The sequence below is a fragment of the Mauremys reevesii genome, linkage group 22, assembly GCF_016161935.1.
Source record: "Mauremys reevesii isolate NIE-2019 linkage group 22, ASM1616193v1, whole genome shotgun sequence".
Classification (NCBI taxonomy): Eukaryota; Metazoa; Chordata; order Testudines; family Geoemydidae; genus Mauremys; species Mauremys reevesii.
Window position 1 is genome coordinate 12,134,201 of NC_052644.1, and position 72,089 is coordinate 12,206,289.

Below are 72,089 nucleotides of genomic sequence, written 5' to 3' on the forward strand. Positions count from 1 at the left end.
CAGGGAAAAATTCTTCCATAAATTTGAAAGGGAGTTGCACATAAGGTTGGCTGGAAATGAAGAATTTGGTGAAAAAAAATGAGGTTTTCACCTTTGCTTTCATTCTGATGGGAAGTGAGACCTTTCAATTTTTTTCACATCTAACAAGCCCACTCCAGAATAGCCAATAGCCCTATAGTTATAATATTCGTCTTTTATGTGGGAGACCCACATTTGAGTCCCAGTTCCACCTCATTTTGAGTAGGGACCTGAATGTGGATTTCCCACATTCCCAGTGAGTGCTATAACCACCCAGTTATTGGCTATTCTGGAGTTGGAAAGCTAGCATTCTTTCTCTTTCTCCCTCTGGTTTTGAATAGCAGTTCCATCCTAGCCTTAAGAAACTTTCCCAACAAAAGTTTAGTTGAAAATGAAAATTTTAAATTTTGACATATTAGCATATATTAGCTCTTGTAGCATATGTTTTGTGTGAATCAGATTAATGGCTCCTAACTGGAGGATACATATAGAATCATAGAATATTTGGGTTGGAAGAGACCTCAGGAGATCATCTAGTCCAATCCCCTGCTGAAAGCAGGACCAACACCAACTAAATCATCCCAGCCATTGTCAAGCCAGGCCTTAAAAACCTCTACCGATGGAGATTCCACCACCTCCCTAGGTAACCCATTCCAGTGCTTTACCACCCTCCTAGTGAAATAGTGTTTCTTAATATCAAACCTAGACCTCCCACACTGCAACTGGAGACCATTGCTTCTTGTTCTGTCATCTGCCACCACTGAGAACAGCCTAGCTCCATCTTCTTTGGAGGATGAACCAGCCTCTATGAACCAGCCCTTCTGAGAACATCATCATATTATGGTTGAATATAGTGTTTTGATCATTTAAAGGATTCTAAGGCCCAGAACACTGGTCCCTACCCTATAAGTATCCCAATTCAGGAATTCTCTGCATTAGGCTGAATTTACTAATCGTTGGCACTCCACATCTATAGAACTCCAAATATTCATGAAAACTATCCCCTTAACAAACACACACACACACACGCATATATATATAATGCTTACATAGGACTATATAACACTGGGAGATTGATAGAGGGTGTTTGTTATGGCAGATATTTCCTATTGGGGAATCAACAGGGAAGAATGATTATGGGTGGAAGACGGACCCACTGAACGATATTATCTAGAAAAATTGTTGGTGCTCTCAGCTGTAAATAATTATGCCTTTGTTGATCAATCAGGTAAACTTGGAATGTATGCATATTAAAAGAAATGGCATCAGAACATATCCTTCTCAGATAATATTCTTGGCAAAGATGAGTACATTTGTCTATATAAGGACAGAAGATCTGGAACTTAGTTATGGCCTGAAAGTGTGCATCCCACCCGTTACAGTGAAGAAGAGACACAAAGCCAGCACTTTACTTTACATCAAAAGTGATAATGTAGCTTTCTGTATAATACTCTACTAATCTCTGATTGATAATGTTTGATTAAGCAATTATAGTTGAGCATTTTTATTCAACAATCTAGAATCATCATTAACTTCAGTCAGGCAATATTTGTAGTTACCCTGTTCCTGAGCTAAAACATTGAGAGGCTGGCTGGGTAGCTGGCCACAGGTGTGACTAGCTCAATCAGGGCAGAGCTGGTCTGAGAGAAGTGCAGGCTGAGGCAGAGCTAGAGCAGTCTCTCTCCAGTTTTGGAGGGAGAAGGACCTAGCTGCCCGGGAATAGGGTACCTGAAGCAGAGCAGTGCTGGGAAGGGCAAGAGGAGCTGGGGAGCTCCAGCCTGGTAACACCCCAGGCTGAAGCCTTGATAAAGGCCTATGCAGGTACTGGGGCTGGGAGGTGCAGCCCAGAGGTAAGCAGAGGCAGCTGGTACAACCCCCTTGCCAATGGCCATTATGGACCATTATGGACTGCAGTCTCCCCTTGTGAAAGGGGGCTAGATGATGACTGGCAGTAGCCACTGAGGCAAGGTGGGGATAGAGGCTTGGGGGTTCCCCTGGGAGGGGAGACCCAGAGTGTGGGAGTACCTTCTGGGGCAGAACCTCAAGGTAAAAGGCACCAGGGTCTGAGAGGGACAGGGGAGCCTGTGGCAGGTGGGACTTCAGCCAGCAGAGGGCGCTCTGAGAGCTGGACAAGCTAATTCCCAAGGCAACCAGCAGGAGGTGGCAGCCGGTGAGTCAGTGCTCTGCTACAATACCAAGAAGTGAGGACTTCAGGGAAATGTGTTCCCTGCTTGCGGGGTGGGGACGGGAGAAGGAGGGCTTGGTACACTATTGGGGAATACGTTAGGGGCATGGTCATAGAGGCATGCTCAAGCAGAGTTGGTGGACCTCACCTCCGTGGGTGGGTGTGGGGGGAAAGGGACTGATTGGCTGAGTCTGCAAATATCTGTATATTGTATGTACAACTGCCTAAATGACTAACAATTCCGACCACCATCGCTATCCTGGTCCAAAACCCGAGGTGATTGAATAGGACAAAACTGTGTCAGAAATAAAGTTGCTTGGTGTTATGTTGTCCTCTTGCAGAACATTTGAGTTGAATAAAACTCAAACTTCTGAAAACCAGAAATGCACAATTGAAATCAAATATACAACTATGATGCTGATCTCTTTCAGCAATGTCCCAATACATACATACATACATACCTTTAGCCTGCCAACTCACACACCTCTTTTTACAACTCACCCCCTCTTACCCGTATGATTCCACCTAAATCTGTTAAAGGACAGAAAGGGCTGGGGTGAAGGTTTCCCATGCCACCTGCCTTCTACCATCTTCAAATAAGTTCTGGGCACCACATTTCAGGAAGGATGTGGACAAATTGGAGAAAGTCCAGCGAAGAGCAACAAAAAAAGATTAAAGGTCTAGAAAAAATGAGCTATGAAGAAAGATTGAAAGAACTGGGTTTGTTTAGTGTGGAGAAGAGAAGACTAAGAGGGGACATGATAACAGTCTTCAAGTACGTGAAAGGTTGTTACAAGAAGGAAGGAGAAAAATTATTCTCCTTAACCTCTGATGATAGGACAAGAAGCAATGGCCTTAAATTGCAGCAAGGGAGGTTTAGGTTGGACAAGGAAAAACTTCCTAACAGTCAGGGTAGTTAAATACTAGAATACATTTCCTAGGGAGATTGTGGAATCTCCATCACAGGATATCTTAAAGGGCAGGTTAGATAAACGCCTGTCAGGGATGGTCTAGATGGTGCTTGGTCCTGCCATGAGTGCGGGAAAACTGGACTAGATGGTCCCTTCCAGTCCTATGATTCTATGAATACTTCAACATACTTATACTGCTTCTCAACACTATAAGATGCAGGAGACACCAGATCCTGACGTATTCGCATATACTTAGTCATAAATACATAGGCATATTGGGTCATTGCTGAAAGAGGACAGAGGGAAGTTTGCATGGACTACCTTAGTTGTGCACTTCTGGTTTAGAGAAGTTTGAATTTTGCTCAATTCAACATTATGCCAGAGAATGACATTATGCCAGAGTATGCAATCGAAACACTGCATTAACATAGTTTTTTGTGCTATTGAGTAATACACAAAGGAAGGAAGAGACATTCAGGTTCTTCTTATACTTCAAAAACTGTGAAAACTGGCAAAAATAATTTTTTTGTTATTCCCCCCGCCAATTAAACTGAATCCAGTGAGAGTCCTGGAAGGTGTTCTTCTCATCCAAAGAGAGGGCTTGGGTATGACTGATGCAGGTACAGCCAGATCTATCCCCTCTATGCTACCCTAGAGTAAAGTATATACAATTTTAAAATACATACACAAACATATATAAAAGTTGTCTTCTCTTACGTGATTTCTCTAGCTGTTCTAAATTCTTCTCCAAATGACTGATTTCCAGAGTGGGCTGTGAAGTCGAAAGTTTCTTCTCTAGGAGACCTTTCCATTGCTTCAACTCATCTATGCTGGCAAGTTGCATGCTGTGTATAGTTTGGAGCTTTTTTTCTATTTCCTGGGAAAATTTTTGATCAGTGGAGGACAACTGATTAGTCAGCTGTTTAATCTGTGTTTCCAGACCCGAGAGGGGATTTTGCAGCTGGGCTTCTAAGTGTGTTTGGACACTTCCTAACTTCTCATCCAATAGCATCACAGTTTCCCTCAGACTGTTTTTGATCTCCACCTTCAACTGCTCTTCCATCTTCTTTTCTAATAATTAAATAATAATAAAAATAATTTAAAAAGAGGGTTTTTTAATGAATTACAGATGTCTGTTACAGGTTAATTTTTTTTTGTTAAGATGAGGAGAATAACCCAGCACTTTTATGAACAGCATGATTTTGAAGGCAGTATCTTCTTATTTGTGAAAGATGTACCTCATCGCATCTCCTTGCCATGTGAAATGAAATTAAAATGTTGATCTTTTGCTGCCGGCCCGCTCAGCCCGTTGCTGGTCTGGGGTTCTGTTCACCTAGGCCGGCAGCGGGCTGAGTGAGGCCTGCGGCCAGGACCCTGGCTGGCAAGGGGCTGGCAGCCAGGACCCAGAGGGCTGGGGGCAGGCTGGAGTCAGGGCTGGGGGCTGGAGGTGTCAGGGCAGAGGCGGGGCTAGGTATGGGTGGGGGTGCCAGAGTCAGGGCTAAGGTTGGGGGGGAGGATGAAGGAGTCAAGCAGAGGGCTGGGTGTGTATGAGGGAGGTACAGGGCTCAGGGCAGGAGCCTGGGGGGTGTGCGGGGCTCAGGGCAGAGGGCGTGGTGTGTGTGTGTCGGGGGGAGTCCAGGGTCAGGGCTCAGGGGAGAGAGCTGGGTGACTGCCCCTCTAAGAACTCCCAACCCCGCTGCTCCTTGTCCCCTGACTACCCTCTCTTGGGACCCCTGCTCCCCAGGAACCCACACCCATCTAAGCCTCCCTGTTCCTTGTCCCCGGACTGGACCCTACCAGCTACCTGTCCCCTGACTGCCCCAACCCTTATCCACACCCCCATCCCCAAACAGACACCCAGGACTCCCATGCCCCATCCAACCACTTCCCGCCCCCTGACAGGACCCCCAGAACTCCCAACCCATCCAACTCCCCCACTCCCTGCCTGCCCCAACCCCTCTCCACACCCCTGCCTCCTGACAGGACCTCCAGAACTCCCAACTCATACAACCCCCCCAGCTCCTTATACTCTGACCACCCACGCCAGAGACCCTCCATCCTAATAGCCCCCGCCCAGGACCCTCCTTGCTCCCGGTCCCCTGACTTACCTGACCCCTATCCACCCCCGCCCCCTCACAAACCCCAGGACTCTCATACCCCATCCAACCCCCCCTGCTCCCTGTCTGCCCCCTCTAGAGACTCCCACCCCTAGCCACCCACCCCGGGATCCCACCCCCATCCAACCCACCATGCTCCCTGTCCCCTGACTGCCTCCACCCTTATCCAACACCCCCAGCCCTGGGCCCTTTAGCTTGAGGCTCCACGCAGAGCCAGACACACTGTCCCACGGGAGAGAACAGCCACGGCCCAAAGAGCGCTGCGCACGGCAGCAGGGCTCCAGGGGAAGGGAGAAGGCGGGGGAGGGGGCAGCAGCTTGCTGCGCTCGGCCTGGCGCTCTGGCCCGGGAACTCGGACCCCGCGGATTGCCGTGCCTGGAGAGTGAGGCCATTAGCCCATCTCGTGTATACAGCTATGCTTCTGCTCCCTGCCCTTGCGGGGGGAGCAGAAGGCAGAGGAGAGCGGGCCGAGCTGGGCAGGATTTTTAATGGAATGCTAGAGTCCCAGCAGGCTCCAGTGTGCCATTAAAAATTGGCTCGCGTGCCGTCTTTGGTACGTGTGCCATAGGTTGCCGACCCCTGCATTAATCTTTTCCCTCAGGCGGAAATGATAACAAGCCATTACTGCTTGATAATGAGTGAAGAAGCAGCAGCAAAACACCTTTCTCCTTGGTGTATAAATCTCCCTTCCATCTCTATACATCAGGAAGAGTGAGTCAGGCCAGATCTAAACTCGTTACTTGGGAAATCGCTTCTTCTAAACTTAAAATCCTGTTTCCAGGAGAAAGCCTCTCCCTTCACCGAGTCAGGTATAAAACACATAAAAAGAATCCACTGACTTGGGCAGAGATTAGACTTTGTAACCCTGAAAAGCAGCCTCTGATCTGAGAAGGGGGAGATTGCAACGTCGAAGTGATGCAAGGGAACTGTAGCGGCTGAAACTGGCTGCATGCAAATACTTTGCTTTCTCGGCACAAATACACGCACACACAAACCCCAGCTCACTGTTGCTCCCAACCCAAATAGGAACACCTTGTATCAGAAATGGCATCTCATCACCAAGAATTTCAGGTACTTTTGATGACGGCACTGGATAGCAGTATGAAAACTCCCAGCTTTTCAGCTGAGAGTGGTGACCAATCTATAATTTTGTGTGAGGAAAATATGGAGGGCAATGTTAACTTTTGAAACCGGAATTTTCTGGTGTACTTCTCTACATATCTGAAGTCTAAGATCAGATGCAACCCCCCCATCTTTTTTTCTGTGTCAGAAAATACGTTGAATAGCACCCAGATTTAGGCCCCACACTAGAAGAAGGATGTGGAAAAATTGGAAAGAGTCCAGCGGAGGGCATGAAAGATGATTAGGGGGTTGGAGCACATGACTTATGAGGAGAGTCTGAGGGGACTGGGATTATTTAGTCTGCAGAAGAGAAGAATGAGGGGGAAATGGATAGCTGCTTTCAACTACCTGAAAGGAGGTTCCAAATAGGATGGATCTAGACTGTTCTCAGTGGTAGCAGATGACACAAAAAGGAGTAATGGTCTCAAGTTGAAGTGGGGGCGGTTTAGGTTGGGTATTAGGAAAAACTTGTTCACTAGGAGGGTGGTGAAGCGCTGGAATGGGTTGCCTAGGGAGGTGGTGGAATCTCCTTCCTTAGAGGTTTTTAAGGCCAGGCTTGACAAAGCCCAGGCTGGGATGATTTAGTTGGGGATTGGTCCTGCTTTGAGCAGGGGGTTGGACTAGATGGCCCCCTGAGGTGCCTTCCAACCCTGCTAGTCTACAATTCTTTGACTCTATGAAACTGTAATGCATCCTCAGAAGAGAAGGAGGCTGAAGCCACACCCACTTGCTCATCGAGTGACAAGTCTGGACTGACATCTGTGTCCAGTTGCTCCTGTTCCAAAGCAGGAGCTGGTTCTTCATCCTCTTGCTCAAAGAGGGTATCCCGTACCACAGCCGGCACCATCGGATCAGGAGGAGACCCATCTCAGGACTCCTGACTCCCTGCATCCACATCAGAGGAAACTTAGCCCCTCCAGCTATAAGACGGATAATCAAAAAACTGTTGTGGTTGGATCTCGTAGGGCCCAAAAAGTCAACGGCTGCCACTCTTTCCACTAGGTGGCATCCAGGATCACAAGCGGTGAGGGCATTGGTTGGCATAACCCAAGATGAACCAGGTCTCCGGTTCTTCCTCTATCCTCCTCTGCGGGCGGAGCTGGCCTTCGACCAGTTAGAGACACTAAGGGGATGTTTGGAGAGGGTGCACATGCGCTCCAGCAGGCACCTCCTGGAGAAGCCTCTTTTGTTATTCGTTCCCTAACTACATTGGATCCAGTAAGACTCCCGGAAGGTGTTCTTCTCATTGACAGAGAGGGCTTGTGTATGACTGATGCAAGTACAGCCTGATCTGACCCGTCCATACTACTCTGGGGTAAAAAAACTATATATTTTTATAAATATATGTATGTATGTACGTATGTATTTTAAAAATTGTCTTCTCTTACCTGATTTCTCTAGCTGTTCTAATTTCTCTTCCAAATAACTCATTTCCAGAGTGGGCTGTGAAGTCGAAAGTTTCTTCTCTAGGAGATCTTTCCATTGCTTCAAGTCATCTCTGCTGGCAAACTGCATGCTGTGTATAGGTTGGAGCTTTTTTTCTATTTCCTGGGAAACTTTTTGATCAGTGGAGGACAACTGATTAGTCAGCTGTTTAATCTGTGTTTCCAGACCCGAGAGGATTTTGTAGCCGGGCTTCTAACTGTGTTTGGACGCTTCCTAACTTCTCATCCAATAGCATCTCGGTTGCCCCAGACTGTTTTTGATCTCCGCTTTCAACTGCTCTTCCATTTTCTTTTCTAATAATAAGGAAGAGAATAATAATAAAAATAATAAAAAAGGAGTTTCTTGCAGTTAATTACAGATGTTTCTTAAAAGATAATTTTTTTTCCCATTGACATGGGAAGCGCTTTTATGAAAAGCATGATTTTGAAGGCAGCATCTTTTCATTTGTGAACGATGTAGCTCATCGCATCTCCTTCCCATGTGAACTGGAAAGAGAAAACAATCATGCAATACAATCCAATTATTTACTGGTTATGTGGGGAAATCATTATGGCCCACCAGATAGATGTAATGAAAAGACACCAATCCCATAGTCTTGACCTCTTTGTCACAGAAGTGGAACGAATGAGCTTCCCCTCGTAGGTTCAGCTAATTGGTAGCGATTCTGTTGCCTATTACCACCTGTACATGTTCCCTTGTACATGAGGGAGGAATGATCTCAGAGCCAGATGGCTCCAAATTCCAACGCATTGTGCTGTGAGCTCTTTTCTTGGAAAACCCAGTGACCCTGAATTGGGAAACCACCTCCTGTCCTGAGCTGGATTCATCTGGTGTTATTGTCTCGGATGGAGAAGAGGGACTGAACAGCATACCTCGGTGAATATTTAATCTCTTCTTCCACCACCTCAACAAATGCAGTGTTCTGGGGCATGGTTATAAACCTAAGAAGACGGTCTCTATGGGGTTTGTAAACTGGCAACATACACTGCTGCATTGTTCGCATTCTCAGAAGAATGGAGGGGATTACATTAGCGATAGCTCCCATCAACCCCATCAGTCCCAAAGAGACAAGGACCTTCTGCTATCGACAGGCTTGAATTTGGGAAATCGCTTCTTCTAAACTTAAAATCCTGTTTCCAGGAGAAAGCCTCTCCCTTCACCGAGTCAGGTATAAAACACATAAAAAGAATCCACTGACTTGGGCAGAGATTAGACTTTGTAACCCTGAAAAGCAGCCTCTGATCTGAGAAGGGGGAGATTGCAATGTCGATGTGATGCAAGGGAACTGTAGCGGCTGAAAGTGGCTGCATGCAAATACTTTGCTTTCTCGGCACAAATACACGCACACACAAACCCCAGCTCACTGTTGCTCCCAACCCAAATAGGAACACCTTCTATCAGAAATGGCATCTCATCACCAAGAATTTCAAGTACTTTTGATGACGGCACTGGATAGCAGTATGAAAACTCCCAGCTTTTCAGCTGAGAGTGGTGACCAATCTATAATTTTGTGTGAGGAAAATATGGAGGGCAATGTTAACTTTTGAAACCGGAATTTTCTGGTGTACTTCTCTACATATCTGAAGTCTAAGATCAGATGCAACCCCCCCATCTTTTTTTCTGTGTCAGAAAATACGTTGAATAGCACCCAGATTTAGGCCCCACACTAGAAGAAGGATGTGGAAAAATTGGAAAGAGTCCAGCGGAGGGCATGAAAGATGATTAGGGGGTTGGAGCACATGACTTATGAGGAGAGTCTGAGGGGACTGGGATTATTTAGTCTGCAGAAGAGAAGAATGAGGGGGAAATGGATAGCTGCTTTCAACTACCTGAAAGGAGGTTCCAAATAGGATGGATCTAGACTGTTCTCAGTGGTAGCAGATGACACAAAAAGGAGTAATGGTCTCAAGTTGAAGTGGGGGCGGTTTAGGTTGGGTATTAGGAAAAACTTGTTCACTAGGAGGGTGGTGAAGCGCTGGAATGGGTTGCCTAGGGAGGTGGTGGAATCTCCTTCCTTAGAGGTTTTTAAGGCCAGGCTTGACAAAGCCCAGGCTGGGATGATTTAGTTGGGGATTGGTCCTGCTTTGAGCAGGGGGTTGGACTAGATGGCCCCCTGAGGTGCCTTCCAACCCTGCTAGTCTACAATTCTTTGACTCTATGAAACTGTAATGCATCCTCAGAAGAGAAGGAGGCTGAAGCCACACCCACTTGCTCATCGAGTGACAAGTCTGGACTGACATCTGTGTCCAGTTGCTCCTGTTCCAAAGCAGGAGCTGGTTCTTCATCCTCTTGCTCAAAGAGGGTATCCCGTAACCACAGCCGGCACCATCGGATCAGGAGGAGACCCATCTCAGGACTCCTGACTCCCTGCATCCACATCAGAGGAAACTTAGCCCCTCCAGCTATAAGACGGATAATCAAAAAACTGTTGTGGTTGGATCTCGTAGGGCCCAAAAAGTCAACGGCTGCCACTCTTTCCACTAGGTGGCATCCAGGATCACAAGCGGTGAGGGCATTGGTTGGCATAACCCAAGATGAACCAGGTCTCCCGGTTCTTCCTCTATCCTCCTCTGCGGGCGGAGCTGGCCTTCGACCAGTTAGAGACACTAAGGGGATGTTTGGAGAGGGTGCACATGTGCTCCAGCAGGCACCTCCTGGAGAAGCCTCTTTTGTTATTCGTTCCCTAACTACATTGGATCCAGTAAGACTCCCGGAAGGTGTTCTTCTCATCGACAGAGAGGGCTTGTGTATGACTGATGCAAGTACAGCCTGATCTGACCCGTCCATACTACTCTGGGGTAAAAAACTATATATTTTTTATAAATATATGTATGTATGTACGTATGTATTTTAAAAATTGTCTTCTCTTACCTGATTTCTCTAGCTGTTCTAATTTCTCTTCCAAATAACTCATTTCCAGAGTGGGCTGTGAAGTCGAAAGTTTCTTCTCTAGGAGATCTTTCCATTGCTTCAAGTCATCTCTGCTGGCAAACTGCATGCTGTGTATAGGTTGGAGCTTTTTTTCTATTTCCTGGGAAACTTTTTGATCAGTGGAGGACAGCTGATTAGTCAGCTGTTTAATCTGTGTTTCCAGACCCGAGAGGGGATTTTGTAGCCGGGCTTCTAACTGTGTTTGGGCGCTTCCTAACTTCTCATCCAATAGCATCTCGGTTGCCCCCAGACTGTTTTTGATCTCCGCTTTCAACTGCTCTTCCATTTTCTTTTCTAATAATAAGGAAGAGAATAATAATAAAAATAATAAAAAAGGAGTTTCTTGCAGTTAATTACAGATGTTTCTTAAAAGATAATTTTTTTTCCCATTGAGATGGGAAGCGCTTTTATGAAAAGCATGATTTTGAAGGCAGCATCTTTTCATTTGTGAACGATGTAGCTCATCGCATCTCCTTCCCATGTGAACTGGAAAGAGAAAACAATCATGCAATACAATCCAATTATTTACTGGTTATGTGGGGGGAAATCATTATGGCCCACCAGATAGATGTAATGAAAAAGACACCAATCCCATAGTCTTGACCTCTTTGTCACAGAAGTGGAACGAATGAGCTTCCCCTCGTAGGTTCAGCTAATTGGTAGCGATTCTGTTGCCTATTACCATCTGTACACGTTCCCTTGTACATGAGGGAGGAATGATCTCAGAGCCAGATGGCTCCAAATTCCAACACATTGTGCTGTGAGCTCTTTTCTTGGAAAACCCAGTGACCCTGAATTGGGAAACCACCTCCTGTCCTGAGCTGGATTCATCTGGTGTTATTGTCTCGGATGGAGAAGAGGGACTGAACAGCATACCTCGGTGAATATTTAATCTCTTCTTCCACCACCTCAACAAATGCAGTGTTCTGGGGCATGGTTATAAACCTAAGAAGACGGTCTCTATGGGGTTTGTAAACTGGCAACATACACTGCTGCATTGTTCGCATTCTCAGAAGAATGGAGGGGATTACATTAGCGATAGCTCCCATCAACCCCATCAGTCCCAAAGAGACAAGGACCTTCTGCTATCGACAGGCTTGAATTTGGGAAATCGCTTCTTCTAAACTTAAAATCCTGTTTCCAGGAGAAAGCCTCTCCCTTCACCGAGTCAGGTATAAAACACATAAAAAGAATCCACTGACTTGGGCAGAGATTAGACTTTGTAACCCTGAAAAGCAGCCTCTGATCTGAGAAGGGGGAGATTGCAATGTCGATGTGATGCAAGGGAACTGTAGCGGCTGAAAGTGGCTGCATGCAAATACTTTGCGTTCTCGGCACAAATACACGCACACACAAACCCCAGCTCACTGTTGCTCCCAACCCAAATAGGAACACCTTGTATCAGAAATGGCATCTCATCACCAAGAATTTCAGGTACTTTTGATGACGGCACTGGATAGCAGTATGAAAACTCCCAGCTTTTCAGCTGAGAGTGGTGACCAATCTATAATTTTGTGTGAGGAATATATGGAGGGCAACGTTAACTTTTGAAACCGGAATTTTCTGGTGTACTTCTCTACATATCTGAAGTCTAAGATCAGATGCAAACCCCCCATCTTTTTTCCTGTGTCAGAAAATACGTTGAATAGGACCCAGATTTAGACCCCACACTAGAAGAAGGATGTGGAAAAATTGGAAAGAGTCCAGCGGAGGGCATGAAAGATGATTAGGGGGTTGGAGCACATGACTAATGAGGAGAGTCTGAGGGGACTGGGATTATTTAGTCTGCAGAAGAGAAGAATGAGGGGGGAATGGATAGCTGCTTTCAACTACCTGAAAGGAGGTTCCAAATAGGATGGATCTAGACTGTTCTCAGTGGTAGCAGATGACACAAAAAGGAGTAATGGTCTCAAGTTGAAGTGGGGGCGGTTTAGGTTGGGTATTAGGAAAAACTTGTTCACAGGAGGGTGGTGAAGCACTGGAATGGGTTGCCTAGGGAGGTGGTGGAATCTCCTTCCTTAGAGGTTTTTAAGGCCAGGCTTGACAAAGCCCAGGCTGGGATGATTTAGTTGGGGATTGGTCCTGCTTTGAGCAGGGGGTTGGACTAGATGGCCCCCTGAGGTGCCTTCCAACCCTGCTAGTCTACAATTCTTTGACTCTATGAAACTGTAATGCATCGTCAGAAGAGAAGGAGGCTGAAGCCACACCCACTTGCTCATCGAGTGACAAATCTGGACTGACATCTGTGTCCAGTTGCTCCTGTTCCAAAGCAGGAGCTGGTTCTTCATCCTCTTGCTCAAAGAGGGATCCCGTACCACAGCCGGCACCATCGGATCAGGAGGAGACCCATCTCAGGACTCCTGACTCCTGCATCCACATCAGAGGAAACTTAGCCCCTCCAGCTATAAGACGGATAATCAAAAAACTGTTGTGGTTGGATCTCGTAGGGCCCAAAAAGTCAACGGCTGCCACTCTTTCCACTAGGTGGCATCCAGGATCACAAGCGGTGAGGGCATTGGTTGGCATAACCCAAGATGAACCAGGTCTCCCGGTTCTTCCTCTATCCTCCTCTGCGGGCGGAGCTGGCCTTCGACCAGTTAGAGACACTAAGGGGATGTTTGGAGAGGGTGCACATGCGCTCCAGCAGGCACCTCCTGGAGAAGCCTCTTTTGTTATTCGTTCCCTAACTACATTGGATCCAGTAAGACTCCCGGAAGGTGTTCTTCTCATCGACAGAGAGGGCTTGTGTATGACTGATGCAAGTACAGCCTGATCTGACCCGTCCATACTACTCTGGGGTAAAAAAACTATATATTTTTTATAAATATATGTATGTATGTACGTATGTATTTTAAAATTGTCTTCTCTTACCTGATTTCTCTAGCTGTTCTAATTTCTCTTCCAAATAACTCATTTCCAGAGTGGGCTGTGAAGTCGAAAGTTTCTTCTCTAGGAGATCTTTCCATTGCTTCAAGTCATCTCTGCTGGCAAACTGCATGCTGTGTATAGGTAGGAGCTTTTTTTCTATTTCCTGGGAAACTTTTTGATCAGTGGAGGACAACTGATTAGTCAGCTGTTTAATCTGTGTTTCCAGACCCGAGAGGGGATTTTGTAGCCGGGCTTCTAACTGTGTTTGGACGCTTCCTAACTTCTCATCCAATAGCATCTCGGTTGCCCCCAGACTGTTTTTGATCTCCGCTTTCAACTGCTCTTCCATTTTCTTTTCTAATAATAAGGAAGAGAATAATAATAAAAATAATAAAAAAGGAGTTTCTTGCAGTTAATTACAGATGTTTCTTAAAAGATAATTTTTTTTCCCATTGAGATGGGAAGCGCTTTTATGAAAAGCATGATTTTGAAGGCAGCATCTTTTCATTTGTGAACGATGTAGCTCATCGCATCTCCTTCCCATGTGAACTGGAAAGAGAAAACAATCATGCAATACAATCCAATTATTTACTGGTTATGTGGGGGGAAATCATTATGGCCCACCAGATAGATGTAATGAAAAAGACACCAATCCCATAGTCTTGACCTCTTTGTCACAGAAGTGGAACGAATGAGCTTCCCCTCGTAGGTTCAGCTAATTGGTAGCGATTCTGTTGCCTATTACCACCTGTACACGTTCCCTTGTACATGAGGGAGGAATGATCTCAGAGCCAGATGGCTCCAAATTCCAACGCATTGTGCTGTGAGCTCTTTTCTTGGAAAACCCAGTGACCCTGAATTGGGAAACCACCTCCTGTCCTGAGCTGGATTCATCTGGTGTTATTGTCTCGGATGGAGAAGAGGGACTGAACAGCATACCTCGGTGAATATTTAATCTCTTCTTCCACCACCTCAACAAATGCAGTGTTCTGGGGCATGGTTATAAACCTAAGAAGACGGTCTCTATGGGGTTTGTAAACTGGCAACATACACTGCTGCATTGTTCGCATTCTCAGAAGAATGGAGGGGATTACATTAGCGATAGCTCCCATCAACCCCATCAGTCCCAAAGAGACAAGGACCTTCTGCTATCGACAGGCTTGAATTTGGGAAATCGCTTCTTCTAAACTTAAAATCCTGTTTCCAGGAGAAAGCCTCTCCCTTCACCGAGTCAGGTATAAAACACATAAAAAGAATCCACTGACTTGGGCAGAGATTAGACTTTGTAACCCTGAAAAGCAGCCTCTGATCTGAGAAGGGGGAGATTGCAATGTCGATGTGATGCAAGGGAACTGTAGCGGCTGAAAGTGGCTGCATGCAAATACTTTGCTTTCTCGGCACAAATACACGCACACACAAACCCCAGCTCACTGTTGCTCCCAACCCAAATAGGAACACCTTGTATCAGAAATGGCATCTCATCACCAAGAATTTCAGGTACTTTTGATGACGGCACTGGATAGCAGTATGAAAACTCCCAGCTTTTCAGCTGAGAGTGGTGACCAATCTATAATTTTGTGTGAGGAAAATATGGAGGGCAATGTTAACTTTTGAAACCGGAATTTTCTGGTGTACTTCTCTACATATCTGAAGTCTAAGATCAGATGCAACCCCCCCATCTTTTTTTCTGTGTCAGAAAATACGTTGAATAGGACCCAGATTTAGACCCCACACTAGAAGAAGGATGTGGAAAAATTGGAAAGAGTCCAGCGGAGGGCATGAAAGATGATTAGGGGGTTGGAGCACATGACTTATGAGGAGAGTCTGAGGGGACTGGGATTATTTAGTCTGCAGAAGAGAAGAATGAGGGGGGAATGGATAGCTGCTTTCAACTACCTGAAAGGAGGTTCCAAATAGGATGGATCTAGACTGTTCTCAGTGGTAGCAGATGACACAAAAAGGAGTAATGGTCTCAAGTTGAAGTGGGGGCGGTTTAGGTTGGGTATTAGGAAAAACTTGTTCACAGGAGGGTGGTGAAGCACTGGAATGGGTTGCCTAGGGAGGTGGTGGAATCTCCTTCCTTAGAGGTTTTTAAGGCCAGGCTTGACAAAGCCCAGGCTGGGATGATTTAGTTGGGGATTGGTCCTGCTTTGAGCAGGGGGTTGGACTAGATGGCCCCCTGAGGTGCCTTCCAACCCTGCTAGTCTACAATTCTTTGACTCTATGAAACTGTAATGCATCGTCAGAAGAGAAGGAGGCTGAAGCCACACCCACTTGCTCATCGAGTGACAAATCTGGACTGACATCTGTGTCCAGTTGCTCCTGTTCCAAAGCAGGAGCTGGTTCTTCATCCTCTTGCTCAAAGAGGGATCCCGTACCACAGCCGGCACCATCGGATCAGGAGGAGACCCATCTCAGGACTCCTGACTCCCTGCATCCACATCAGAGGAAACTTAGCCCCTCCAGCTATAAGACGGATAATCAAAAAACTGTTGTGGTTGGATCTCGTAGGGCCCAAAAAGTCAACGGCTGCCACTCTTTCCACTAGGTGGCATCCAGGATCACAAGCGGTGAGGGCATTGGTTGGCATAACCCAAGATGAACCAGGTCTCCCGGTTCTTCCTCTATCCTCCTCTGCGGGCGGAGCTGGCCTTCGACCAGTTAGAGACACTAAGGGGATGTTTGGAGAGGGTGCACATGCGCTCCAGCAGGCACCTCCTGGAGAAGCCTCTTTTGTTATTCGTTCCCTAACTACATTGGATCCAGTAAGACTCCCGGAAGGTGTTCTTCTCATCGACAGAGAGGGCTTGTGTATGACTGATGCAAGTACAGCCTGATCTGACCCGTCCATACTACTCTGGGGTAAAAAAACTATATATTTTTTATAAATATATGTATGTATGTACGTATGTATTTTAAAAATTGTCTTCTCTTACCTGATTTCTCTAGCTGTTCTAATTTCTCTTCCAAATAACTCATTTCCAGAGTGGGCTGTGAAGTCGAAAGTTTCTTCTCTAGGAGATCTTTCCATTGCTTCAAGTCATCTCTGCTGGCAAACTGCATGCTGTGTATAGGTTGGAGCTTTTTTTCTATTTCCTGGGAAACTTTTTGATCAGTGGAGGACAACTGATTAGTCAGCTGTTTAATCTGTGTTTCCAGACCCGAGAGGGGATTTTGTAGCCGGGCTTCTAACTGTGTTTGGACGCTTCCTAACTTCTCATCCAATAGCATCTCGGTTGCCCCCAGACTGTTTTTGATCTCCGCTTTCAACTGCTCTTCCATTTTCTTTTCTAATAATAAGGAAGAGAATAATAATAAAAATAATAAAAAAGGAGTTTCTTGCAGTTAATTACAGATGTTTCTTAAAAGATAATTTTTTTCCCATTGAGATGGGAAGCGCTTTTATGAAAAGCATGATTTTGAAGGCAGCATCTTTTCATTTGTGAACGATGTAGCTCATCGCATCTCCTTCCTATGTGAACTGGAAAGAGAAAACAATCATGCAATCCAATCCAATTATTTACTGGTTATGTGGGGGGAAATCATTATGGCCCACCAGATAGATGTAATGAAAAAGACACCAATCCCATAGTCTTGACCTCTTTGTCACAGAAGTGGAACGAATGAGCTTCCCCTCGTAGGTTCAGCTAATTGGTAGCGATTCTGTTGCCTATTACCACCTGTACACGTTCCCTTGTACATGAGGGAGGAATGATCTCAGAGCCAGATGGCTCCAAATTCCAACGCATTGTGCTGTGAGCTCTTTTCTTGGAAAACCCAGTGACCCTGAATTGGGAAACCACCTCCTGTCCTGAGCTGGATTCATCTGGTGTTATTGTCTCGGATGGAGAAGAGGGACTGAACAGCATACCTCGGTGAATATTTAATCTCTTCTTCCACCACCTCAACAAATGCAGTGTTCTGGGGCATGGTTATAAACCTAAGAAGACGGTCTCTATGGGGTTTGTAAACTGGCAACATACACTGCTGCATTGTTCGCATTCTCAGAAGAATGGAGGATTACATTAGCGATAGCTCCCATCAACCCCATCAGTCCCAAAGAGACAAGGACCTTCTGCTATCGACAGGCTTGAATTTGGGAAATCGCTTCTTCTAAACTTAAAATCCTGTTTCCAGGAGAAAGCCTCTCCCTTCACCGAGTCAGGTATAAAACACATAAAAAGAATCCACTGACTTGGGCAGAGATTAGACTTTGTAACCCTGAAAAGCAGCCTCTGATCTGAGAAGGGGGAGATTGCAATGTCGATGTGATGCAAGGGAACTGTAGCGGCTGAAAGTGGCTGCATGCAAATACTTTGCTTTCTCGGCACAAATACACGCACACACAAACCCCAGCTCACTGTTGCTCCCAACCCAAATAGGAACACCTTGTATCAGAAATGGCATCTCATCACCAAGAATTTCAGGTACTTTTGATGACGGCACTGGATAGCAGTATGAAAACTCCCAGCTTTTCAGCTGAGAGTGGTGACCAATCTATAATTTTGTGTGAGGAAAATATGGAGGGCAATGTTAACTTTTGAAACCGGAATTTTCTGGTGTACTTCTCTACATATCTGAAGTCTAAGATCAGATGCAACCCCCCCATCTTTTTTTCTGTGTCAGAAAATACGTTGAATAGCACCCAGATTTAGGCCCCACACTAGAAGAAGGATGTGGAAAAATTGGAAAGAGTCCAGCGGAGGGCATGAAAGATGATTAGGGGGTTGGAGCACATGACTTATGAGGAGAGTCTGAGGGGACTGGGATTATTTAGTCTGCAGAATTGAAGAATGAGGGGGAAATGGATAGCTGCTTTCAACTACCTGAAAGGAGGTTCCAAATAGGATGGATCTAGACTGTTCTCAGTGGTAGCAGATGACACAAAAAGGAGTAATGGTCTCAAGTTGAAGTGGGGCGGTTTAGGTTGGGTATTAGGAAAAACTTGTTCACTAGGAGGGTGGTGAAGCGCTGGAATGGGTTGCCTAGGAGGTGGTGGAATCTCCTTCCGTAGAGGATGTTAAGGCCAGGCTTGACAAAGCCCAGGCTGGGATGATTTAGTTGGGGATTGGTCCTGCTTTGAGCAGGGGGTTGGACTAGATGGCCCCCTGAGGTGCCTTCCAACCCTGCTAGTCTACAATTCTTTGACTCTATGAAACTGTAATGCATCCTCAGAAGAGAAGGAGGCTGAAGCCACACCCACTTGCTCATCGAGTGACAAGTCTGGACTGACATCTGTGTCCAGTTGCTCCTGTTCCAAAGCAGGAGCTGGTTCTTCATCCTCTTGCTCAAAGAGGGTATCCCGTACCACAGCCGGCACCATCGGATCAGGAGGAGACCCATCTCAGGACTCCTGACTCCTGCATCCACATCAGAGGAAACTTAGCCCCTCCAGCTATAAGACGGATAATCAAAAAACTGTTGTGGTTGGATCTCGTAGGGCCCAAAAAGTCAACGGCTGCCACTCTTTCCACTAGGTGGCATCCAGGATCACAAGCGGTGAGGGCATTGGTTGGCATAACCCAAGATGAACCAGGTCTCCCGGTTCTTCCTCTATCCTCCTCTGCGGGCGGAGCTGGCCTTCGACCAGTTAGAGACACTAAGGGGATGTTTGGAGAGGGTGCACATGCGCTCCAGCAGGCACCTCCTGGAGAAGCCTCTTTTGTTATTCGTTCCCTAACTACATTGGATCCAGTAAGACTCCCGGAAGGTGTTCTTCTCATCGACAGAGAGGGCTTGTGTATGACTGATGCAAGTACAGCCTGATCTGACCCGTCCATACTACTCTGGGGTAAAAAACTATATATTTTTTATGAATATATGTATGTATGTACGTATGTATTTTAAAAATTGTCTTCTCTTACCTGATTTCTCTAGCTGTTCTAATTTCTCTTCCAAATAACTCATTTCCACAGTGGGCTGTGAAGTCGAAAGTTTCTTCTCTAGGAGATCTTTCCATTGCTTCAAGTCATCTCTGCTGGCAAACTGCATGCTGTGTATAGGTTGGAGCTTTTTTTCTATTTCCTGGGAAACTTTTTGATCAGTGGAGGACAACTGATTAGTCAGCTGTTTAATCTGTGTTTCCAGACCCGAGAGGGGATTTTGTAGCCGGGCTTCTAACTGTGTTTGGACGCTTCCTAACTTCTCATCCAATAGCATCTCGGTTGCCCCCAGACTGTTTTTGATCTCCGCTTTCAACTGCTCTTCCATTTTCTTTTCTAATAATAAGGAAGAGAATAATAATAAAAATAATAAAAAAGGAGTTTCTTGCAGTTAATTACAGATGTTTCTTAAAAGATAATTTTTTTTCCCATTGAGATGGGAAGCGCTTTTATGAAAAGCATGATTTTGAAGGCAGCATCTTTTCATTTGTGAACGATGTAGCTCATCGCATCTCCTTCCTATGTGAACTGGAAAGAGAAAACAATCATGCAATACAATCCAATTATTTACTGGTTATGTGGGGGGAAATCATTATGGCCCACCAGATAGATGTAATGAAAAAGACACCAATCCCATAGTCTTGACCTCTTTGTCACAGAAGTGGAACGAATGAGCTTCCCCTCGTAGGTTCAGCTAATTGGTAGCGATTCTGTTGCCTATTACCACCTGTACACGTTCCCTTGTACATGAGGGAGGAATGATCTCAGAGCCAGATGGCTCCAAATTCCAACGCATTGTGCTGTGAGCTCTTTTCTTGGAAAACCCAGTGACCCTGAATTGGGAAACCACCTCCTGTCCTGAGCTGGATTCATCTGGTGTTATTGTCTCGGATGGAGAAGAGGGACTGAACAGCATACCTCGGTGAATATTTAATCTCTTCTTCCACCACCTCAACAAATGCAGTGTTCTGGGGCATGGTTATAAACCTAAGAAGACGGTCTCTATGGGGTTTGTAAACTGGCAACATACACTGCTGCATTGTTCGCATTCTCAGAAGAATGGAGGGGATTACATTAGCGATAGCTCCCATCAACCCCATCAGTCCCAAAGAGACAAGGACCTTCTGCTATCGACAGGCTTGAATTTGGGAAATCGCTTCTTCTAAACTTAAAATCCTGTTTCCAGGAGAAAGCCTCTCCTTCACCGAGTCAGGTATAAAACATAAAAAGAATCCACTGACTTGGGCAGAGATTAGACTTTGTAACCCTGAAAAGCAGCCTCTGATCTGAGAAGGGGAGATTGCAATGTCGATGTGATGCAAGGAACTGTAGCGGCTGAAAGTGGCTGCATGCAAATACTTTGCTTTCTCGGCACAAATACACGCACACACAAACCCCAGCTCACTGTTGCTCCCAACCCAAATAGGAACACCTTGTATCAGAAATGGCATCTCATCACCAAGAATTTCAGGTACTTTTGATGACGGCACTGGATAGCAGTATGAAAACTCCCAGCTTTTCAGCTGAGAGTGGTGACCAATCTATAATTTTGTGTGAGGAAAATATGGAGGGCAATGTTAACTTTTGAAACCGGAATTTTCTGGTGTACTTCTCTACATATCTGAAGTCTAAGATCAGATGCAACCCCCCCATCTTTTTTTCTGTGTCAGAAAATACGTTGAATAGCACCCAGATTTAGGCCCCACACTAGAAGAAGGATGTGGAAAAATTGGAAAGAGTCCAGCGGAGGGCATGAAAGATGATTAGGGGGTTGGAGCACATGACTTATGAGGAGAGTCTGAGGGGACTGGGATTATTTAGTCTGCAGAATTGAAGAATGAGGGGGAAATGGATAGCTGCTTTCAACTACCTGAAAGGAGGTTCCAAATAGGATGGATCTAGACTGTTCTCAGTGGTAGCAGATGACACAAAAAGGAGTAATGGTCTCAAGTTGAAGTGGGGGCGGTTTAGGTTGGGTATTAGGAAAAACTTGTTCACTAGGAGGGTGGTGAAGCGCTGGAATGGGTTGCCTAGGGAGGTGGTGGAATCTCCTTCCTTAGAGGTTTTTAAGGCCAGGCTTGACAAAGCCCAGGCTGGGATGATTTAGTTGGGGATTGGTCCTGCTTTGAGCAGGGGGTTGGACTAGATGGCCCCCTGAGGTGCCTTCCAACCCTGCTAGTCTACAATTCTTTGACTCTATGAAACTGTAATGCATCCTCAGAAGAGAAGGAGGCTGAAGCCACACCCACTTGCTCATCGAGTGACAAGTCTGGACTGACATCTGTGTCCAGTTGCTCCTGTTCCAAAGCAGGAGCTGGTTCTTCATCCTCTTGCTCAAAGAGGGTATCCCGTACCACAGCCGGCACCATCGGATCAGGAGGAGACCCATCTCAGGACTCCTGACTCCCTGCATCCACATCAGAGGAAACTTAGCCCCTCCAGCTATAAGACGGATAATCAAAAAACTGTTGTGGTTGGATCTCGTAGGGCCCAAAAAGTCAACGGCTGCCACTCTTTCCACTAGGTGGCATCCAGGATCACAAGCGGTGAGGGCATTGGTTGGCATAACCCAAGATGAACCAGGTCTCCGGTTCTTCCTCTATCCTCCTCTGGGCGGAGCTGGCCTTCGACCAGTTAGAGACACTAAGGGGATGTTTGGAGAGGGTGCACATGCGCTCCAGCAGGCACCTCCTGGAGAAGCCTCTTTTGTTATTCGTTCCCTAACTACATTGGATCCAGTAAGACTCCCGGAAGGTGTTCTTCTCATCGACAGAGAGGGCTTGTGTATGACTGATGCAAGTACAGCCTGATCTGACCCGTCCATACTACTCTGGGGTAAAAAACTATATATTTTTTATGAATATATGTATGTATGTACGTATGTATTTTAAAAATTGTCTTCTCTTACCTGATTTCTCTAGCTGTTCTAATTTCTCTTCCAAATAACTCATTTCCACAGTGGGCTGTGAAGTCGAAAGTTTCTTCTCTAGGAGATCTTTCCATTGCTTCAAGTCATCTCTGCTGGCAAACTGCATGCTGTGTATAGGTTGGAGCTTTTTTTCTATTTCCTGGGAAACTTTTTGATCAGTGGAGGACAACTGATTAGTCAGCTGTTTAATCTGTGTTTCCAGACCCGAGAGGGGATTTTGTAGCCGGGCTTCTAACTGTGTTTGGACGCTTCCTAATTTCTCATCCAATAGCATCTCGGTTGCTCCCAGACTGTTTTTGATCTCCGCTTTCAACTGCTCTTCCATTTTCTTTTCTAATAATAAGGAAGAGAATAATAATAAAAATAATAAAAAAGGAGTTTCTTGCAGTTAATTACAGATGGTTCTTAAAAGATAATTTTTTTTCCCATTGAGATGGGAAGCGCTTTTATGAAAAGCATGATTTTGAAGGCAGCATCTTTTCATTTGTGAACGATGTAGCTCATCGCATCTCCTTCCCATGTGAACTGGAAAGAGAAAACAATCATGCAATACAATCCAATTATTTACTGGTTATGTGGGGGGAAATCATTATGGCCCACCAGATAGATGTAATGAAAAAGACACCAATCCCATAGTCTTGACCCCTTTGTCACAGAAGTGGAACGAATGAGCTTCCCCTCGTAGGTTCAGCTAATTGGTAGCGATTCTGTTGCCTATTACCACCTGTACACGTTCCCTTGTACATGAGGGAGGAATGATCTCAGAGCCAGATGGCTCCAAATTCCAACGCATTGTGCTGTGAGCTCTTTTCTTGGAAAACCCAGTGACCCTGAATTGGGAAACCACCTCCTGTCCTGAGCTGGATTCATCTGGTGTTATTGTCTCGGATGGAGAAGAGGGACTGAACAGCATACCTCGGTGAATATTTAATCTCTTCTTCCACCACCTCAACAAATACAGTGTTCTGGGGCATGGTTATAAACCTAAGAAGACGGTCTCTATGGGGTTTGTAAACTGGCAACATACACTGCTGCATTGTTCGCATTCTCAGAAGAGTGGAGGTGATTACATTAGCGATAGCTCCCATCAACCCCATCAGTCCCAAAGAGACAAGGACCTTCTGTTATCGACAGGCTTGAATTTGGGAAATCGCTTCTTCTAAACTTAAAATCCTGTTTCCAGGAGAAAGCCTCTCCCTTCACCGAGTCAGGTATAAAACACATAAAAAGAATCCACTGACTTGGGCAGAGATTAGACTTTGTAACCCTGAAAAGCAGCCTCTGATCTGAGAAGGGGGAGATTGCAACGTCGAAGTGATGCAAGGGAACTGTAGCGGCTGAAAGTGGCTGCATGCAAATACTTTGCTTTCTCAGCACAAATACACGCACACACAAAGCCCAGCACACTGTTGCTCCCAACCCAAATAGGAACACCTTGTATCAGAAATGGCATCTCATCACCAAGAATTTCAGGTACTTTTGATGACGGCACTGGATAGCAGTATGAAAACTCCCAGCTTTTCAGCTGAGAGTGGTGACCAATCTATAATTTTGTGTGAGGAAAATATGGAGGGCAACATTAACTTTTGAAACCGGAATTTTCTGGTGTACTTCTCTACATATCTGAAGTCTAAGATCAGATGCAAACCCCCCATCTTTTTTTCTGTGTCAGAAAATACGTTGAATAGGACCCAGATTTAGGCCCCACACTAGAAGAAGGATGTGGAAAAATTGGAAAGAGTCCAGCGGAGGGCATGAAAGATGATTAGGGGGTTGGAGCACATGACTTATGAGGAGAGTCTGAGGGGACTGGGATTATTTAGTCTGCAGAAGAGAAGAATGAGGGGGGAATGTATAGCTGCTTTCAACTACCTGAAAGGAGGTTCCAAATAGGATGGATCTAGACTGTTCTCAGTGGTAGCAGATGACACAAAAAGGAGTAATGGTCTCAAGTTGAAGTGGGGGCGGTTTAGGTTGGGTATTAGGAAAAACTTGTTCACAGGAGGGTGGTGAAGCACTGGAATGGGTTGCCTAGGGAGGTGGTGGAATCTCCTTCCTTAGAGGTTTTTAAGGCCAGGCTTGACAAAGCCCAGGCTGGGATGATTTAGTTGGGGATTGGTCCTGCTTTGAGCAGGGGGTTGGACTAGATGGCCCCCTGAGGTGCCTTCCAACCCTGCTAGTCTACAATTCTTTGACTCTATGAAACTGTAATGCATCGTCAGAAGAGAAGGAGGCTGAAGCCACACCCACTTGCTCATCGAGTGACAAGTCTGGACTGACATCTGTGTCCAGTTGCTCCTGTTCCAAAGCAGGAGCCGGTTCTTCATCCTCTTGCTCAAAGAGGGTATCCCGTACCACAGCCGGCACCATCGGATCAGGAGGAGACCCATCTCAGGACTCCTTACTCCCTGCATCCACATCAGAGGAAACTTAGCCCCTCCAGCTATAAGACAGATAATCAAAAAACTGTTGTGGTTGGATCTCGTAGGGCCCAAAAAGTCAACGGCTGCCACTCTTTCCACTAGGTGGCATCCAGGATCACAAGCGGTGAGGGCATTGGTTGGCATAACCCAAGATGAACCAGGTCTCCCGGTTCTTCCTCTATCCTCCTCTGCGGGCGGAGCTGGCCTTCGACCAGTTAGAGACACTAAGGGGACGTTTGGAGAGGGTGCACGTGCGCTCCAGCAGGCACCTCTTGGAGAAGCCTCTTTTGTTATTCGTTCCCTAACTACATTGGATCCAGTAAGACTCCCGGAAGGTGTTCTTCTCATCGACAGAGAGGGCTTGTGTATGACTGATGCAAGTACAGCATGATCTGACCCGTCCATGCTACTCTGGGGTAAAAAACTATATATTTTTTATAAATATATGTATGTATGTATGTATGTATGTATTTTAAAAATTGTCTTCTCTTACCTGATTTCTCTAGCTGTTCTAATTTCTCTTCCAAATGACTCATTTCCCGAGTGGGCTGTGAAGTCGAAAGTTTCTGCTCTAGGAGATCTTTCCATTGCTTCAAGTCATCTCTGCTGGCAAACTGCATGCTGTGTATAGGTTGGAGCTTTTTTTCTATTTCCTGGGAAACTTTTTGATCAGTGGAGGACAACTGACTAGTCAGCTGTTTAATCTGTGTTTCCAGACCCGAGAGGGGATTTTGTAGCCGGGCTTCTAACTGTGTTTGGACGCTTCCTAACTTCTCATCCAATAGCATCTCGGTTGCCCCCAGACTGTTTTTGATCTCCGCTTTCAACTGCTCTTCCATTTTCTTTTCTAATAATAAGGAAGAGAATAATAATAAAAATAATAAAAAAAGGAGTTTCTTGCAGTTAATTACAGATGTTTCTTAAAAGATAATTTTTTTCCCCATTGAGATGGGAAGCGCTTTTATGAAAAGCATTATTTTGAAGGCAGCATCTTTTCATTTGTGAACAATGTAGCTCATCGCATCTCCTTCCCATGTGAACTGGAAAGAGAAAACAATCATGCAATACAATCCAATTATTTACTGGTTATGTGGAGGGAAATCATTATGGCCCACCAGATAGATGTAATGAAAAAGACACCAATCCCATAGTCTTGACCCCTTTGTCTCAGAAGTGGAACGAATGAGCTTCCCCTCGTAGGTTCAGCTAATTGGTAGCGATTCTGTTGCTTATTACCATTTGTACACGTTCCCTTGTACATGAGGGAGGAATGATCTCAGAGCCAGATGGCTCCAAATTCCAACGCATTGTGCTGTGAGCTCTTTTCTTGGAAAACCCAGTGACCCTGAATTGGGAAACCACCTCCTGTCCTGAGCTGGATTCATCTGGTGTTATTGTCTCGGATGGAGAAGAGGGACTGAACAGCATACCTCGGTGAATATTTAATCTCTTCTTCCACCACCTCAACAAATACAGTGTTCTGGGGCATGGTTATAAACCTAAGAAGACGGTCTCTATGGGGTTTGTAAACTGGCAACATACACTGCTGCATTGTTCGCATTCTCAGAAGAGTGGAGGTGATTACATTAGCGATAGCTCCCATCAACCCCATCAGTCCCAAAGAGACAAGGACCTTCTGCTATCGACAGGCTTGAATTTGGGAAATCGCTTCTTCTAAACTTAAAACTTAACTTCTAAACTTAAAATCCTGTTTCCAGGAGAAAGCCTCTCCCTTCACCGAGTCAGGTATAAAACACATAAAAAGAATCCACTGACTTGGGCAGAGATTAGCCTTGGTAACCCTGAAAAGCAGCCTCTGATATGAGAAGGGGGAGATTGCAACGTCGATGTGATGCAAGGGAACTGTAGCGGCTGAAAGTGGCTGCATGCAAATACTTTGCTTTCTCGGCACAAATACACGCACACACAAACCCCAGCTCACTGTTGCTCCCAACCCAAATAGGAACACCTTGTATCAGAAATGGCATCTCATCACCAAGAACTTTAGGTACTTTTGATCATGGCACTGGATAGCAGTATGAAAACTCCCAGCTTTTCAGCTGAGAGTGGTGACCAATCTATAATTTTGTGTGAAGAAAATATGGAGGGCAACGTTAACTTTTGAAACCAGAATTTTCTGGTGTACTTCTCTACATATCTGAAGTCTAAGATCAGATGCAAACCCCCCATCTTTTTTTCTGTGTCAGAAAATACATTGAATAGGACCCAGATTTAGGCCCCACACTAGAAGAAGGATGTGGAAAAATTGGAAAGAGTCCAGCGGAGGGCATGAAAGATGATTAGGGGGTTGGAGCACATGACTTATGAGGAGAGTCTGAGAGGAATGGGATTATTTAGTCTGCAGAAGAGAAGAGTTCAGGGACTAGACCTCAAAGATATCTTCTTTCTGCTGAGAATGAAATTAATCCAGCACATATCTGAAGCCAGTAGAGATGAGCAGAGAAAAAGGTTGAAGCCACTCCCACTTGTTCATCAGCTGACAAGTCTAAGTCAACATATCTGTCCAGATCCCCCTTCTACAAAGCAGGAGCCAATTCTGCATTATCTTCCTCAAAGAGGGTACATCGTACCACAGTCTGCACCATCTAATCAAGAGGAGACGGATCTGAGGACTTATAAAACCCTGGGTTCGCATCAGAGGAAAATTTACTCTTCCATCTAGAAGACAGTTAATAATAAAAAAAAATGTTTTTGGTTGGATTTCAAAAGTCAATTGCTTCCACTCTTTCCACTAGGTGACATTGAGGATCATAAGTGGTGAAGGCATTGGTTGGCATAACCCAAGATGAAGCAGGCCTCTCAATTCTTCCTCTATCCTCCTCTGCAGGCAGACCTGGCCTTCGACCAGTTAGAGACTCTAAGACAACTTGTAGGAATGGGTGCACGTGCACTCCAGCAGGCACCTCTTGGGGAAGGTTCTACCAGAAAGCACCACAAGACAGCAGATGCCCCACATATGGTTATATGCAGAGCAACTTAAAGGAGAACTTTTGCATTTGTTTCTATTAGTACGTTTTAACCCTTTTAGTCCTTCTCTTTCTCTACATTTAATTCTTTTATATATATTAACTATTCTTTAGAATCTTTATGATATTAACAAAGAGTATGGTGGATTATAAGGCCGAGAACACTGGTCCTTAGTCTGTATGTAACCCCATTCAGGAATTCTGTGCATTAGGCTATATCTAATGATCCTTGGTACCTCCAAGTCTATAGAACTCCCTACATTCATGGAACACCCCTGCCCCCCCTTTAAAACATGCATGTATATAATGCTTACATAGGCATATGTAAACTAGGAGATTGATGAAGGATATTTGTTATAGCAGATGTTTCCTATTGTGGAATCAAGAGAGAAGAATGACTTATGGGGGAAGAAGGATCCACTGAACAATTTTATCATGAAAAATTGTTGGTGCTCTCAACTGTAAACAATCGTGACTTCATTAATCAATTAAGTAAACTGAGAATGTATTTATATTAAGTGAAATGACATCAGAATATATGTTTCTTTCAGAATATTCTTGGCAAAGATGGGTGTCTTTGTTTGAATAATGACAGAAGATTTGGAACTTAGTTGTGGCATGAAAGTGTGCATCCCACCAGTTAAAGTGATGGAGAGACTCAGAGCCAGCTCTTTACCTTTCATTAACAGTGGTGATGTATCTCTTTTTTCTGTTTTATGTACAGTGCTGTACTAATCTCTGATTGATAATCTTTGATGAAACAATTCCAGTTGAGCCTGTTATTCGACAACCTAGAATCATTAATATCATTCATGCAACATTTGTATACCAAGGAGCGAGGACTTCAAGGAAATGTGTTCCCTGCTTCCAGGGTGGTGAGGGGAGGAGGAGGGCTTGGTACACTAGTGGTCCAGGATGGAGAGGGGATGGGAAGATGGAGTGAATAGGTTAGAGGCATGGCCGGGGAGGTATGCCCAAGCAGGGCTGGTGAGCCTCATCTCTGTGGTTGGGGGAAGGAAGGGACTAAATGGCTGAGTATGGAAATAGGTATACATTGTCTGTACAACTGCCTAAATGACACACAATTCCTACCAACATCTCAATTCCGGTTCAAGAAACTGTGGGATTGAACGCCACAAAATTATTTTAATGCAGAATTAAGATTCCTTGGAGGAATATTGTCCCCTTGCATAACATTTGAGTTGAGCAAAACACAAACTTTTGAAAACCAGAAATGCACAATTGAAATTTCACATACAACTATAATGCTGATCTCTTTTAGCAATGCCTCAATATGCTCTGTTATACATACGTACATACATATCTTTAGTCTGCCACACTCACAGTTGCTGAAATAGAAAACAATTCAACTCTCTTTTCAACCCATTCCCACATGATTCCACTTAAATCTGTTAAAGGACAGAAAGGACAGAAATACCTCAACATACTTATACTGACTGTCATCATTATCAGATGCTAGAGATGCCAGAACCTGGTGTATTCTCAAACACTTAGCGATAAACGCATGAGCATATTGGGTCATTGCTGAAAGAGGACAGAGAGAAGTTTGCATGGGCTACCTTAGTTGTGCATTTCTGGTTTGAAGAAATTTGGGTTTGCACAATCAGCATTCTGCAAGGGAATGACATGCAGCTAAGTAACTGTACCTCTGCATTAACAATTTTTGTGCCACTGAGTTATATACAAAGGGAGGAAGGGACATTCAGGTTGTCTTTATACTTGGAAAACTGTCAAAACTGGCTAGAAGCTTCTTTTTTTTTTCAATCCTCCCCTAATTAAATTGAATCCAGTAAGATTCCAGGAAGGTTTTCTTCTCATAGACAGCGAGGGCTTGTATATTACTGATGCAAGTGCAGCCTGATTTGTCCTCTCTTACCTGTATTCATTAGCTGTTCTAATTTCTTTTCCAAATGACTGATTTCCTTCTTCTTTTTTTCTCCCTCCTGGGAAACTTTTTCATCAATGGAGGACAACTGATTTCTCAGTTGTATAATCTGTGCTTGCAGAACCAGGAGTGGATTTTGAAGGTGGACTTCTAAGTGTGTTTGGACACTTCCCAATTTCTCATCCAAGAGCATCTCAGTTACCCCCAGACTGTTTTTGATATCCGCTTTCAACTGCTCTTCCATCTTCTTTCCTAATAATAAGGAAGAGAATAATTAAAAATATGAGTTTCTTTCAAATAATTACAGATGTGTGTTAGAAATTAATTTTTTCATTGAGCTGGGAAGGAGATTAACCCAGCACTTTTATGAACAGCATAATATTGAAGGCAGTATCTTTTCATTTGTGAAAAAAGTAGCTCATCACATCTCTTGACAACGTGAGCTGGAAGGAGAAGACAATCAGACAACACATTCCAAATTATGTACTTGTTATGTGGCGGAAACCGGATAGATATAATGAAGAATACACCAGTCCCATAGTCTGACCCCTTTGGCACAGAAGTGGAACGAGTAAGCTTTCCCTCGTACGTTCAGCTAATTTGTAGTGGTTATATTGCCCATTACAACCTGCAGAATGTTCCCTTGTACATGAGGGAGGAATGATCTCAGAGCCAGATGGCTCCTTATTCCAACAACTGTGCTAGGGGCTCCTTTTTTCTGGAAAACCCAGTGACCCTGAATTGTAAATGAAGACAAATGGGCTCCCCATCCGGTGTTGGATGCATCTGATGCAATTGTCTCGGATGGAGCAGGGGGAATGAATAGTACACCTTGCAGAACATTCAATCTGTTCATCCACCACTTCAGTGAATGCAGAATGTCAAGGGGCATGGTGATAAACATATGAAGATTGTCTCAATTGGGTGTGTAAACTGGCAACATACAATGCTGCATTGTTTGCATTCTCAGAAGAGCAGAGGGGGTTACATAAGTGGTAGCGCCAATCAACCCCATGAATCCAAAGAGACTATGACCTTCTGGTATTGAGAGGCATGAATTCACTGCAGCAGGCACAAAATTGAGAAGGTTCCACCATAAAGCACCACATGACAGCACAGTACCCACATGTGGGAATATGCAGAGCCACTTGAAGGAGGATATTTGCGTTAGTACCATTAGTTCATATTAACACGTTTAGTCCTTCTCTGTTTGTGTATTTTGCCACTCTTATGTTCTTGATACAACCTAATGCAAGAAAGGGAAATTCAGGTTGTCTTTATACTTCAAAATCTGTCCAAACTGGCTACAAGAGAGGGCTTTTGTATGACTGATGCAAATACAGCCTGATATGTCCCCTTTATGCTATTCTTGGGTGAAAACTTTTTTTTCCTTAATTTTTTTGTCCTTCTCTTCCCTGAGTTCTCTTGCTGTTCTGATTTCTGCTCCAAATGACTAATTTCCAGAGTGGGATATGACATTAAAAGTTTCTTTTCTAGGATATCTCTCCATTGCTGCAGCTCATCTCTGTTGGCAAACAGCATGCTTTCTCAAGTTTTGTGCTTCTTTTGTATTTCCAGAAAAATGGAAGACAACTGAATATTTAGTTGTAAAATATATTTTTCCAGATCTAAAAGGGTATTTTGTATACAGGTTTCTAGGTGTGTTTGGACACTTCCTAATTTTTCATCCAATAATGTCTCAATTGCCCTCTGACTGGTTTTGATTTCTAACTTGAAATGCTCTTCCATCTTCTTTTCTAATAATTAGGAAGAGAAAAATAAGAACTTGAGTTTCTTTCAATTAATTTCAGATGTCTGTTAGAGGTTAATTTTCCCCTTTATGGGGGAAGGAGAATAACTCAGCACTTTTATGGACAGGATGCAGGTTTTCAGTACCTGAATTTGTCTAACTTTAGTATTTGCTGTAGTAGAAACAGAGAGCCTGAGAAATGTGGCCTTGTATTAGAGGTCTGAACTAAAGTAATGATCAAGTCTTGCTAATATAAAGCAAAGTTAGCAAGAGATAGGCTGTGAGCAGAAGCCAGTCCCTGTTATAAAATGTGCCTGCTTGCACTTTACAGAACCTGGCAAGAACAAGACTGGTATTGCAAAACCACACACATTGCCGAGAAGTACTAGGCATGGGACACTCATTCAAACACATTCCAGAAGGGTGGTACCAGAACACCTCGATATAGGGTTATGGTGTAAACTCACTCCCCAAAGATGATACAAGGACATACTGACCCCTCTTACAGATAAGGTCCCATGGCAGCATAATATTTTGATCAAACCAACATGAAAGTTAAAGGGTGGTAACTTGTTGGTGTATAAAGAGGGGTCTCAGAGGGACTGTCTTTGGCTGGCCTCAGGGCAGTGGAAAGTCCTGTCACTGACTGAGCTGCTACATTGTTAAATGTATTAGTAATCCAGTAGAGTCTGGAGGATACTAGTATCATGCTTTGCTGATAATAAACTTGGACGGGTGCCTCTGCTACTGAAACGGGTCTGGTGAGTATCGCCAGATGTTGGCTGTGTGTGTGTGTTCTCTCTGCATGCTGCTCTGAGTCTGACCAGTTAGCCTGTACAGTAGATTCTCTCTTTCTACCATATCTGCTGCTGAATATCATCCTGATGTACTAATGGAATGGGAAGTCTTTCATCATGAACACATCCTGCCTTTTCCCAGAAACAGAACAGAAATGTTGTTTGAACATATCTGCCCTTCTGCATTATTATTGACAATTCTTCCCCTTGCATCTAGTAATGGGCAAATAATATAGCTAGGATTCATTTTGGTCCTAATGTTTAAATCTATGTCAATAAGTTCAGAAGCACAACTGCATTTTTTTTGTATAGGCTTATACATAATTAGAAGTGACAGAAAGGTGTACCATAAACCAGATAGCTAAGGCTGAGGGACCGTATTTGTGGCTGCTGCTTTCAGATCCCTGCTCCTGGAAAAGGACTGGGGATGCTTCAATTTTTGTGTCATCTGAAAATGTTATCAGTGATGATTAAATGTTTTCATCAAGGACGTTGATAAAAATGTTAAATAGCATAGGGCCAAAAACCAAACCCTGATGGATTCCACTAGAAATACACCCACTTGATAATGATTCCCTATTGACAGTTACATTTTGAGACCTATCCTTGAGCCAGTTTTAATCCATTAAATATATGCCATGACAATTTTATATAATTTTAATTTTTAATCAAAATATCATATGGTACTAACTTAACTGTCTTACAGAAGTATAAGTATATTACATCAACACTATAAACTTTATCAACCAAACTTGTAAACGTGTCAAAAATATAGCTCCTTTCAAACAAACTGGATATTTTCCATGAACCCATGTTCTTTGAAATTAATTATACCATAACTTCTTTTTTTTTTATTAATCAGTTGCTCCATTACCATCCTGTTTACCATTTTCAAAAATTGGCATATCATTAGCTTTCTTCCAGACATCTGGAACACAATTACTGGCTTGGTGGATAGGGGACGTTATAGATGTGATGTATTTAGTAAAGATGACCTCTGGGACAGCCATATTGGTCTCCACAGCTCCTTAACATGGTTACTATGAAAGATCCCTGTCCAGATCCAGCAAGTCCAAGGGTATGGAACACATGTGGATGTCAGCTTGGCACAACCTATATGAAAATCAAACTCCATTCTTCCTTAAACCTCAGGCACTGAAGTTTTCTGAACCTGGCTGACTGGAAACTCCTCAGTTTTTCTGATTTTCAGGAGCATCTCACTTTGCCTTTCTCATACAAGAACCTTTCCCTGTAGCACAGCCACCAACTTGAAATTCATGCACATGAAATCCCTTCATAGAATCATAGAATCATAGAATTCAAGATCAGAAGGGACCATTATGATCATCTAGTCTGACCTCCTGCTAGATGCAGGCCACATAAGCTGATCCACCCACTCCTGAACTAATTCACTCCCTTGACTCTGCTGTTGAATGCTCCAAATCATGATTTAAAGACTTCAAGTAGCAGATAATCCACCAGCAAGCAACCCATGCCCCATGCTTCGGAGGAAGGCGAAAAACCTCCAGGGCCACTGCCAATCTACCCTGGAGGAAAATTCCTTCCCGACCCCAAATATGGCGATCAGCTGAACCCCGAGCATGTGGGCAAGACTCTCCAGCCAGACCCTCTGGAAAAGGCTAACAATATCCCAACATTGACCCTTTGTACTAATTACCAGTGTGGCACGTTATTGACCTATTGACTAAACCCATTATCCTATCATACCATCCCCTCCATAAACTTATCCAGCTTAATCTTAAAGTCATGGAGGTCCTTCGCCCCTACTGTTTCCCTCGGTAAGCTGTTCCAGAATTGCACTCCTCTGATGGTTAGAAACCTTCATCTAATTTCAAGCCTAAATTTCCTGACTGATAATTTATATCCGTTTGTCCTTGTGTCCACATTAGCACTGAGCTGAAATAATTCCTCTCCTTCCCTGGTATTTATCCCTCTGATATATTTAAAGAGTGCAATCATATCTCCTCTTATCCTTCTTTTGGTTAAGGAAAACAAACCGAGCTCTTCAAGCCTCCTTTCATACGACAGGCTTTCCATTCCTCGGATCATTCTAGTGGCCCTTCTTTGTACCCGTTCCAGTTTGAATTCATCCTTCTTAAACATGGGAGACCAAAACTGCACACAATACTCCAAATGAGGTCTCACCAACACCTTATATAACGGGACTAGCACCTCCTTATCTCTACTAGAAATACCTCCCCTAATGCATCCCAAGACCGCATTAGATTTTTTAACGGCCACATCACATTGCCTACTCATAGTCATCCTACGATCAACCAGGACTCCTAGGTCCTTCTCCTCCTCCGTTACTTCCAACTGGTGCGTCCCCAGCTTATAACTAAAATTCTTGTTAGTCATCCCTAAATGCATAACCTTACACTTCTCATTATTGATTTTCATCCTGTTACTAATACTCCAGTTTACAAGGTCATCCAAATCTCCCTGGAGGATATCCCGATCCTTTTCCGAATTGGCAATACCTCCCAACTTGGTGTCATCCACAAACTTTATCAGCCCACTCCTACTTTTGGTTCCGAGGTCAGCGATAAATAGATTAAATAATATTGGACCCAAAACCGAACCTTGAGGAACTCCACTGGTAACCCCCCTCCAACCCAACAGATCACCCTTCAATACGACCCTCTGCAGTCTCCCCTTTAACCAGCTCCTTATGCACCTCTGGATTTTCATTTCGATCTCCATCTTCTCCAATTTAACCAGTAATTCCTCATGCGGTACCGTATCAAACGCCTTACTGAAATCAAGATATATTAGATCCACCGCATTTCCCTTGTCTAAAAAATCTGTTACTTTCTCAAAGAAGGAGATCAGGTTGGTTTGGCACGATCTACCTTTCGTAAAACCATGCTGTAATTTGTCCCAGTTGCCATCGGCCTCAAGGTCCGTAACCACTCTCTCCTTTAAAATTTTTTCCATGACTTTGCATACTACAGATGTTAAACTAACAGGCCTGTAGTTACCCGGGTCACTTTTTTCCCCTTCTTGAATATAGGAACTATATTAGCTAATCTCCAGTCAAATGGTACAACCCCCGAGTTTAGAGATTTATTAAAAATCATCGCTAACGGGCTTGCAATTTCACTCGCCAATTCCCTTAATATTCTAGGATGAAGATTATCCGGGCCCCCTGATTTATTTCCATTAAGCTGTTCAAGTTTGGCTTCTACCTCAGATACCGTAATGTCTACCCCCATATCTTCATTCCCGTCAGTCCCTCTACCACTATTCCTTAGCCCTTCATTAGCCTCATTAAAGACCGAGGCAAAATATTCGTTTAGATATTGTGCCATGCCAAGATTATCCCTAATCTCCACACCGTTTAAAGTTTTAAGCGGTCCCACTTCTTCCTTCTTGGTTTTCTTCCTATTTATATGACTAAAAAACCTTTTGCTATTGGTTTTAATCCCCTTCGCTAGGTCCATCTCCACCCGGCTCTTTGCCTTTCTCACTGCTTCCCTACACCCTCTGACCTTCCTTCTTCAGGAAGGAAAGAGAGCAGGGCACATCCACTGCAGATCACTACCGCCATTCCATTGTTGGCCATCTTGATATCACATACAATATTCCACCTGGGAGGAAAGCCTCTCACACATCATCTCCAAACTCCCCCTGAGACTTGCCTGTGAACTGTCTCTGTTCACTGCTCTCAAGTTAACCTAGTCTTTGACTTTTTATATCAAGTCTTCCTTGCTGTACAAAGCTCAGTTCCACCCCTCACAGTAAGGGCCTGGTGCATAGATGGTCTTGCTAGCAGTTGCAGCTGGGCTGAGGTCTACACACCAGGAATGGGAGTGGCCAGGTCAGAGTTAGAGGAATCACAAGGCCAGGTTCCATAAATATGAGTTAGGAGCAGAATAAGGTTGGAGTCGGAGACCAGAGATCTGGGGCAATATTAAATTAGGATTGTGAAGCAGGAATCAGGGTTGAAATCCAACTTGAGTCAGACTAGAGATCAGGAGACAAGGCTAAATCTGGCATAGTAGAAGGCCAAGATTTGTGTGGTTGCTCAGACAATGCCTGGGGTTAAGTAGGGGCACATAGCCAATCAGAGGTGTAGTCACAGGGTAAGTTTCACCTTTTATTATATTAACCAGTAATGCAAAGAACCTACAGGCCTATATCCTGTAAAAGATTAGCTTAAGCAAATTAGCATAAATGTAGTAGCCCGGTGACCCTTGGCATAGATAAATGGCCTGGCAGATACCCTTAGATTTTGGGGAACTAGAAATATCTTTGTCAACATCAGTAGCTGGAATGTATTGGTACCAGACAATCGCAGGAACTCTCAGCTAGAGATGTGCTAGCAGATGAGTGGCCAGTGCAGTGAGGACTACTGATGCTATATTTTATAAATCCAGCAGGTGTGTTTTGATTATATGCTGAGGCTCCAACTGATTCCCAGATTTGGAGTCAGGAAGCATTCTTCTCCCAGATCATATTGGCAGGCACTATTGGCACAAGAGGTGAGCAAGCGAGTCACTTTCCTCTTTAGCATATGGCCTGGCTTGCTTCCTGGGATCACGTCAGCATGTCTCATTCAATTATTCTCTGCCTAGCATGGGCCTCAGGCATTGGTGGCCCTCTGGTGTCTCCTGTTATCAGCCTCTGGCACACAGCAGTTTACTGTCCTGAGCTCTAATATGCTTTGGTTTACTTGAAGTCATCAGACAGAACGTAGGGACATTTGGATGAAATGTATGGCCATTGGTCTGTGGCGTGCAGCAGGTCAGACTTGATTGGGCAATGGTCCTCTCTGGCCTTGCACCCTGCAAATATGAACAGGTGCCCTCTTCTCAGTTGCTTTATGATGCCTAAGGAAGTCCAGGAAGCTGTATATCTCCTTGCCTGATTCCAACTTATGAATCTTAGGACTCCCAGTTCTGGTATTTCCTGGAATTACTGCAGGAGATGTAGGGAGTTTCTGAGAGTGTGCATTCTTATGCCTCACTCCTTCCCACAGTGTTTGGGTGTGAGGAACACTTAGCAAGAATATCATCTCCACAGATGTATTCATTTGTCCTTATTGTTTAGGACAAGTGAACAACAGACAGTAAAAAAGACAACTACACCATGAATTTAAAGCACCCTGAATGAACATTGCTTCTCTTTCTGCTTTCAAAATTTTCGCTCCCTAGATTCTTGTGATGTCACCATTTCATTAGTCTGGTTTTCTAGTCACCAGAGATTATTCCAGGGAGTCAGGATCAGAATTTCTAACATACAGCTACAAAGGGTGGAGGGGCCTTTCAAGACTCCTTCTGATATCAGGAAGAAACAAACAATGAAATATAAAACACAAGGCAAGGAAAGGGCACAGCTCCACTCCTTTCTCCCCCTTCAAATGACCTATCAATTGAAACATAGACGCCTCCCAAGAAATTGGTTCCTCAAGGTTCGGTTGCAGGCTTTTGCAATACTGTTGTTAGTACAGTCTTGTCTTTGCTTCCTGAGCATCAAGGAATAATAAACAAGTCAAAAAGACATTTTCTGTGCTCTCTCTTACCCAGTGTCTCTTGTTGTCCCAGGTTCTCATCCCAGCTTCTGCCTCCCAGGATGGACATCAACCCTGACAATTTCTCCTCCAGGCAGATTTCCAGTTCCTGCAGATCATGTTTTGTTGCAAGCTCCATGCTGGGCAAAGCTTTCTCCCTTCCCATTCCTTGGAGGGGATCCTGTAGCTGGCTTTGGACACCTTCTAACTTCTGATCCAATAAGGACATTACTTCTTGCTGACTGGACTTGATGTCTGCCTTGAGGTTGTCTCTCCATGAGGAAAGTTCTTCCATCTTCTGGTCTAGTATTTAAAAATACAATAATATTAATGAGGCATCTATCTCTGCAACACATGGATGGAGTTAGAATTGGTGTATTTCTTACAGCATGTGGAAGGAGAACAGCAGCATTGCACTTCTACTGATATCCTAGTATTATTTTTTTATGTGTTAAAAACCTGTCCCCCATTGCATCCTGAATACAAGTGACTCAAAAAGAGAGATCAATTTTGGCTGGCAAAGGAAGGGATTCACACAGTAACTTTACATTATTCATTTGCAATCAATCTGCATATGAGCCAATCTCTGGATATGTCATAGGTCTCACCCCCACTTGGAGCTGTTGGGTTCCAATGTGGGGACCTGCCTTGGTTTCCCTCTAAACTAAAATCCTAGTTTAGATCTAGTAAAAGCTGCCACCACCCAATCAGGAAACGTGGATTGGGACACAGTCCTTCCCCAAAATCCTTGGGGATCCCAAGAGCCCCAAATCCATGGAGTTCTTACACCCAGGAGAAATAAACCATTCCCCCCTGTTTCCTCCCCCCTCCCTTTTCCTAGGAGAGACACCGGGATCTAACTACAGAGGGATACCTCCCTCCTCCTCTTTCCCTGAGAATCCACCCAAGGAAAGACCAACCAAGTCCTTAATAGAAAAGAATTTATTAAAGAATAAAAAGAAAGTACTGTCTCTGTTATACCAAGCTGGAACAATATACAGGGTCTAAACTTATCAATCTCTGGAGAGAATCCCCCCTCCCCCTTTCTTTCTCAGTGAAAGCAAAGTAACAGCAAACAGGAATAAAGAATTTCCTTTAGTAAACACACAACTGCAAATGTAGAAATCAAATTATAAGACTAATCCGCCTTTCTAATTAATACTCACTATTGAATAGTAGAAATTACTCCAGGAGAACTTGGAGACATGACTGGTCTCTCTTAGATCCAAAAAGAGAACAGAGCCAACAAGGAACACAGACAAAGGCTTCCCTCCCCAGAGATTTTAAATTATCGTGTCCCTTGATTGGTCCTCTGGTCAGGTGGTCATCAGGTACTGCATGTTAACCCTTTACAGGTAAAAGAGACCTTAACCCTTAACTATCTGTTTATGACAGGATAAAACTCAGTTCAGAAGAACCCAGTCTAGTCTCTATTTAAACTGCAATCTATTTTTTGAGAACTTCTAATGCTTCAGTACTTTATCCAGTCACCTACAGGGACCAGAAATATTTTCTTGTTACCCAATTCACAGTAGTAATCTGGAGAGGGAGAGATGGGCACAGTTTTGGCTTCTTCTGAAGCACCAAAAATAAGATGCTGCTTGGGAAGGAATTGCAGTTGAGTGGCCAGTGCAGTGAGATGCTATTGAGGCTATATGTTAAAAACCTGGCAGGTTTGTTTTGCTTACATACTGAGGCTCCAGATTTGGGGTCTGGAAACAAACTTCCCCCAGATCATATTGGCAGGCTTTATTGACGGGGGTAGGGGTTCCAGTGGGTGGTAGCGGCTCCTGCCCACCCCAAATTTGCTACTAGATCTCAGCTCACAGTGAATGCCCTGGTCCCAGAATGAGCTGCTAGTTGGAACACAGTTTGACTGCGGAAACTGTGCTGCTCCCTTCTGTGCTGCTCCCGGCTTCTGCCTGGCAGTTTGTTTATAAACAGAGGCAGAGTATTTAAGATTTAAAAAAAGACTTGTCATTAAATTAAATTAAGCATTGTTAGATTACATTGAAAACATTTTCAGTTACTCCAGTGAAAAGATTGGGAAAATGTGTAGGAATAAATGGTCAGATTTCTGAACACTTCTGGTCCCAGGGGTCTGTACTGTGACCAGAAGTGTTCAACATATTCATGCATGATCTGGAAAAAAGGGTAAATTGGTGGCAAGATAGTTAAGTCTAAAGGTGATTACGAAGTGTTACAAAGGAATCTCACCAAAAAAATGGCAGATTAAATCCAATATTGATAAATTCAAAGTAATGCACATGGTAAAATATAATCCTAAATACTCATACAAAATGATGGGGTCTAAATTAGCTGTTACCTGTCAAGAAAGAGATCTTGTAGTCATTGTGGATAGTTCTCTGCAAACATCTGCCCAATCAAAAAAGCTAACAGAAAATTGGGAATTATTAGGAAAGGGATAGATAGCATTTTTAATATGGAGATATATCTATCTCATAGAACTGGAAGGGACCTTGAAAGGTCATCAAGTCCAGTCCCTGCCTTCACTAGCAGGACAAAGTACTGTCCCTGACAGATTTTTTTTTCCCCCAGATCCTTAAATGGCCTCTTCAAAGATGGATGGGTTGGATCACTTGATGATAGATAGTCTGCTCTGTTCATTCCCTCTGAAGCACCTGGTATTGGCCTCAGTTGGAAGACAGGATGATGGGCTAGATCAGGGTAGCCAACCTCTGGTTTCGGACCCACATGTGGCTCTTCAGAGGTCAATATGTGGTTCCTTGCATAGGCACCAACACTGGGGCTGGAGCTACAGGCACCAACTTTCCAAAGTGCTACAGGGTGCTCACTGCTCAACCCCTGGCTCTACCCCAGGCTCTGCCCCCACTCCACTCCTTCCCCCAATGCCCCCACCCCTTCCCCTGAGTCTGCTGCGCCCTTGCTGCTCCTCCCCCCACCCCCAAGCCTCCTGCACACCACAAAACAGCTGATCGTGGCAGGTGGAAGGTGCAGGGATGGAGAGTTAGGTGCTGATCGGTGGTGCTGCTGGCGGGTGAGAGACACTGGGGGAGGGGGGAGCTGACAGGGGGAGCTGAAAGAGCGCTGCTGATGTGTTACTGTGGCTCTTTGGCAATGCACATTGGTAAATTCTGGCTCCTTCTCAGGTTCAGGTTGGCCACCCCTGGGCTAGATGGACCAGTGGTCTTGCCCACTATGGCCATTCTGCTGTTCTTATATATAACCCAGAGATATCTGCCCCCGCTGTAACTCACTCCCCTCCCAGAGCTGAGATAGAACCCAGGAGTCCCAAGGGGGTCTCTCTCTCCACAAAGTTAGTAAAAAAGAAAGAATATACATTTTAAAAATAACCAGGGTCCCTTAATTTACTTGCCACAAGATGTCAGAACATATGAATATTAGAACAGAATTTTCACTCCCTAGATTCTTGTGATGTCACCATTTCATTAGTCTTGTTTTCTAGTCACCAGAGATTATTCCATCCAGACAGATCAGAATTTAAAACATACAGCTTCAAAGGGTGGAGGGACCCTTTCAAGCCTCCTTCTGATATAAAAAAGAAACATAAATATAAAACACAAGGCAAGGAAAGGGCACAGCTCCACTCCCTTCTCCCCCTTCAAGTGATCTATCAACGGAGCCAAAGAAGCCTCCCAAGAAGATGATCCCTCACGGTTAGGTTCCAGAATTCTGTATTACTGCAGTCAGAAGCAGAAACAAATCTGAAAGGCATTTTCAGTGTCCTCTCTTACCTAAAGTCTCTAGTTGTCCCAGCTTCTCATCCAAGCTACTGCCTGCCACGATAGATTTCAGCCCTGGCAATTTCCTCTCTAGGTGGATTTCCAGTTGCTGTAAATCATCTTTTGTAGCAAGTCCCATGCTGGCCAAAGCTGTCTGATTCCTTCCTATACCTTGGACAACTTCATTGTTTTTGGAGGTCAAGCTAATGCTGACCTCTTCAATCTGTTTAGCGAGCGCTGAGAGGGGATCCTCTAGTTAGCTTTGAATCATAGAACATCAGGGTTGGAAGGGACCTCAGGAGGTCATCTAGTCCTATCCCCTGCTCAAAGCAGGGCCAATCCCCAACTAAATCATCCCAGCCTGGGCTTTCTCAAGCTTAACCTTAAAAACCTCTAAGGAAGGTTTAAAACAAATAAAAGGAAGTTCTTCTTCACGCAGCGTACAGTCAACTTGTGGAACTCCTTACCTGAGGAGGTTGTGAAGGCTAGGACTATAACAGCGTTTAAAAGAGAACTGGATAAATTCATGGTGGTTAAGTCCATAAATGGCTATTAGCCAGGATGGATAAGGAATGGTGTCCCCAGTCTCTGTTTGTCAGAGGATGGAGATGGATGGCAGGAGAGAGATCACTTGATCATTGCCTGTTGGGTTCACTCCCTCTGGGGCACCTGGCATTGGCCACTGTTGGTAGACAGATACTGGGCTAGATGGACCTTTGGTCTGACCAGGTACGGCCGTTCTTATGTTCTTATGAAGGAAATTCCACCACCTCCCTAGGTAACCCATTCCAGTGCTTCACCGCCCTCCTAGTGAAAAAGTTTTTCCTAATAGCCAACCTAAACCTCCCCCACTTCAATTTCAGACTATTACTCCTTGTTCTGTCATCTGGTACCACTGAGAACAGTCTAGATCCATCCTATTTGGAACCGCCTTTCAGGTAGTTGAAAGCAGCTATCCATTCCCCCCTCATTCTTCTCTTCTGCAGACTAAACAATCCCAGTTCCCTCAGCCTTTCCTCATAAGTCATGTGTTCCAGCCCCCTAATCATTTTTGTTACCCTCCGCTGGACTCTTTCCAGTTTTTTCACATCCTTCTTGTAGTGTGGGGCCCAAAGCTGGACACAGTACTCCAGATGAGGCCTCACCAATGCCAAATAGAGGGGAATGATCACGTCCCCTCTCGACTCCTTTGGAGTTCCCTTTGGGCTCCTTCTAACTTCTGTTCCAATAAGGATATTGCTTCTAGCTGACTCGGCCTGATATCTGCCTTCAGAGTCTCTCTCCATGAGGAAATTTCTTCCAGCGTCTGGTCTAGTATTTGAAAAGACAATACTGTTCATGAGGCAGCTATCTCTGCTATAAATGGATGTGGTGGGCATCAATGCATTTTCTCTAGTGTGTGGAAGGAGAACTGCAATGCCACAGTTCTACCAATGTCCCAGTATTAAAATATTTTTAATGGATAAAAAGACATGCTCCTCATTGGATCTTGGATACAAGTGAGTCAAGAAGAGAGATTAATTATGGCTGGCAAAGGAAGGAATTCACACAGTAACTTTAAATTATTCATTTGCAGTCAGTTAGGATTTGAGCCTATCTCTGTTCAAAACTCAGTTTCCAAGAAAATAATTTAGTCTCTATTTAATCAACGAAGTTCAAAACCTTTTTGTGCTTCAATGCTTCAGTCAGTCACCTACAGGGGTCAGAGTGGAATTTTTCACTTGATTCACCATAGTAAACTGGGGGAAGGGATGGGAACAGTTTTGGATTCCTCTGAAGTATCAGAAATAAGATGTTGCTAGAGATAGGCTAGTGGTTGAGTGGCTGGTGTAGTGAGGTGCTATTGAGGCTGTATTTTAAAAATATGGAAGGTGTGTTTTGATTACATGCTGAGACTCCAACTGATTCCCAGATTCAGGGCGAGGAAGCAGTCTTCTGCCAGATCATATTGACAGGCACTATTGGCAGGGGGAGGAGGTTGCGTTCCTTTGAAGCATGTGGCCTTGTTTGCCTGCTGGGATCATGTCAGTGTGTCCTTTCCAATTGTTCCCTGCTTTAGCATGGGACTCAGGTGTTCATGACCCTTTGATGTCTCTTGCTAACTGCCTCTGGCACACAGTCAGAGACAGATTAAGATTTTTGGGGACACTGGGTACAAATATTTCTCCCTGTGATATCCTGCCCCCCTGGTCCTCCCCTTCCCCCGCTCCCCCCAAGACCCCACTTCCATCCTGAACTGCTCTGGGGAACCCTGTACCCTCCACCTACCCTAGGTGGCATGCACTGTGGGGGACAGGGACATGGGATGGGGGCTTCTCTCATGCACCCTGTTACCCCACCCAGGGCAAGTGGAGGGCACAGAGCTCCTCACAGCTGCTTGGGTTCGCTGGGTGGCTCTTTCAATTTGATTGGGACAGTACCCTTTTTAAGACCTGCACAAGACATGCTGACTTTTTTGGCAAAACTGGGAATTTGTCCCATTTGCTCTAGCCAACTGACAGTCAGTTTTGCCAAAAATGCACTTGGTGGGTAACCAGTGGGTCTTGGGTTGGGAGAGCAGCAGGACATGGATAAGTCCCCTGCAGAGGAAGAGGGGGATCAGTGGAATGTCTCGTACTAGCTTCACAAAGGGGGGAGGAGAGGGGCTAGGGGCCAGCTTCATGTGGAAGGGGGAAGAGGGGCTCGGGAGAGCTCTGAGTAGGGGAGCCATGGGGAATGTGCTCACCAGGGCCTGGCTTCCAGCCTGACCAGGGAGTGGGGCCTCAGGGGGGAAGAGGAGGAGCAGCAGGCACTCCTTCAGGGGCCCCCAAATTAGCCAAGGCCTCTAGGGATAGGCCCTGTGGTCCTGTGCAGTAATCCACCACTGCACACAGCATTTGGGCCCTTTGGTGTCTCCTGCTATCTGCCTCTGGCACACAGCCATTTACTATCCTGCAGACTAAAATACTTTAGTTTAACTGAAGTCATTGGTCACAACATTTGGGTGAAATATATGGGATGTGCTATGCAGCAGGTCAGGCTTCATTGTGAAATTCTTCTTTCTGGCCTTTCACCCTGCAAATATGAACAGGTGTTCTCTTCTCAGGCCACATCTACAATGTCCGCCGGATCGGTGGGTAGTAATCGATCTATCAGGGATCGATTTATCACATCTTGTCTAGATGCGATAAATTGATCCCCAAATTGACGCGCGTACACCTCCTCGGCAGAAGGAGTAAGCGGAGTCGACGGGGGAGCCGCGGCGGTCAACTTGCTACTGTCAGGACAGCCAGGTAAGTCAAACTAAGATACTTCGACTTCAGCTACGCAAATAGCGAATAGCGTATCTGAAGTTGTGTACCTTAGATCGACTCCCGCCCCCAGTGTAGACCAGCCCTCAGTGTCTTTATGATACCTAAGGAAGTTGTGCAAAGTTTTATACCTCCCTTACTGATTCCAATTTATATATGTCAGGAGTAGAATTACTGCAGGAGATTTTGGGAATCTCTGAGACTGTGCATTCTTAGGTGTCTCTCCTTCCCATAAGGGTTGGATGTGAAGAATTGTTAGGAAGAATGTCATCTCCACAGTGGTATTAATTTTGCCCTTGAAGTTTTGGACAAGTAAACAACAGAAAATGAAGAAGGATTTGAATGAACATCTCTTCTCTTCCCACTTGAAGAATTTTCACTCTAGATTTTGTGATATCACCATTTCATTAGTCTGGTTTTCTAGTGTGATAGACCCAGGCCAGTAGTAGAAGGCAGATATACTGGCCACTGGATTAGCAGTTTTCTGTTCCCTGACTGACCAGAGCAGCGGCTGCTCCAGACTAATGAGAACACCTGACTCCAATTAACCTGCAAAGAGTCAGATGAGTCCATTAAGGTAATGTGAACACCTGACTCTAATTAAGGCCCTTTGATACTTTCAAGACTCCTTCGGATATAAAACAAACAAACACAAATAAAATATAAAATAGAAGGCAATGAAATGGCATAACTCCACACTGTTCTCCCTGTTCAGGTGATCTATCAATTGAGCCAAAGAAGCCTCCAAAGAAGGTGGTCCCTCATGGTTTTGTTGCAGGCTTTGTATTACTGCTGCTAGTATAATGTGTGTTAGGATATAGATAGTCAGGCCTGTCTGCAAAGGCCTATACTTTAAGAATTTAGGTGTATTCTCATCACTTAACTAGTTATAGAGGTATAAAAGAAATAATCAAAAATCACTGTCTGTCTGTGTAATGGCCTTCTCTTACTGTGACAGTCTGAGGCCTGGTTCTTCAGCTAAGCAGCCATAAACTGGGAAATGTATGGTCACATCCTCACATTCCAAACTAGTCATATTGAACTAAGGCAATCTGGGGCTGTTAGGAAGGTGATTCGATCTATCACCTCCAGAGAAAGGGAAGAGCCTAAAACATGCAGAAGGAAATTTAGTTTGATTTTTTTTGTCTGGTAAGAACTTACTTATCAATAGACACAGCTGGAGAACCCTTATGTTTGTATAGATGTAGTTGTAAAACCCTTATGTCTGTATAGATGTAGTCGTGAAATCCTAACTTCTGTATTGTTTTGTGTGTTTATTTGCATGGTCTCTGTCTGGTTCTGTGATTGTTTCTGTCTGCTGTATAATTAATTTTGCTGGGTGCAAACTAATTAAGGTGGTGGGACATAATTGGTTAAATAACCATGTTATAATATGTTAGGATTGGTTAGGTAAATTTTAGTAGAATGATTGGTTAAGGTATAGCTAAGAATATTACTATATAAATTAGGGGCAAACAGGAAGTAAGTTGGGATTCGAAAATAAGGAAAAGGGACTTGGATTTAAGCTTGCTGGAAGTTCACCCCAATAAACATTGAATTGTTAGCACCTTCGGACTTCGGGTATTGTTGCTCTCTGTTCATGCGAGAAGGACCAGGGAAGTGTGAGAGTGAAAAAACAAGCTCTCTAACAATGTGGTCTTGCTTTTCTGGAGATCAGGGATGCAGAAACAAATCAGAAAGGCATTTTCAGTGCCCTCTCTTACCCAAAGCCTCTAGTTGCCCCAGCTTCTCATTCCAGCTGCTGCCTCTCAGGACGGACATTGGCCTTGGCATTTTCTCCACTAGGTGGATTTCCAGCTGCTTTGGATTATCTCTGGTAGCAAGTTCCATGCTGACTAAAGCTTTCTGATTCCTTCCCGTTGTTAGGACAATCTGATCATCTCTGGCAGTCAAGCTGCTGCTCACCACTTCAATCTGTTTAGTCAGCCCAGAGAAGGGATCCTGTTGCTGGCTTTGGACTCCTTTTAACTTCAGATGAAACAAGGATGTTCTTTTTACCTGACTGGACCTGATGTCGGCCTTCAGAGTCTTTCTACCTTTGGAAAGTTCTTCCATCTTCCAGTCTAGTATTAAAAAATAGAACACTATTAATGAGGCAGCTACCTCTGCTACAAATGAATGGGGTCAGAGTCAGTGAATTTCCTGCAGGGTGTGCAAGGAGGACAGTAGTGCCGCACTTCTATCAATTTCCCAGTACTATGTTTTTTTTTTCAGTGGGTGAGAATATTTGCCCGATTGGATCCTGTAAACAGTGACTCAAGAAGAGAGAATGATTTTGGCTGGAAAAGGAAGGAATTCACAGAGGAAATTTAGAATGATTCATTTGCCCTCTATCTATATTTGAGCACATTTCCAGATTAAACTTTATTCAAAAGTGCCCAATCTATTCTTTTTTTAATCAGCAACTTACTTTTTTTAACATCTCATGCTTTGGGACTTCAGACTGTCACATGCAGGTAATGGAAAGTATTTTACCACCTCATTCACAGTTGTAATCTCTGAGGAGAGGGAAGGGGGCAGTTTCACTTGTCCCTCTATCATTGGAGATCTGCAGCAGTCAAAGATGGGATACCAGTTGAAGTGTCTCATGCTGTTAGGTGCTACAGAGCCTCTTTCTGAAAAGTCTGGATAGTAGATTTTGTTTACATGTTGACTGTCTAACTGATTCCCAGATTTGGAGTTGGTAAACTACCCCCCAGATCATATTGCCAGGGGCTTGGTGTATGTGTATCTTCCGGTGCAGCAAGAGTCATGGGTCACCAGCTGGAATCATTTAGGCATGGCTCATTAAAGATTTCCCCTGTATAATGGATCTCAGGCATTGGTGTGACTTTGATCTCTCTGTTCACTACCTCTAGTGCACTGCACTTGATTCCTCACTCACCATGATCAAAGGAAAAGCACATGTAAGTAGTGACACTTTCAGATGGTTTTCTGAGAGAAGAAGCTATAAGTATGAATTCAAGGAAGGATCCCATATCTCGACTATTTGGAGCCTAACATAGAAGAGTATCAGATGCAATGTGATACTCAGAAAACATTTGAGAACTTTAAAAAGACTTTTGGGAAACTAGCAGTTTAGCACAACACTGCCACTATTTGAAATTACAAACTGGGACTCACCTTTCATAGAATCATAGGACTGGAAGGGACTTAGAGGTCATTAAGTCCAGTCCCCTGCACTCATGGCAGGACCAGCATCATCTATAACATCCCTGACAGGTGTTTGTCTAACTTGCTCTTAAAGATTTCCAAAAATGGAGATTCCATAACATCCCTAGGCAATTTATTCCAGTGTTTAACCACCCTGACTGCTAGGACATTTTTTCTAATGTCCAACTTAAACCTCCCTTGCTGCAATTTAAGACAATTGCTTCTTGTCCTATCATTAGAGGTTAAAGAGAACAATTTTTCTCCCTCTTCCTTGTAACATCCTTTTAGGTACTTGAATACTGTTATCATGTCCCATCTCAGTCTTCTCTTTTCCAGACTAAACAAAACCAGTCCTTTCAATCTTCCCTCATACATCATGTTTTCTAGACCTTTAATCATCTTTGTTGATCTTCTCTGGACTTTCTACAATTTGTCCACATCTTTCCTGAAATGTGAAACCCAGAATGGGACACAATACTCCAGTTGAGGCCTAATCAGCATGGAGTAGAGCAGAAGAATTATATTACAGGTCTTGCTTTCAACACTCCTACTAATACTTCCCAGAATGATGTTTGCTTTTTTTGCAACAATGTTACACTGTTGACTCATATTTAGCTTGTGGTCCACTATGATCCCTAGATCCCTTTCTGCATTACTCCTTCCTAGACAGTCATTTCTCATTCTGTATGTGTGCATCTGATTCTTCCTTCCTAAGTGGATTTCATCCTATTTACCTCAGACCATTTCTCCAGTTTGTCCAAATCATTTTGAATCTTCATCCTATCCTCCAAAGCACCTGCAACCCCTCCCAACCTGGTATAATCCACTAATTTTATAAGTGTATCACAAAGTATAACTTGTCTGGGTCACAAGGTAGACTGGAGAGTCCAAGGACTCCATGGTAAGACTGATATAATGATCTAGGAATTCACATTTGATACTGGCTTGGTGAAATCTAATAGAATACATAACCAGCTTCTGGTGCTGGTCTTGTTTTCTGACAGTCTGCCCTGAAGTAGGTACTCATAGTTGTGAGCCACTCCAGACAGCATGACAGAGAGAAGAAGGCACACCTCAGCCCTGTGGGGTGGGAAAAATGCTGCTGCTGAAACTTAGGGGATAAAAAAGAGGAGAGATGCTGTAGTGATGAGCAACAGGGAAAGAAGTATGGGGAGGACTCAGTGCTACCCTTGCAACTTAACTTAAATGAGTCTCTCCTATCCCTACCCCCATATATCCCTTCCCTCCTAACACCTGGTGGAAGATTGCTGGCACTTACCAGGGCTTTTCCTCTCTCCTGATGCTGGGAATATTTTTTTTAAGGTTACAGCTGTAAGAAATGTACAAAGAATAATATTAACTCAACACTGGGACAGGAGCTGCCAATAGGAGACTAGAACGCTAACAAGAGTGGTATTACACATGAGTTCGTTGAAATGTCCCACTCTCCCCCATATGAACAAGGAATTGAAATGGGAAATAGAACAGAAGGTAATATGTTCCAGGATACTTTTTTTCCCAAAGTTTCATCATTTCTTTGGCTGGAACTCTCTGCATATCTGCATCTAGTATTTTTTTTCCATAAAAAAGGAAAATAAATCTGCAGCAACAGTGGCATGATTTCCAGACTGGCTTATTTTATCTGTTTTCCATTGAAACCGATGGAAGCAGCAGCTTCTCAGTATGTTCAGCATCAGGTCATAAGATGCTAAAGTTCAGAATAGTGCTGTGCTTGAAAATATGTCACCTGCATGCAAACTATAGGAATTTGAGCGGTAATTTTCTGCTCATGGGAAAACATGGCCATTTGAAATATGTCTCAGTAGTGTGACTGGGACTCTCTTATCTGTCCCTAACGAAGGTGAGTTTGTCCTCTGATTTTAATGGCAGTAGACTTGGAATCATTAATAAATATTATAAAATGGTGTTATTGTTTTCAGAGGATGACAGGATGACGTAGGCCTTTACACACATTCCTACCACTCACATTCGCACCACTGTCTTGCCCACCTTCTCTGTGGGGGATGAGAAGGGATTCTGTGAGGTCACTGCTGAATGTCCTCATGGCCAATGGCATCTTTTTTCCTCCAGCCCTGTAACTCCAGAGAGGGAGGCTCCCTGACACTTACCGGAGCTCTGAGACATTTCTGTTCTCTCTTTTGATTTTCTGACCTCACCTCCTATTGTTTTAACTGTAAGAAAACAACAAAGTCTTCAATTAGCTCCAGTTTGTGTGCCACAAATTACCCTGCTAGAAAAGTACATCCCATTACTGTCACACCAGCACAGTACTGTGCCATGAGATTGTGGTGAAACAACTTAGGGTTCTGTCATGAGATCAGGAAGATGTCCCAGAACTGTCCCAAGTTAACTGGAAGAAGAATGAGTAGTCTCACATGTGAATGGGTCAGTGGGGAGGGGGGCAGGTACTGTACTGGTCCATGCTAACAAGGGAAGAGTCCCAGCACTAACCCAAATGTATTAGAGAAATGCACAAGAACTGACTGATGTGAAAATGGGAAACATAGAATCATAGATTATTAGAGTTGGAAGGGACCTCAAAAGGTCATCTAGTCCAACCCCCTGCTCAAAGCAGGACCAATCCCCAAATTGTCCCCTCAAGGATTGAACTCACAACTCTGGGGTTAACAGACCAATGTGCAAACCACTGAGCTATTGCTCCTCCCACGACATCCCAGCACTGATTTTGTGTATATAGTGGGAATACTGCAGCACTGATCCGGGTGGCACAGGGGAATGACACAGCAATAACTCACATGAATAAAAGAACTTCCATTATACTTAGCCCCACAAATAGCTATGCCACTGTTCTCCCCTATACAGATGAGGAAATGTCTAAGCATTGATCTGTAGGGATGACAAAAATGTACTAGCATAGACAACCAAATAAGAAAAAGACCTCAGTACTGAATGATGGGAATGGGGAAAGATAGCACAGTCCTGAACTAAGGTTTATAGAATTATAGAAAGCCAAAGTGCTGGCCCATAGTGGAGCAGAAGGAAATGCCTGAGTACAGCCTTATGGGGATATAGAGAAAAAATTACTCTAGTTCTTTGCCATGAGGTTGGAGGGGAGCTTCCCTATAGATGACTAGTTGGAACCAGGTAGAAAAGTCCCAGCAGTCATATGTCAGAAATATAGGAGACACATCACATTGACCCATAAACACAAAGTGGGGAGAGACACTCTGGCATTGGGCAGTGGAGGCACAGTAGGGGTCATGACCCTACAATGCTTCTCCAACTCATGTTAAGTACCAACATTCTTCTGCTGACCCCAGTTAATTCCTTTCCTCTCAGCGTCTCGTGAATAATCCCCAGCACTTTCCAGGTCTGTGAGAAATTCCATGTCACTCTCCAGACTTTGATTGGTCAGTGCATATTTCACAACTGTGAGAAAAATACAGTAAGTAAAAACTACCCCAGTTCTATGCAGAAATGGCTCTGGAAATTATGGAAGCACATGACTCTGATGATCCATTTTGATAGTTATTAGAAGAATGCAAACCAGCAGAGAACTGAGACAGTTTAACAGTTTATCCCCATATATTTTATTAATTTAAAGTTTCAGAAGCTAAACCGAAACAGGAAAATCAAGATTAAATGAGTGCAATCTAGTCATTACATGAAAACATGGTATATTTAATTTTATTTTATTTTATTAAAAATTAGTCATATCTGTGATATGCAAGACAGACTGTGGACACATAAATAATGTTGAATTATTGACTGAAAATTGTTGTATTTTGAGACAGAAGTGGTCAAAAAGTTGTGAGACACAGTAGGTTGGAGTGACATGGTGTACTAGGCCCTTGGAGGCCTCATGGCCCTGCCACACCCTGGCTAAGAAAGCAGCAGTGAAGTTGGGTCCTCCAGGTGCCTAGAAAGGCGGCAGGGAAGCAGCCAATGAGAGCACAGCAGGCTCATTTAAAAGGTGCTATATGCCATGATCAGGTCAGTTGCTGGCTGGAACCAGAAAGATGAAGAAGGACTAGAAAGCTGTGAAAATCCACAGGTAAAGAGATTGGGGAGAAACCCTGTTCAAGCAGGAACAGGTCTGTGACGCTCTCCAAAGCACAGAGGCCTGGTTGAGAGAATCTTGACCAAAAGGGGGCAGATACTGTTAAGGATACAGATACTGTTAAGGAGACCTGAGAGAGGCCCTGCTCAAACAGAGAACAGAAGAACAGATTGTGAAGTAGCCCAGGCAATGCAGCAGCAGCAGCAACTATTAAAGAAAGCAGTACATGGCTGCTATGTGTAGGGACTCTCTTATCTGCCCCTAATGAAGGTGAGTTTGTCCCCTGATTTCAGTGGCTGTAGAGCTGGGATAATTAATCATTAATTCAAATGAAAAAAAATACACCCCCTAATGTTCTCCATTGGCAAAGAGGGAAAATCTGAATCCACACCCCCTTCCTTCAATCAGCCACAAAGCACCCAGATCCCCAGCACTTACCCGGACTCCCAGACATCCCTTCCTGTTCTCGTGGTATTAGCTGCCTTTTTCCATCTTTAGGATCTGTATGAGTAGAAAAGGATTCCAATTATTAGGAAACACCAAAATTATAGATTCAAAGTGCTACACATAAACCATTGCATTTATCCAGTCTGACCTCCTGCAAACCTTGGCCACCCACTGATCCCTGCATCAGTTCTATAACAATTGTCTCTATTTCTCTTGGCTCTTTCCCCAGTGCTCATCCAGTGTCAAAGTGTAATTGCCCCATATATGAAGTGGAGTGGCATCCCTCCAATCTGGAAACATAAAAGAAGAGCTCTGGAGCTCAGTTAGGACTGGACCACTAGAAGGAACAATCGTCTCTTAGAAGGAGTGAAGATCTTTGCAGGATCCCGGACTGGCCCTTGAGTGGAGCCATGCTTTGCAGTCAGAGGAGGTGGATGAACATATGAGCTTTGGACTACAGAGCCCTATACCCAAACTGTGGTAGGATATAGCCCAAGAGAAGCAGACTTTAGTCTGGTTCTGGTGCCAGAAAATGAGTCAGAGTGTTTCCAGAGCATCCCTGCTGACCCGGTGGCAGACACATGGGCCACATTTCAGGCACTGGGCTATTACCTAGTGCGCCTGGCTTCCCCTATCCTCCCACCTTGCCACTGACTTCACCCACTGTGGAGCTATAGACTGTTTGTTTTCTACCCCACCTCAAAGGTCTGAGGTCCATATGGAGAGTTAATTACTGTTTGCCACAGACAGGTGGTTGTAGACTAAAGACTGCTCATGTTTCCGCCCTGCCAAGGGGGCCTGAGATCCCTTATAGGCTGTTATTTACTGTCTGCCCCAACCAGAATGCTCTGGGCTAAAGATTGTTTGTGGCTCTGTGTCACCCAGAAGGCCAGAAATCCTCTCCCCCTGCCGCACACTATTTGTTGTTGTTTGCCCCAGCCAGGCAGATATCAGCTAAAGACAGCTGTTTTTCCACTGACCAGTTGTGGGAATCAATCTGGGAGACAAACAGTTCCTGACATATGCAAAAGCTAGTTAAGGCAGGGGAGTGGCATCATCCGAGTTCTTCACTGATTCCATATCCAAGAAAATTGCTGGAAACACCTAAGGAACAAGGACTGGACTGGGGAAGATGGGCTGAACCAGGCTAGAGGGATTTCTAACCTGTTTAAGGAATACCTGGGGTTTTAAGCTGCAGGCAAGTGCAGCTTGCCCTCAAGAATCTCTACAAACTTCCTAAGACAACAGTTAGCATGAGAATTTACTACTCATATACAATCTCTTTAGTATATTATATTTAGATTGTGTTTTGTTTATTTGCTAGGTAATCTGCTTTGATCTGTTTGCTGGGTCTTATAAACACTTTAAAACTATCGTTTGTAGTTAATAAACTTTGGCCAAAACCTGTAGTGGAAATCATAACCGGGGGTATAAAGTTGTTGCATATATTCCTCCACATTGAGGGAGGGGGCAAATTTCATGCTATGAAACACAATAAGCATTCAAACATCTGATCTGAACTAAATGTGTTTGAAAGCACATGCTGTGAATTACATAACTCACATTAAAAGTCAAGGGGGAAAAAAGGCTGTATTATATATATATTCACGTATCTGCAAAATTGTTGTGAGGCTTCTTTTTATTACTGAGACTCAAATATGTTTAGAAATTGTACAGTTCATAGTGTGCAGTAGGGAAACTGCATAGGCAAATTAAGTGTTGGCTTATTTTATGTGAACAATTGCATGTCTAACTATTTAAAAATCACTAGACTTTTAATTAGAGAGACAAGGTGGGTGAGGTAATATCCAGAACTCCATTAGTCTTGAAAGCTTGTCTCTCTCACCAACAGAATGTGGTCCAATATTCTTCAAGGTGCTTCATTCACCTTGTCTCTCTAATATCATGGGACTGACACAGCTACACCACCACAACATACATAGATCTTAAAGGCTGCATGACTAATAGTTAAACTGATGTCTAGCTGAGCCATTGGATTTTGCACTCTGAGTGATTATTTCTTCAAGCTCCATTATTTATTTATCATGAAATTAAGAAATTCTGCATATTATTATTACTATTGATCACAACTGATACAAACCAGCAACCTCCTTACCAAATGTAGAAACTATGTATTTTAAATAGTTTAAGAGTTGATGCATGTTTGTTACAAATGTACAATAATACATGGTGATATTTTACATGGTGATGTATTCCAAGATACTTACTTATTTTAGTGTAAGGATTCTTCAGTATACTGATGGCTGATGTGTCTGCTGGTTGCTCCACAATGTCTTGTAGTGTTTGGGATTTCTTTGCATTAAAAAAAAAGAATTTTGGTTACTCATTACAATATTTTTATTCTCTGTGATTCCAAATTAAACAAAGCACACAAGGATATATTTAAAGTTAAGCCAGTGCTTATTTGCTTCGCTGTAGGAAAGTTTAAATATGTTTAAATTTTAAGTGCTTTCTGGGATCAGTACCTATACAATTTACTAACCTGAACGCAATATTGGCCAGTGCCAGCTTCACACAGGGATTTGAGTCTATAGCTGAAATTTAAGTATCCAAATGCAAAATTTAGATCCACCAAATGCACACTTAGCTTCCACCTAACTCTATAGGTGGCCAAGTTGCCATAACAAAGCCTCCAAAAATCTGTCACTGAGCATGTCTGCAGCCTCCTCCATCTAGGCACCAGAGGCTTAAGGTAATAATTGGAGATATACCAATCTCCTAGAACTGGAAGGGACCTTGAAAGGTCATTGAGTCCAGCCCCCTGCCTTCACTAGTGGGACCAATTTTTGCCCCAGATCCCTAAGTGGCCCCCTTAAGGATTGAACTCCCAACCCTGGGTTTAGCAGGCTAATGCTCAAACCACTGAGCTATCCCTCCCCCTTGGCCTAGCACAATCTTCAAACTAGGTATTGCTCCTCACTTTTAGTCTGTGGCGCCTAACAGATCAGACCCCATACAGAACAACAGAGATGGAGGCTGTGGTGAACCCAGTATAACTTTTAACCCAGTGGTTAGAGGGATATGATGTCTGAGAATTTTTTTGTAATATTTTTGTGAACTATATGTATGACTCAGTGTACCTATCCACTTTGCATTATTACACATTTGATGGAAAAAGTTTCCTACATGTGACAAGGGAGATAAGGGCTGGGGGGGGGGCATAAATATGTAAGCTGTCTGGATTTGAACAAGACTAATTAACAAGAACTGGCTGGACTTGTGAAAACAGTGTGTCTACAGTGGAAAACAAAGGCACAATGTGTGAACAGTTTTTTAAAATTGCTGCTAAGAACACAGGACCACAGAGACAAAGACACAGAGAGAATGAGAGTCAAGATGGAGCTTAAAGAGATCAGGGTTTTTTGGGTCAAGGCTTTTACCAACACGGGTGGTAACTGAGCTTGGCTTTCCCATGCTGAGCTAAGGACTCTCCAGTGCTGTATTCCATTTGACTAATAAATGCTGCCTTGTTGTGAAAAGGCTGCCCCGTGTCTCTTCAGACACTTGCTGAGTTGCATTACTCCCTAAGAAGGTAAAGTCTCTCTGACTTGGACTTGCTGGAGAGAATCATGATGAGAAACAGGGGTGCTGGAGCTTGAAGACACACTCTCAGAGGTGCAGAGGTGCAGGGATCACCCTCTGAAAAGTATGTACGCTTGGGGTTGGGCACACAAAAGGGGCTACTCCCATGAAACTATTTAAAGGCTAGCTCACCGCGCAGACCCAGTCACTCTGTAAGAAGTACTCACCCAGGAAGTAGGAGTTACAGGCTCATCTCCCCACAGGGATTTGAAGACACATATCCTACATCTGAGGTCAGAGCACTAATCACTGGTCTATAAGATATTCTATGACACACCCACTCTCTTCTGTTGATGCTGTTCCTCTACATATTTAAATAGTCACTGGAGCAGGAACTTGTCTATACTAAGTGAATGCCCTAGCCACTGCGCTATAGAATATTACCCTGACTTTGGCCTAATGAATACTTAATTATTTTTACACAGTGGAACAGTTTTACCTGGAGAGACTGAGACAGAACTACATCAGAATATCCCATAGTCCAGTGGTTAGGGCACCCTGGTTGGAGATGGGTGTTTAAATCCCTATTCCACCTCAGCCAATATCCAAATTAAGATAATGCCAGAGACAAATTGATGCTTGAAAGAGAACATGTTCCAGTGTGAAATAGCTGTTAGTGACAAGAGGCTGGATCCTGATCCCATTAAATTTGAGTTTTGTGGGTCAATTAATGACAGTCTGACTGCTGTTGAAACTGCTGTAGCAATAGCAGAAGTCAGACTAGGTTCCCCCGGCACCCAGCACTGAGCAGCCCACTGCTCTCTTGAGGTACAGCATGAGGCCCAACCCACCTTCCTAAGAGGTGATGTGGTAACCTCTAGGAGCAGAGACTTGGCATGGCTGTTGTTAATGAACATGTGGAGGAGGTGGCAGAGAGAGCACACACCTTACAAATTCCCAGATGTGGGGGCCATCATGGCAAACTTATCAAACCAACAAACCAGTCTCAATGTCATTTGATCTTTGCTCATTTTGTCTGGGGAAGAGAGCTATCTCTAAGGGGAAGAGTTCTTTGGGCTAACAATGGTGGTGCAGGCTGTTTGGGGCACCTGTATGAAGTGCTGGGGATATGAGAAGGGTTGAGAAAAATAGTAAACAAAAACACACGAGAACAACATTTGTACCTTTAATGTTTTGCTTGTTTATTAGCTGTGGATTATTGTTATTCCGTCTTGTCTATTTATACTGTAAGGGAGTATCTCATACTCTGTTTGTACAGTGCCTAGCACAATGGGATCCCAATTCCTGATTAGGGACTTTAGGCATAATAAAATAATAGTAGCTTCAGGGCCACTCTTATATATTATTAAGTATTGTTACTATTCTTTTATAGAGCACTGCAGGTTTCCACACCTATACATAGATATATAAGAAAACATTCTGATGAAGTGGGTATTCACCCACGAAAGCTCATGCTCCAATACATCTGTCAGTCTTTAAGGTGCCACAGGACTCTTTGTTGCTTTTTACAGATCCAGACTAACACGGCTACCCATCTGATATAAGAAAACAAACACTGTCCTTGAGAAACTTGCAGTGTGAATTAGGTAGATTACAATGTAATATGATGATAGATGAAGGGGATGAGTAAAGAGGGAAAAGAAGCAGATAAAAATGTGCATAAGAATAGTGAACAGATACATTTTTGGCTGCCTGAGTCTGTGTTGTTTTCCTGCTTTTTAGGCAAGGAGAGAGCGACTATTCTTAAAATTAAAAAAAAAATCTCTGTCAACTCTTTATTAGCACTTAGAGTTTTACTTTTCTAGAGGGGCAACTATTTTAGCAACGATGCTGAAAAATAACTAGGAAATTATTAGGAGTCCAGTGGCACCTTAAAGACTAATATAAATGATTGTGATTCTGAAGGTGGAAGACAACATGGGTGAAAGTGACTGTGAATACACAGAGTTAATGATTCTGCAGAAAAGAAGGAGCAAGAGCAGTTGACTAAGGATAAGAAAGTAGTCTTCAATAAATTCAGAGAATTGACAAGTATGATCTCATGGGAATCTAAGAGGAAAAGAGGTTTAGCAGGGATGGCAGTTTCTAGATGAGGTTCAGCCACTAAGATTGTTGGACCATGTGGTAAGAGAGACTTTGCTTTGAATACACTCAGCTTGTTAAATTAGGTGGTAGTTGTGTTTTATTTTTATTTCCTTGTAACCAGTTCTGACTCTTCTGCCTCATTACTTGTAATCTCTTAAAATCTATTTTTTTGTAGTTAATAATTTTTGTTAGTGTTTTATCTAAACCAGTGTGTTTGTGTTGAAGTGTTTGGGAAACTCAATTGAGGATTACAAAGCATGTGCATATCACATATATAAGAACATAAAAACGGCCATACTTGGTCAGACCAAAGGTCAGTCTAGTCCCGTATCCTGTCTTTCAATTGTGGCCAATTCCAGGTGCCCCAGAGGGAATGAACAGAACAGGTAATCATCAAGTGATCCATCCCTTGCTGACCATTCCCAGCTTCTGGCAAACAGAGGCTAGGGATACCATCACTGCCCATCCTGGCTAATAGCCATAATTGGCCTATGCTCCATGAATTTATCTAGTTCTTTTTTTGAACCCCGTTATAGTCTTGGCCTTCACAATGTCTTCTGGCAAGGAGCTCCACAGGTTGAAATACTTCCTTTTGTTTGTTTTAAACCTGCTACCTAGTAATTTCATTTGGTGGCCCCTAGCTCTTGTATTATGAGAAGGAGTGAATAACACTTCCTTATTTACTTTCACCACACCAGTCATGATTTTATAGACCTCTGTCATATCCCTCCTTAGTCGTTTCTTTTCCAAGGTGAAAAGTCCCAGCCTTATTAATCTCTCCTCATACTGAAGCCATTCCATACCCCTAATCATTTCTCTTGCCCTTTTCTGAACCTTTTCCAAATCCAGTATATCTTTTATTGAGCTGGAGTATTATTTGCATGCAGCATTCAAGATATGGGTGTACCATATATTTATATAGAGGCAATATGATATTTTCTGTGTTCTTATCTTTCCTTTCTTAATGATTCCCAACATTCTGTTTGTTTGTTTTTTGACTGCCACTGAACATTGAGTGGATGTTTTCACTATCTACAATGACTCCAAGACCTCTTTCTTGAGTAGTAACAGCTAGTTTAGACCCCATCATTTTATATGTATACTTGGGATTATGTTTTCCAATGTGAGTTACTTTGCATTTATCAACATTGATTTTCATCTGCCATTTTGTTGCCCAGTCACCCAGTTTTCGAGAGATCCTTTTGTAGCTCTTCACAGTCTGCCTGAGACTTAACTATCTTGAGTAGTTTTGTATCATCTGCAAATTTTGCCACCTACCTGTTTACTCCTTTTTCCAGATCATTTATGAATATGTTAAATAGGACTGGGCTCAGTACAGAACCTTGGGGAACACCCTATTTACTTATCTTCTTTCTGAAAACTGACCATTTAACCTTTGTTTCCTATCCTTTAACCAGTTACCAGTCCATGCAAGAACCTTCCCTCTTATCCCATGACTGCTTACTTTGCTTAAGAGCCTTTGGTGAGGGTTCTTGTCAAAGCCTTTTTGATGGATTTTATATGAGCTTGCATTGTCCAGGAGAGTGCTGGGCAGCACAAGATGCACACTGCTGGAGGTAAAGTGTGGGACTGGGAATTTGTTGGTGTTACTCTGCAGTGTAATTCATGAGTGGCTGGCTATAGCACTCATGCAGTGTAACTGGGAGTAATTTACATACTGGCAGCTGTGTGTGAGCAGACCAGGAGTGGTAGCTCTTACAGTGAAGCAGTGTAAAAGACACCCCAGGTTGGAAGATTCAGGAGACACCACTGTTTATGTATCCTGGATAATGTCACAGTGGGTCTTATATGGTCAGGCCTAGTGGTTGGAGAAGGATTGTTCAGTGTTCAGAATCTGAATGTCAGAGCCAAAGGGTGAAAACCAGATTATCAGGATTTCTGGAACAGCCTGGGAACATGGCTGGGTGAAGGTCAGGGTCTTGGCTAGCACTGTGGAGGAGCAGAGTGGAAGCCAGGCTTGCAGAGGTGAACACATGGAGGCAGAATCTGTGGTCATATGTGCTTAGCAGCCAGCTAGATACTGCTGCTGCATTTATGAACTGTCCTGTTGGCTTCCTCCACTACTCAGGCACAGTGGCACATCATGAGTAGGGCCCTACCAAATTCACGGTCATGAAAAACATGTCACAGACTGAAATCTGATCTCCTTACATGAAATCTGGTCTTTTGTGTGCTTTTACCCTATACTATACTGATTTTAAGGAGGAGGCCAGCATTTCTCAAGCTGGAGGGTCTGACCCAAAAGTGAGTTGCCGGGGTGTGTGTCAGAAGGTTATTTTAGGGGTGTTGCAGTACTGCCACCCTTACTTCTGCACTGCCTTCAGAGTTGGGAAGCTGGAGAGCAACAGCTGCTTCCTGGGAGCCCAGCTCTGAAGGCAGAACTGCCACCACCAGCAGCGCAATTACAGCACCATGACATTTCAGATTTAAATAGCTAAAATAATGAAATTAATGATTTTTTAAATCTTATGACCATGAAATTGACCAAAATGGACTGTGAATATGGTTGGTCCCTAATCATGAGGCTGGCTCATTAGGATGTCAGGCGAACTCAACAGGTGCTGCTCAGGGCCTTTCTTCTGACTAACAATGAATAGGATTTTTAAAATATATATATATATTAGGAACAAAAACAAAAAATCCAGACAGTGGTATTGGTCTATTACTAGATGGAAATGGTAAAATTATCAATAACAATGCAAAAAAAGCAGACATGTTCAAAAATATTTCTGTCCTGTATTTAGAGAAAAATCAGATTATGTAGTCATCTCCTATGATTAACACTCTTTCCATTCCCTTATTATCTTACACTTTTTTCTGCTTCTCATGTCTAAGTTATTTTCTCCTTTCATTTCCTCAGTCAGCACAACCTTCTGCAGAACAGTCTTTTGAATGTATTTAAATATATATTCCTTGGAATATCCAATGTTAATACAGTATTAAAGTTGGGAAACCAAAGATTAAAAATGAATGGAATTCCAAATTTTATGGATGAATATTATAAAAAAAGACACTATAGATGAATAGACAAAAACTCTTAGTTAATCTGGATTTAATATTGTGAAGATGTAGCAATAACTGTGGGGTAGGGTGGGAAATTTAGTACTATCTTAGAAATCTCACCATTTTAGGATGATCAAGGACTGAAAGACCTTCTATTGGAAAGTGGAAAGCTGTTATTGCTGCTAAGTGAACCCATAGAAAGTCCTGATCTTTTCAATTCCAGCAGGTAACCCAAGACAGTGGAAAGAGAAGAACATGCATGTGAAATCTGTCAATGATTACATCAAAGATGATACCATTTCCATTTCTAGAGGTAAGTATGTCTTATAGATTTCTTTCTACTCTTTAGTAATACCTATTGCACTTCTGATGAGAACCATTAAGGAGCCATGCTTACAGCTGAAGAACCTACAAGTATAAATGATGTATTTGATCAACATCCTGAGACAACAGACTGGTGTGCATTGAAAGCTGCCATAGTGAATGAGAGGAGAGTTGGATGTGTAAGAATACAAAACCTGTCCCAGCAAATTGGAGCAATCAAAGTGATTCTGGCAAAATCTTGCTTGATCTTGTTGAGAACTCTTAAAAACAATGACATTGCTGCATATGCATAAAGAAGGCCCCATCTGTGAAATGAGAAACATATCTCCTAGACCTTTCCTGGAACAGTACTTGTTTCACTTTTTATTGCCTGGTATGGCAAGAAGATCAGCCTCTGAGAATCCTCATTCTAAGACTATTCTACTGAGGACCTGGGAGTACAGCTTCAATTTGTAATTTAGGGAGAAATGCCTGCTGAGGCTGTCAGTCATCTCACCTTCTTACGTCCCCAGGACCCAAAACATCATGACAATCTGGTTAGCTATTCACCAATTCCTGAGTTTTATCATTTCAGCACAGAGGGTGGGAAGAAGTACCTCCCTGACAACTGATGTAACACAGTCCATCATTATCTTGATTCACTAGGTTCTGATTAGAGAGAAAAAATGAAGACGAGCATTTCTGACCACTCAACTCTAGAAGGCTGATGTGGAGGAGCTGCTCTTGCAGTAACAGATATCACTGAATTGTTTGAAGTCCCAGATGTGTCCCCCACATCTCAACTGATGTGTTTGATGTCAGTACAACCAGTACAGTTGATGTACACCAGTGATCTTACTGGATGTTTGGTATAAATGAACAGTATTATATGGATATTCTTTGTGCCCCGATATAATTACATATTTTAACACAGCCTTTATCCTGTATTTAGATAACTGGTGTGTGTGTGGGCTGTCTGTGGGGCTGGTCCTCAAGGTCTTGCAATTTATTTTCACATAATAATCCTGTCTATCCTATTTTATATTTGTATTCTCCACAGCTCTGATTAGCTAAGTATAGAAGAATTTGCTTAGCTTTTAATATATGCTTAAAGATAAGCATGTACATCAGTACTTTTTTCAAAGTGGACTTTTGCACTTATTTAAGGTTTAGGTGCTTTGTCAGATAAAGGCATGTACAAATTAATGATCATTTTCAAATGGGAGTAAATAAAAGTACACTGAAGAACTTCTAAGGCATGGTAGTAGCATCTACATGGACAGTTAGTACAACACATACTATTTCAAGGTAGATTTATACCCTAGCTTGCCACAAGCTAACTGTTAATGTAGACAAGCACAAAGGTAATGTCAGACGGATGCTTCCACAAAAATATAGTTCAGTGTGAAAGACCTCTTAGTCATAAGAGGCTTAAATCTGCCCCCACTGAAATTAGTTCAGTTCTGCCTGCTGTTGAAGCAGCTACAGCCCTAGAGGAAGAGAGAACCAGGCCAGGCCATCCCTGCACCAAGCACAATTACACTACTAGCCCATTCTCTCCACTCCTCACAACTCCAGCACCACACCCCTGGGGAGGAGAGACTCAGCAGATGAAGTATCAGAGGGGTAGCCGTGTTAGTCTGGATCTGTAAAAGCAACAAAGAATCCTGTGGCACCTTATAGACTAACAGACGTTTTGCATCATGAGCTTTCGTGGGTGAATACTTGCATCCGAAGAAGTGGGTATTCACCCACGAAAGCTCATGCTGCAAAACGTCTGTTAGTCTATAAGGTGCCACAGGATTCTTTGTTGCTTCAGCAGATGAAGTGGAGGAAGGTCAGAGGGCACATGTGAAAATGGTTGAGGCATTTACCTGATGGGCCAGGATGACATGGCAACCACAGAAAAGAGGGGAAGGGGAGAAGACACAAAGATGTAGTGGTTCTTAAAGGAGTGAATCAGCAATGATTTAGATCATGGCATAGAGAGTGAACTTGTAAAGTTTGCAGACGATACCAAGTTGGGAGGGGTTGCAAGTGCTTTGGAGGAGAGGATTATAACTCAAAGTGATCTGGACAAACTGGAGAAATGGTCTGAGGTAAATAGGATGAAATTCAGTAAAGACAAATGAAAAGTACTCCACTTAGGAAGGAACAATCAGTTGCACACCTACAGAATGGGAAAATACTGCCTAGGAAGGAGTACTGCGGAAAGCAGTCTAGAGATCATAGTGGATCACAAGCTAAATATGAGTCAACAGTGTAACGCTGTTGCAAAAAAAAAAAAAGCAAACATAATTCTGGGATGTATTAGCAGGAGTGTTGAAAGCAAGTCACGAGAAGTATTTTTCCTCTCTACTCCGTGCTCGCTGATTAAGCCTTAACTGCAGTACTGTGTCCAGTTCTGTGTACCACATTTCAGGACAGATGTGGACAAATTGGAGAAAGTCCAGAGAAGAGCAACAAAAATGATGAAAGGCCTAGAAAATATGACCTATGAGGGAAGATTGAAAGAACTGGATTTGTTTAGTCTGGAGAAGAGAAAACTGAGAGGAAGGGACATGATAACAGTTTTCTCATACCTAATAGGTTGTTACAAGGAGCAGGGAGAAACATTATTCTCCTTAACCTCTGATGACAGGACAAGACTTAAATTGCAGCAAGGGAGGATTAGGTTGGACATTAGGAAAAAAGTTCCTAGTTGTCAGGGTGGTTAGGCACTGGAATAAATTGCCTAGGGAGGTTGTGGAATCTCCATCATTGGAGGTTTTTTAAGAGCAGGTTGGACAGACACCTGTCAGGTGTGGTGTAGATGGTGCTTGGTCCTGCCATGAGTGCAGGGGACTGGACTTGATGGCCTTTCGAGGTCCCTTCCAGTCCTATGATTCTATGATTGATTATCACCATCATCTTTACGTCAGAAGCCAGTAGTATCACCTTCCTGTAAGTTCTCTGACTTCTCAGGTAAGTCCAGTGTTTCCTAAGGACACAAACTCCAGCCTGGGAACAACTTTACCCAAGCTTTTTCCCAGGTGATTCCCTCTCCTCTTTCTTCTTTGTGAAGCTGTTTCTCCATGTAAATCTTTCAGTATCCAGTGGTGCCAGTACCGGGGGAGAGGAAGGGGCACCGTAGCCCTCCCACTTTTTGAAAATGGCCGAGCCTGACCTGTCCACTTTTCGCCTGGGCAGACACTTCCCCTTCCTCCCCTCTCAGCCCCCCTGCACCAGGCCATTGTGGAGCCCAGTCGGGGAGCCAGGGCAGTTGTGATTGGGAACCATGTCGGACCCTCCACCTGCCTGCGGTGTGTGTGGTGGGGGTGGGGAGCTGAGAGCACCCCCCGGCCTGTGTATGCGCCCAGTTGAGGGCAGGTTGAGGTGGAGGGTCTGCAACTCCGCAGCGGTTCCCCACAACTGTCTGCATGGCTATGTGGGGATGGGGAATAGAAGGGATCAGAGGTACAGCCTGGCCATGGTAAGAGCCACATGGGTAGTTGCAGGGAGTTGCCATGGACCCTCTACCTGCCCTGGGCAGGAGGGGACCTGGGCCAGGGCCTGCTCTCGGTGCATCCCTGCACTGAGGTCAGATTAAGGGTCCACTATCGTTCCTCACAGCTGCCCACATGACTTTTTCCATGGACAAGTTGTGGCTGTGCCTCCAAGACCTGCCACCCCAGCCAGAGCCAGGTTGGGGAGAGCCGTGAGGGCAGTGGTGAGGCTCCTTGGTCCTTCCACTGGGAGGCACGGACACTGGCAGGGGGCTGCTTTTGCCCATCCCGGGTGTGGGAGGCAGACTCCTCAGACCTGCTCCAGCTTCCAGCTTTACTGCGGAGAAGGCCTGAAGGCCTCTGGGGGAAGAGGATGGGCAGAGGTGGGCTTGGGGGTGGAAGACCTCAGCCCCCCCTACTTTAGGGAAGGCTCTGGCACACTTCTCAGTTTCCCAGTCCCCTTAGCTGTTACCTTTTGCTCTAGAATGAGCTGGGTTTGACTTACAGCGACCTCAGACCCCGCCCACATCCACCAGCACCTGGTAGGGTCAGTTAATTGCAGACAAGTGCTTGTTTGTTTGCCCCCCACTTGACATATGATGGCTCACTCTGTCAGAGACCCATCTTAAAGAATTTACAAAAAAACAACAACTTTCAAATGTCATTGAGCCCCTGCTCATTTTATCTGGGGACTGGGGCTATTCCTCTTAGATGAGCTGATTAAAGACCCATCTCTTTGATTCATGATATCAGGTGAAGTTGTATGATGGTAGGAGAGGAGAATGGGTTTGGGGAAATAATTCACAATTCACCTTCCTTCTAAGAGCTTCCCCAGCTGTTGCAGTTACCACTCAGAGAAGCCTGTAAGATAAAAGCCTCAGTGGGCTCTCTGCAGGCAAACTATCAAGCAAGCTCCCTCTGTTAGCTGCTCCGCTGTTTGCCACTCAGCTGGTTCGCAACTGGCTGCCTTTTTATAACAATTAGGCCCCCTCAAGGCCCACCTGGAACAAAGAACTCCCAATTCACATTTTTCAAACAATCAAGCACATGGTCAAACTGACAAACTGTCCCCACAACGGACACTAAGACACTCACCCCGCCCAAGTTCCCAACAGAGCCCCGCTAAGCGGCACTTAGCTTAGCTCCTCTCGGACAGATCCCAGGCAAACTCCCTCTGTTAGCCTCTCTGCTATAACAGACCAAGGAAGGAGAGAAGTGAGGAAAGAAGAAAAGGAGATACAGGTTTACGAATAGATAGTCTTATCTCAGAATGTACAGCATTTGAAATGGACACATAGGTCCAAACTTTCCCATGGATGGGAAAATGCTGCTTAAAACAGGAAATTAAGTAAACATCTGCATGAGCTGTAGCCAATGTATTATTTGGGAAAAAGATAGAGAAAATGGTTAAAGCCTCAAACTGAGAGTTTATACTTCCTTCTTTGTCTTAATTAGGCAGGAATTGCTGATAAAATGTATCAGGTGCATTCAGTGAGCTGTCTCTCTCTTTGTTCCCCACCCACCTTCTGGCTTAACTTGAAATCAGAGAAAATTCCTTACCATGAGCTTGAATTTTATTCTTTCAAGACCAAGATTTTTGCACTATATTCTGATCTCCTTTATATAAAATTCACATAGACTGATTAAATAAAGCAAGGATTGTCCTATTGTCTCTTAAACCAAGACAGTTCAATTATTAGTTCTTGCCTCAGAACATGGATAATATATTATTTTAAATAAATGGCCCTAAAAACCTACACAGACTCAAATATTTCATAAAGCAACAAATTTTGAAAAAAACCCATGGAAATACTGAAACAGAGACCAACAATCCTACCTTGTAAGGTATCATCTCTCTTTGTTAGTTGTGCAGCAGAGTGGTATGTTTCACCTTCCCACAGTAAATCATGTACAGCACAGCCAGTGCACTCTATCAGTGGACTTTATTCAAGTTACTGCTGATAAGAGCTGATCTGTGCTTCCAAGACACTCCCATTCTTGGGGGGAATCATAGATCATTAGGGTTGGAAGGGACCTCAAGAGATCATCTAGTCCAACCCCCTGCTTACAGCAAGACTAATCCCCCAATGCCCCCTAAGAGCTGAACTCACAACCCTGGGTTTAGTAGGTTAATGCTTAAACCACTGAACTATCCCTCCCCCCAAAGCTCCCTGCTAGACAGTGGAAATGAGCCCTTTCTATGTCCCATCAGAGGGCACAGAACACTCCTTTTCCCATCTCCCTCACCTGCTGTGTATTGGGCATGTTGTAAAAGGAAAACAACAGGGTCATGAACCTGTCTCTTCATGTCCCCTACAACTCAGAGCCACATGGACACTTGCACTTCCGGGTGTGATCCTTGCTTGCTTCACAGAAGAGAGAGTGTGGGGCAGGGCAGAGAGGCTCATGGCACCTTAGCCCCACAACAGTTTTGTCATTGTGCATCTGCAGAGTGGCCAGGCCTGTTCTCACCCTGAATTATTTACACATTGCTTTTCCAGTGAAACCTGCTCAGTTGTACAGAGCAAAACGAGGTGGGCCAACACAAGTGATGGGTGGCTGTTGAGCTTCCCAGTGACTGCTTTCTGGTATCTACCTGAACATTGCTTCAAAGCCTTCTCCTAAGGAGTGAGATAACTGGATTCAGTGAACTCTGATATTGATTTATTGGCACAGCAGAATGGAATGAAAACAGACTTTTCTGAACAGCTGAGGGTGTTCTAAGTTACACACAGCTGGGTGGTGGCTGAAAGGGGTATTACATAAGGTTGTATTGGGTACATTGCCCATTGCTTGTGAGATATCTAGATAAGAAAAGAAAAATGAAAACTATGACCCTGACGTGACACATTCTTGCAATAAATCAATATAGCAATGCACAAAGGAAGCTGTTGTAATGCCTTATTTGGCAAGTCTGTCATTTCTATTTTATCTACATGATATATAATACCTCAAACCCATTGTTTCTTTTTTTTTCTATGCAGATTTTACTTCCTTTAACTAAATAGGTTAAATTTGTTAAATAAGTCTTGATAGCGAAGAAGGGTGGTTTCTTTAAAAAGAAATCTGCCATTTTCATCTTCAAAAATACTCATTAGAACTGGCTGTGAGTGGGTGGGTGCATGCCATTAAGGACAAAGCCAAGGGACACAATGAAGTCTAACTGCATCATACAAGTATTTTATGAATATGAAATATCTTTGTAACGGGTGTCATACTGCACTGACCAACAAGAAGTTTGAATAATTGATAATGGATGTTGCTGGACAGATCATTTTATTTGCCTTGTGGTGTCAGAATCTTCAGGGTCCCAAGGGGCCACATGTTTCAGCTTTTCTCTGAAACCATGATGGTAGAAACTTTTTTTTATAATGAAGTTGAAATTCTCATGATTCCAGGAGCTGGAACTTCAAGAAGAACAGGAAATATCAGGTGACTTGTAATAAATCCTGAGAGATGGCAATCCTGCACTAGCTCCCTTTATTGTCAAGACACCAAAGCCTCAGGTTGCCCACAATAAGGCCACTATCTCATTTGACCTGCGCAAGTGGAAATGAAGCTTTGTCCCAAAACAATGATCCCCACCCACTGTTGTTTCTAATATGGATGAAACAGGCTATCCTTAAGAAAGATGGTGGGTACCTAAGGCCTGGTCTACACTATGCCTTTAAACCGGTTTTAGGAGCGTTAAACTGATTTAACGCCACACCCGTCCACACTAAGAGGCCCTTTATATCTCTATAAAGGGCTCTTTAAACCGGTTTCTGTACTCCTCCCTAACGAGAGGAGTAGCGCTAATATCGGTATTACCATATCAGATAAGGGTTAGTGTGGCCGCAAATCGATGGTATTGGCAGGAAAAGCCCCATGAACTTTTGAATATCATTTCCTGTTTGCCCAGCGTGGAGCTCCGATCAGCATGGGTGGCGATGCAGTCCGAAATCCAAATCCAAAAAGAGCTCCAGCGTGGACCGTACGGATGTGATCGCTGTATGGGCAGACAAATCTGTTCTATCAGAGCTCCGTTACAGAAGACGAAATTCCAAAGCATTTTTAAAAAATCTCCCGACAGAGGCCACAGCAGGGACTCAGCACACTGCTGCGTAAGAAGCGTAATGGAAAGCCAAAGAATCAAATGGACGCTCATGGAGGGAGGGAGGGGGGACTGAGGACTCAAGCTATCCCACAGTTCCTGCAGTCTCCAAAAAGTATTTGCATTCTTGGATGAGCTCCCAATGCCTGTAGGGTCAAATACATTGTCCACAGTGGTTCAGGGCATAGCTCGTCAATTTACCCCCCACCCCCACCCCCAGAAGTAAAAGGGAAAAAAATCGTCTCTTGACTCTTGTAAATGTCACCCTATGTCTACTGAATGCTGCTGGTAGACGTGATTCTGCAGCACTCAATTCCAGTATCCTCTTTCCCCCTCACTGGTGGCAGATGGTGCAATATGACTGATATCCATCATCATCATCAGTCTTGTGGCAGATGGTGCAGTGCAGAAGGACTGGTATCCGTTCTCATCATCAGCCCGTGAGTGCTCCTGGCTGGCCTCAGGTGAGGTCAGCCAGGGGCACCTGGGTAAAAAACTCGTGATCCAGTAGATGGTACAGAACGGCTGGTAACCATCTTCATCATAGCAATAGGGGGCTGAGCTCCATCAGCCCTCCTCCCCTTCATGTGTAAAGAAAAGATTCTGTACTGCCTGGACTATCATAGCAGCGGGATGCTGGGCTCCTCTCCCGCACACTGCTTAATGTCCTGTCTGGACTATCATAGTAGCTGGAGGCTGCCTTCCCCTTATTTTATCTCACTAACAAGTCACTGTTTCTTATTCCTGCACTCTTTATTACTTCATCACACAAATGGGGGGACACTGCAATGGTATCCCAGGAAGGCTGCGGGAGGAGGGAATCAACGGGTGGGGTTGTTGCACGGGCACCCCCTGTGAATGGCATGCAGCTCATCATTTCTGCGAGATCTGACACGGAGCGGCTGTGCTCTCTGATACATTGATTCTCTAGTACACTTGCCCCATATTCTAGGCAGGACTGATTCTATTTTCAGATACCATAAAGGAGGGATTAACTCGGGGAGTCATTCCCATTTTTGTCTTTTGCACCCCCGGCCGACCTCAGCCAGGGGCACCTATGACAGCAGCAGATAGTACAGCCCAGAAGGACTGGTAACCGTCATCTCATTGCCAATTTACAATGGCATGGTAGATGGTACAGAACAGCTGATAACCATCTCTGCTATCATCAAAAGCAAATGAATGCTGCTGTGTAGCGCTGCTGAATCGCCTCTGCCAGCGGCATCTAGTACACATACGGTGACAGTGACAAAAGGCAAAACAGGCTCCATGGTTGCCATGCTAATGGCGTCTGCCAGGGCAATCCAGGGAAAAAGGGCGCGAAATGATTGTCTGCCGTTGCTTTCCCAGAGGAAGGAGTGACTGACGACATTTACCCAGAACCACCCGCGACAATGATTTTTGCCCCTTCAGGCACTGGGATCTCAACCCAGAATTCCAAGGGGCAGGGGAGACTGCGGGAACTATGGAATAGCTATGGAATAGCTACCCACAGTGCAACGCTCCAGAAATCGGTGCTAGCCTTGGACCGTGGACGCACACCACCGAATTAATGTGCTTAGTGTGGCTGCGTGCACTCGATTTTATACAATGTTTTACTAAACCGGTTTATGTAAAATCGGAATAATCCCATAGTGTAGACGTACCCTTAGTCACTTGTCCCTGCAGAAGTGTTCAAGGCACATTGAAGATGATTTGAAAAAAAAACCTTATTATTTTAGTTCAGAAAATGAAATTTCCAAATTAGAGTCAACTCTTTAGCCAATGAACAATTCTAACACAGATTTATTTACAAGTAAAAAAAAATAGTAATTTTATTTCTAACGATCATTTGATATACTAAATGCAGAATATTACAAGCTCAATTGACAAGAGTATAATTATTATACTACTTACAACTTTGAATTTTTCCACACAGCACATCAATTTCTCAAAGTTGTCTGTTAACTGGAGACTGAAACTCAAAGTTTAGTGCGAGTGTGTGTGTGTGTGTGTGTGTGTGTGTGTGTGTGTGTGTGTGTGTGTGTGAATGAGAGATAGAGAAAGAGTCAGTTAATTTCCAGTGTCAATAACTTTTTGACATGAAGATATGTTGTCAAAGTTAAAAAAGCAATGGCTGTTAGGCATCAGGTTTTATGCAGTGGACTATTATGGGATTCCCCTCCTCCACTTGCTGAGACGCAATTAGGTGGGGTCAAAGAGCTGGTGGGGGGATGGTAAACAAAAGAAGAAAGTGTCCCTGGGTGTGGTGCTGCTCAGCATTTGTGTACAAGAGCTTTGACTGAATTTGACAATTATTGGATTTAAAATTGGTGTGTTCTCACCTCAGTCATGCAGTGATCTCTGATGCCATGCTATCTATTTTACATTATGGTCCATTTCTGATTCTGTTACATGCATATAGTAAAGAAGTTCCTGAGACTCTTTCATTTACCCCTAAGACACTGCAACTGATTTTGAATTGAAAATGTGAGCCTGTACATATGTACTGCTTTTAAGGTCCAATCCATCATGCATTAGCCCATGAAAGGAGTCTCATTGATTTCAATAGGCATTGGATAGGGCCTTTAAGGAAGAATTGTCTGTTGCATTGTGTTAAGCAGCAGATGCTCAGTCACCCCATCATGTGCAGAGTAAAATATTTGTCAAATAGCCTGTGTACATTGAGTACCCACCGATGGTCCCTACTCTAGCACTGAATGTGCTGAGTGGGGAGGATGTGATGAGGAGACTGCGTATCCACATCATCTCCAGAGTATAACCTTGCTCTTGTTCCACCTGCTGCTGCAAAATCAGTGGCTCATACAGGCCCTCAGTATAATTCTCCTGCCACAGAAATGGAGTAACTGAGTCTTATCCTCTTCCGGGTAGGTAGAAGGAACCAGCCAAGTCATGTGATGGCCTCCATTATTTCCAGCCCAGGCTAACTGCTTAGGGTTATATTATTCTATTTCCCAGTTGGAACCTGTGTCCTCTCTGCTTTTTCTCCGGCGTCACAGTGGTCTTTCGGATATCAGTGTCAACATTGTCCTTGTCTTGGTTAGTGTGAAAA

The 72,089-nt window shown here is 43.8% G+C and overlaps 1 protein-coding gene across 1 annotated transcript; it reads right to left on the reverse strand.

Moving 5' to 3' along the window:
- Nucleotides 1-13,754: 13,754 nt before the first annotated feature.
- LOC120388845 lies at nucleotides 13,755-53,487 on the reverse strand. The gene is made up of 8 exons (XM_039510937.1): nucleotides 53,464-53,487; nucleotides 52,475-52,537; nucleotides 50,124-50,186; nucleotides 49,274-49,324; nucleotides 46,545-46,904; nucleotides 16,535-16,888; nucleotides 13,852-13,955; nucleotides 13,755-13,769 (listed from the first exon to the last, which is right to left on the reverse strand). The coding sequence occupies exons 2-8, from the start codon at nucleotides 52,488-52,490 to the stop codon at nucleotides 13,755-13,757; spliced, it is 963 nt and encodes a 320-aa protein (XP_039366871.1). The 5' UTR covers nucleotides 52,491-52,537; nucleotides 53,464-53,487.
- Between the last annotated feature and the right edge of the window lie 18,602 nt (nucleotides 53,488-72,089).

Excerpts from the sequence above, each read along its gene's own strand:
- LOC120388845 (XM_039510937.1), bottom strand. Across the intron at positions 49,325-50,123 it reads AGAAATGTCTCAGAGCTCCG|CTGTAACCTTAAAAAAAATA; the intron begins GTAAGTGTCAGG and ends CATTTCTTACAG. Across the intron at positions 16,889-46,544 it reads GGGGCAACTAGAGGCTTTGG|AAAAGAAAATGGAAGAGCAG; the intron begins GTAAGAGAGGGC and ends CCTTATTATTAG.